General features: G+C 34.9%; 2 long non-coding RNA genes and 1 pseudogene across 2 annotated transcripts in view; all 3 read left to right on the forward strand.

The window, feature by feature from the left end:
• LOC132303564 (uncharacterized) overlaps positions 1–314 on the forward strand; it is a 4,726-nt gene extending 4,412 nt beyond the window's left edge. The window contains exon 3 of the long non-coding RNA XR_009481282.1: positions 1–314. This exon is cut by the window's left edge and continues 2,387 nt beyond it. This is a non-coding gene — a long non-coding RNA (uncharacterized LOC132303564).
• A 25,975-nt stretch (positions 315–26,289) lies between these two features.
• Positions 26,290–55,262, forward strand: LOC132303565 (uncharacterized). The gene is made up of 3 exons (XR_009481283.1): positions 26,290–27,427; positions 30,325–30,382; positions 54,205–55,262. It is a non-coding gene; the product is annotated as an uncharacterized LOC132303565 (long non-coding RNA).
• On the forward strand, positions 47,143–47,241 carry LOC132305655 (small nucleolar RNA R71; annotated as a pseudogene).
• Positions 55,263–72,089: the final 16,827 nt, after the last annotated feature.

Below are 72,089 nucleotides of genomic sequence, written 5' to 3' on the forward strand. Positions count from 1 at the left end.
CCCACAATCTTTTTTCTTCGCTTTTCTAGGTTTTATAATATTGTCCTTTTATTGGTGTTAATTGATTACAATGTTGTAAGTCAATTCTTTTTATGTTTTTGCAAGTTTCTAATGGCATTTCCTTTGAGTTTTTACTATTTCAAATGAAATATATTGTATTTAATTATATTTAGAATCAAGAACTTGAAGTTATTTCTATTCTTCTTCCCTAGCCCTCCCCTTAGTGAATAACTTTTTGGGTTATCATGGTGTTCTGTTATAAGTTTTTTTTTTTTCCCTAAATGGTGGAATTTTTTTATTAATAAAAATATGCAATATAGTACAGATGAAAAGTGATCTCAAGAGAAAGAACACAAAAGGAAAAAAATAGGAGAACAGACCTAGTACAGGGAGAACCCTAAACTAATTAGTGGATAACAAACTAAAGGGAAAACAATACATCAAAAAATAGCTTGAAGATCCACCAATGATAGGCTCTGAGAGCTTAGTCCTTCAAAGAAAGCTTCCCTTGCAACATCAGCAGCAGAATGTGAAGGTCCATTATGCAACTTTTGATTCATATGATTCCAAATACTCCACATATAATAGCAGTAAAGAAAAACCTCAAAATTGTGTTCCTCGTTCAAATTGTGGATTGCGAAATGAACCAGTTAATGATAGCTTCAAAGGATGGAAGTGATAACAACTTATGCCATTTATAAATATCCCTAAACCATTGCCACAACTGTTGAGCAAATGGACAACACCATAAAAGATGGTTATTTGAGTCTTCATCCTTGTAGCAGTTATGACATATAGCTGTGAAAATGAGACTCTGCTTCTTAAGGTGTACCAAGGACTTGTTTGCTTGCTGCATCACCAATACAACAAAAATGGATATCCTAGGCTTACTGCCTTTCCAAACCAATGAATACCATGGAGCCTCAGTACCTTGCTGTCTACAGATGTTTTATGCTACTCTAAAGCTAAATTAACCTACAACCCAACCTATCTCATCATCAGCTTCAAGAGTGTTGAACTTATTAAGAAACTGTGGTATCTCATATGGCCAAGATGGTGGTACAGTCCACCTAGAGTTTTGCCACAATACACTAACAGTAACATCAGTATTGAAACCAGTAATAAGATTCTTTAAGCCAAATTTCTGGTACAAAGAACACCTTGCATACCAAGGATCAAAAAAATAAACTAAAAGAGGTACCATTGTTGATTCTGAACTTTAAGTGCTGAAGCATCTTTATTGTCAATTTCTTCTTTTTGGGTGAATTATAGCAAAAAAGAAATGACATAGTGTAACATTATAAAGATACATAACGGTTCAAGTACATAACATGAATCAAACGTAACAATAAACAAACACATTTTGAGAACGACAACACAACTTAAGTAAGTGTAACATCTTTTAAACGTGAATTATACTGGCATCCAACTTACTCGTAACATGTATCACTTGTTATTTTTATGACTTATGTCAGATACGTAATATCAATCAAACACAATATTAAACAAACATAACTTTAGAATGACATCACAACTTAAAAGTACCATGTTTCAAATATTAATTATATGATATATTATAATTTAATTGTAACATGTATCATTTATGAACTTTATGATACAACAATAATATAAAAAGTCTAAATTCTCCCCTTATTTCAAAAGGAGAGGGAGAAAATAAAGCGACCAACTTTCTTTTATGAGTAAAAGATTATCCCATTGTTAGAAGTGGAAAGAATTCAAATTAGTTGCTTAATAAAATGAAATTTTAGTTATACTAGTTATGCCCTTTTCCTTTGTCCTTTTTCATCCCACCGTGTACCATAAACCTTTTCTTAAAATAAAAAAAAACCGCAATTATTGCCCACTTCTAAACTACCATCCTCATATTTAGGAACTCCATGCTTTTGAAGTTTTGACTTTGAGAAGATAGCATTCCTTAGAAACTAAATGAAGAGGATTAATTACTTGCTTGCTTGCTGAGTTTACCGAGCACCAAGCAAGAGAGACAGATTAACAGTTAGACATAAAGTTTATTAGGGGCAGTAGTGCAGATGCATTGAGCGACGAAACCAAAGAAAGAATCAAGCGTCAGAGGAATGGAAGACTCTAGATTTACTAAAGGCCTCCTTAAGGGCTTCTAACACTTTATAAGTAGGCATATTAGGTCCCAACCCTTTAAAGTTGTTCTCCTTATCTTCTAGAGAAATGAGCTAACTCGTCTTGTTTGAAAGAAAGAAGACATGCCTCGACTTGCCCGCTTGATTCAATATTGAATTAAATAAGTTGCTATTCGTATAAGGAATTGATTCCTAGACTACGTAAAATTTATTTGTGATAACTCTTATAAAATTATTCTGATATGAAATTCAGTTGTGATATTAGTTATGAAATCATTATGATGTTATTCTAAACAAATGTTGGTTTCCTTGACTTCAATTCATTTTACAAATTTCATATATATATATATATATATATATATATATATAATGAAATAAGTTATGATTTATATTAGAAATATGTTTTAACACTATATGAAATTTAATTGTGATTATAGTTATATAATCTTTATGATGAGACACGTACGTGGTTTCCCCTTGAATGAAATAAGTTGTTATATTTGTTATAGATATGTTCCTACACTATATGAAATTTAATTGTGATGGTAACTATTAATTATGAAATCGTTATGGTATTATTTTAAACACGTGCAAATTTTTTCCTTTGACTTCAGTTAATTTTATGAATCTTATATATATTAAATGAAATGAGTTGTGATTTATATTATAAATATGTTCCTACACTAATTGAATTTTTGTTGTGATGGTAATTATGAAATTATTACGATCCAACTGTTTGCTTAGCAAAAAATTAACCTTTTCTTTGGTAGGTAAAAATGCATGTTTTAAATGACCTTTTTATTTTTTTAGAACCCAAAAATATATGCTTTATTTTTCATTTCACAAATTAGGAGTTCTGTCCTTATTTTTGTTATTCATTGATCAAGAGTTGACTATAAATTGTACTTAAACAAATAATTCAATAGTAAACACCATCGTTTGCAACAAGCACTATCAACTATGAGGCTTACTTTAACCCATATTTTCAATTCCCATAAAGCAAAAAAGAAAACTTTAGTTTCTTTTTGTTCAATTTTACCAGCAACCAAACACAAAGTCAAATAATCCAAACTATTATCAACCAAAGCACCGTTTCAAATATACATGTTTTTAAGAAATGGAATAATAAACACAAATATTGATAAAAATTCAGTTATAACTAAAATCAATCAATAATTAATCGATAAATGATCATCGACAACAACCGGTCCTTATGCTGGTCATCGGAGTAGCCAGATATCGAGCCAGCGATATTGGTACTAGAAGTCATCACCCATTATCCACAGAATGTGATTTGTCCGTGTTACATTACCAATAATAAGGCAAATTATGATCAAATGTAAGCATGAAAATTTTCAACTTCTAGCTACTTGAATAATCTTCCAATCACAAGCCTTATAGCACATAAACCTCCATAATAGGGTAAAAGAAGTTAGAGTTTACTCGAGTGATTGCAGCACTAATGAAATCAATAACTTAGATATTCAGCATGGTAGCCACATAGAAGAGGATTATCCTGTGTGTACATTAATAAACATAAAATAGAGAAGTTCGACCATATGGATTAAAGACCAATAATTACACCTATGTCCATGTTGAGTATGCTTAAGGACAAGGATTAAAACAAGTTTAGCTGATAAGAAGAAAAAAAATGGTAACATAAAATATAATTGAAGTTGTGTCACTTGATAGAGCATAATGGCAAATTTGAGTTTGTGTAACTGTGTGACTAATCAAGATAAGCCTTGGTAGAGTTGAATTGAACCAAAATTTATTTAGGCAAAGGGGATTACATCTAATAAGTAGAAACATCTAAAATTAATTCTATTAAAGTGAAATGTGCTCCATAACAACATTTTCCTAAAAAAACGAAAGTATGATTAAGAACAGACACATATCTTAATTAATATTTTATGGCCGAGCTCAATAAACTTACTATATTCTTATAACTAATTTCATGAAAATAAAAATAAAAAATCACTTTAAACCTTGAACTTTATGTTAGGATTTACACTTTATTCATCAGGAACACAAATTGGATCAAATTGCATTTGACCTAAATTGATTTTTAGGCATTGAATGTGCTCTCAGTGGCCTCCTTGCACTCTGAACTGGCCTTGAAGTCAAAGAGATAATAATGATAATCGCTTTGAATCTTTAGGTGAAAGACTATGGAGTCCCAGTAAAGCCGAAGGATGATCCTCAAGTCAACTAGCTTGAGAATACCATCACATATCGAGGAAAGCTGGGACTCAAACTTGGGTATGTAATTTCCAATCATGGAGATGTGGTCTTGTTACAAAGGATCTCTTCTTGCATCGATCATGTTCTTGTAGGCAATGAATAGGAGGTAGCACTCCTTCACTAGTCCGTTGCCGTAGAGACCTTTTCCATGAACTCCAACATCCCTTCATACCACTTGCCATCTTCGCCACGTACATGTTCTCTATACCATGTTGAAGGTACGATCACCATGGATGAACCAGTGTGCGTGAGAGGTTTGAGAACATGTTTTAGTGTTTGATTTTGAAAAGAAAAGTTTAAGATAGAGAAAAGAGAGGAAGAGAAATGGGAGGGCGAGAAAGTTGTATTGTACAGGTGTATTTGTATATGGTATTTGTTGTGAGTTGTATGCAGCGAAAAAAAATTAGAAAGTTTTTATTATTTTAAAAACAGATCTTGTGTTTTTCTAACCTACTTTATTTTAGCAATTAATAAATTAATATCATGCAATCTAAAATAAAGCAAAGTAAAGTTAGAGATGCCACTAGGATTTTAGTGAGGAAACCCCAGTTGATAAAATACGTCAACTATTTGAGTGGGAAAAACCTCGTGGACTGTGCAGTCTAAAGTAAGCAAATCCACTATGCTTGAAATAAAGTACATTGAACGTTGACTCTTGCTCAAACCCTATCATTCTACCAAATGCCAACTGTTGACTATCATCTGGCTTTGCGACTCCCCGTCCAACAGCAACTTAACCTCAGGCTTATGCTTGATCTTTGTAGAAGAGTTGCAGGTAGATCAGACAACATTCGTCGAATGCTCCAACCCTTTCAAAGTGTGATCGCTTTTACTTCTATTCTTCAATCGTCTGAATTCGATGTAGAAGCAGATCTGCTTTTGTCTGATCAATGTAGATGCAACTATATGATCACGATCAGGATTTGAACAACACAACTCTAAGCTCACTATGTGTTTATGTGTATATATTCTAGAAAGACAAATAGAAAATTCTTTAAGAATTTCTGAGATAAAATCTTCCTAAGGCTTTTAAGAATAATAAACTGATAATGCAAAAACCGTTCTTAAACCAATGTATATGACACGGTTTATATACAGTATAGAATGACCTAATCCCTCTGAAAATATGAAAAAATTCGTGTATAAGATTTGATACAATTCTAGACTAACTGGGAAACAAATCAGGAAAGGAAATTGAAAGTTATATTGTAAACAAGACTTCTTGAACCGGTTCAAATATGGCAGAACCTTATTTCGAGGCCAACTGAAGACCTTGAACCAGTTCAGAGGGGCTGAACCGGTTCAAGTATGCCAGACTTGAATTTCCTGGTTCACTAAGGCTGAAACACTATATAGTAAGATTTTGAAATAAAAACCAAGTACAAAGTGTGTCCTAACCTTTTAAAATTCTTTCCTACTATGTTGTTCTTACCTTTTTCTTCAAAAGATCTTCAATCATGGTAAGTTTTAACAACTTTCCAATTCTGTAGTCGCTGTCGAACTTAATAACTTACAGACCAAGTAACTTAAATTACAACTCGACTTGGACTTGTTTTGTTTACGATAATTGCCAAAATAAAGTAATATCTCACATTTGTGTGTATGGTAAAATTTAGAGTAGCTCAGTAAATTTTTTACTTTCTGGCTGACTTGGGGATGACTAGGTCATGATGTGGCAAAACATAAATAAGTGGCACCATCAGAGCCATTAGATCCTCACTGGACCACTTCCAGGGAGAGCTGATTTTTGTCCCTAGCTTATGGGGGTAGGAGATTCAAAATATATTATGCTTCAATTAGAAAAATAATAAAAAATTTGTTGATGCGAAAATTCACGCGACCCAGAATGACGACAGTTCTTGCAAAATAAAGAGATGACGTCATTTCATATGGCACCGGTGTGATGCCAACCAAGGACGCTCTGATGATTAAGTCAGAAACCTAAGGAAAATCAAGAGCGACGTATTTAATATTAGAGAAAGTATTTTTCCGTCGCTCTCATTCTCAAGCTCGCTTCTTAAGACATTGTGTTTTACAAGGCACATGTTATGATACCAAAAAACAAAAAAAAAATTTCAAACAGATTATTAATGACCAAAAAAAAAAAAAAAAGAAGAAGAAGAAGAAGAAGAAGAAGGTGAGTAATTGAAACAGAGTACAAATACAGACACTATCATGTTGGATTGATTAATTAGCAACGACTTGGCCCACTTTTTAACACGTGGCACTAATTCAAGACCATATGAGAAGCCATTTAGAATCATCTCAATGTGCTTTACAAGGCAAATGTTACGCAAGTGACTTTCCATCTTATGTGGTAGGTTATGCTTCGATGTACTTTTGGCACGGTTGTATGTGGTCAGGACCATTGCTTGCCTTTGCAAGGGGTGCCTGCTGTATTGCCTTGCCTTTGCAAGGGGGTGACCACTGCCTTGCCTTTGCAAGGGGTGCCTGCTGTATTGGGTGTCATATTGTTTTGTTTTTATGGGTCTTGTTGTTCTTTAGTTGTGTTGCTGTTCAATTTGTTCGCTTTAGTTATATTTCGTGGTCATGTTTTTTGTAAATGTCGTAGGGCTTCTGTTGCCAGGGAAAAAAAAAAAAAAAATTATGCAAGTGAATAATTTAGTAGAAAAGTAATATAAAAGACACTTAGCAAGATTTTATAAATTTTATTAAATCTATCAAATTTATCCCCATACTCACTTCATACTTTTTAGTGCGTTGATATTACACTAAAACGATGTGCGCCTTCAATTTTGGTGAGCCTTGGCGATTCCTTATAAAAATGTACATATTACATTTCATTGAAGATTAATAAGAAATAAAAATATAATATAATAGTATTCACTGTATGTCAATATGACATCCGAAGCTATGAGCTTAAACCCTCTTAATTGTGCTTAGCTCTCTGACATAGTGTTAACTATGAGGATTGTTAAACCCTCTTGGGCTCTTGATTTATGCTTAGCTCTCTCGGCTGCCGATCCTGAGATAGCTGTCGGCTCTCGCTTTGGGCCCATAAACCATGAAGAAACCACTATGTCAGAATGGAAATTGTCAAGTTTAACCAAGGATGTCAAAATTTAACTTGTGGACCCACCATTGGTTGAGTCAAAATTTAACTTGTAGACCTACCCTTGGTTAAGTCAATCAATGTTATTGAATTACCCCTGGTTTATTCAATATTTAACCAAGTGATTCGCTACCTTTAGCTCACACACAAGATTCATAAGCCCAAATCTTAATGAGAGAAAGTAAGAGAATGGAAGAGATGAAGAAAAAAAGTTAGTTTCAATGAAGCATTTCCTTCAAAGATTTCTACCAAAGTCGCAACCTTCATCATCTTCTTCTCCTTCAGACCCCGAAACACCTCCAGTAATAGTCCATCCCTCGGGTGTGGTTGTTCCTACACACAATGTCGTTGACTGGCATGAGAAAGTAATCGGATTTTGCCTATCATGGGCTGCTGGAATTGCAGTTCTATCGCTCCAAATTCACGCTGAAGCGCTTGGGCGTGTGGTGGCCAAAGCTGAAGCGCGGCAGTTGAATCGGATGCGTTGTGGCGCATGTGATGACCACTAATGGCGCGTAGTGGCGCAATGACGGAGTTGATCCGAGATGTTGAGATGATGGATTACCGTTGGTGCGCGTGAAAATGCATGAAACAGTGGGATTACCACTTGAGGCGCATGGTGGTGCGGAAGCGTGAGTTTGCAAGCTTGATTTGCCAGTTGATCGCCACCGCCGAAGATGGGGTTAATGGTGCCATCCCCGACGGTGACTACGATAAACTAGTAGATTGTTTTCCAGATATCGAAATATAGCTATAAATATAGCTAGGGCGAGTAGGGATCGTTCCAAGGAATTGTGAAGGTCGAATAAGGTTGTGGAATTATGATTAGGGTTCGTAAGTCGAGTGATCAAACAAATGGTTGGTTGGTTGGTTGTTTAAACTAGAGAGCAACTAAATTAAACTAAGTATGAATGCAATGAAGAGTAAATAAGAGAGAGAGAGATCTTGGGATTTAGAGATCACCACCAAGCAATGCATTTCTATACCATTAACAAGTGACTAATGAGGGAGATGTGTGTTACAACAATGATGTGTGTGTGTGTGTTTGGTTGATAGGATGGCCAATTAAGCATGTATTGTCTAAACATCATGTGAAAGGCATAATATATCTAATCAATGAAGCATATATTGTCTAAACAACATGTGAAAGGCACAATAAATCAAAGCAAACCATTAACCTTTCATTAAGCTCATAAACCTAATACACCACAAGGTTAGAGAAATATGCTACTTGCATTCAAAAGCATGGAATATCAAACAACAAGCATGGACTGTCCTCCCATCTAACATCTACACTACACTACACTACAACTACACTACTAGCATGAAATTAAACTAAGGGGGAGGTACAATCCATCAAGAAATAAGTATGGACCATCTAGTAAATCACAAGAGCATTTACATTAAGCACTATGTTTTGACAATCTCTAGATCTATAGCATCAATACGCATAGACATGCATCAATAACACAAATCTAGAGACAAGCACATGAACATCTATTCTAGTATACATAGACATATGGATAGAATAAAATGATCAATTGAAAGCATTAAATCACATAAATCATTGAATAAACAAGATCTATATATATTAAAGAGTCAAAACATGTATTACAACACTAATCCCTCAATAATACACAAGATTAAGATATAGAAAGCATGTTTGGGGCTAACTCTAGCCCCAAGAGGATGTCTAGCCACTCATGGTGATGCTCCTCCAACCCTCAAGGGCAAGCTCCATGGAAGAAATCTGCTCCTTGTTGATAAAGAACTCCCTAATGGTGTCTCTAGCCTCCTCCTCTTTTCTTCTACACTAAGAATAGCCTCTAAAGTTGTGTATTTTGAAATTGGAAAAAATCCTCTTCAAAAAGTGTATTATATTCCTTATATAGATAGGTCAAGTGACACACAAAATGAGCTGGGGTCATGCAAAGCATATTCCCCAATGATTGGATAGATGACGGAATGAATGAGCTGACTTTTTAACCTTTTCGCACTGGAGGAAAGTTCGATCGATCGAACGTTGGACTTGGATCGATTGAACTTGGCTGAGATCTATCGCACTAAGGCCGGATCGATCCAAATGGCTAAGCTTTTTGGATAAAAACAAAATTGAGATATTTTGGAGATATTTATGGGGGAAAAGGACAAAAGTGGTAGGTAAGGTGGTACAAATGGATAAGATCAATCATTTGGATGAGGACAAAGGTGTTCGATCGATCGAAGGATGGTGTTGGATCAATTGAACTTTGGGCTTTTTGTATAGGGTCAATGTTTGGATCTATCTTGAAATGCTGAGAATGATCCATGCTGGATTGATCGAACCTTCATCTTGGATCGATCGAGAAATGCTGAATGTCCTCCTTTCTTTCTTCTTTCTTCTTTCTTTCTCCACTTTGCTCCTTTCTTTATTTCATCTCAGAATTGCTTCTTTTAAGCTCTTATTTGGCTGAGTTAGCTTATTTTCGGGATAAGTGCCTGAAAAGAGAAATAACATGAAATCAATCTAAAACGGTAAAGTAAGATAGATAAAGGTACTAGTATACCTAAGCTTAACGGGTTTAAATACGCACTTATCAGTGCTCATCACACCCCCAAACTTAAATATTGCTAGTCCCTAGCAATAAACTACGAAGTAAAGGAATGAAATGAGCAACTATACAAGTATAAACTAGAAAGCAATAAAATGGATAACGCCATTTTCGTAGGGAACATGATTGCACTTAGCATATGTAACAAGCCTTTTAAACCCCTAGGTTACCCCTAGTGGACGAGTGAAGTCTCGTGAGGGTTTCCAGAAATGATACCCACAAACATTAAGCTCATTCTTTCAAAAGCAGCACCAATATTACAAACAAGCATTGAGAGAAAACTACCTTAAGTATACAAATTTTCAAACATTTCTAAGCAATTTCCCAAAATTTCAACATCAAGCAAGCAAGTATGGTCCTCCACACATTAAGAAAATGATCACACAAATCAAAACAACTCTAGAATTCTTTTGAGTGGATCGGCATCAAATATGTTGCTATCTAAGCCAACTAAAGAATTAATCACATCCTTACCCTCAAACTAGCACACAAATCTAGTACTGATCATCAAGATAAAAAGTGGACCTTTTATTAAAGCTTTATTGTTCTAGGTGCGCTTATTCTTTCACTCGATATATATACTTATTTATTTATTTTATTTTTTTATAGAATCAAAGATGGAAGTATAGTACAATGAGTTGATCTATTAAGCTTTCTAGTGATTCATGAGATCGAGCGTTAGGTCAATGACTCCTAAACCAGACGGCTTTAGGGCACTAGGCATTCAAATACCCCTACGGACTTGCAAGCTCAAATCAACTAGGCTAAATCATGACAACAACCATCTAATCATTTCTTACTTCTCACCTTTTGGGAGAAGTCCTCACTTTTTATTGCTTTTGCAACTTTTTTTTTTTTTTTTTTTTTTGAATTCAATTATTAACCTAGAGTTTGGGCCCTCCACCTTTCGGCGCGAGAAATTTAGTGCTTGATGAGGCTAGAATCCCAGCTACTTAGTGAAAAGGGGTTGTTATTTACCTTTATCAAGAATGAAAGCTTTCAATGCACTACTAGCTCAATTGGGATATAACCAATTCAATAATCAACAAAGCATGTACCCTACAAATAAATGCTAGTGTGCGTTTGTGCTAGTGTAGAAAACTAGAGTGAATCTCAAAACAATCACAAAATCAGGATGATATGGACCACAAGTGCAAGCAAGATATCAATCTTTCAAAAAATTTACTCCTAAATGGCATTCAAAAGGCATACAAGGAGTATTAGACTCTCAAGTCAAGCAATTTTTAAATTTTAAGCAATATAGTCCTCAAAAGATTAAAATCATAGCTAGATATGGACCAATCATAGAAATTTTCCTCAAGTACACAAGACATGCTCAAAATTTTGAATTAAAAGCTAACACTGCAAAGCACCATTCTCCCCAAACTTAAATGGCACAATGTCCTCAATGTGCAAAGAGAACAAATGAAAGAGTATGCCAGTGCAACTAAGCAAGAATGAGCGGGACTGAAGTATCCAAAGTGGATGGCATACCCCCCCTAAACTTGGGATTAACTGTGGTCCTGAAAAGATGGCACTTAGATAAACTCATTAGATAATAAAAAGGATAATCAGTGCACAATGGACATGCAAGTGTAAATGGGATAAACAGATAAAGAGATGAGAGAGGTATAAGGGTGAACCTGAAAATTGGGTAGCACTCTCTCACTGAAGTTACTGGGATGCACCTGATGGAATCAAATGGATAGATGTATCAATAAAAGCATACGACATCCATCATAGATAAAAATAACAATAAAGTGCAATACATCCAGTGTCAAAATCGACAGACCCGGCTGCAAAAATAATAGTATCACAAATGTAGCAAACACACATCATAGATAGAGAGCATAAATAGATAAGGAGACTGGGAGTCTCAGGCAGAGGGGACAGTGCGAATTCCGTGGATATCTTCGGCTAAACCATCAATGGTAGTTAATATCTCCGTGCGGAGGGAAACAATATCAGCTCGAATGGCTGCCACCATATTCAGGCGGAGGGTATTAATGTCAGCTCTAAGGGCAACCAGCATATCCTCCAAATTCTGAAGTTGCTCTTCTAGGCGACGTATCTGAGCATGACCCTCAGGTGCGGCTGGAGTAGAGAAGCTGTCATTCTTAGTCATGGTCTGCAAAAAGGAAATCTTGAAATGGGAGTTAGTACCAGAATAAAGAACTGAAAGCACAAAATAGAAACATGTATGTCAAGTAGGATAGACAAAACATTTATGACATGAATCTATACAAGTGATAGGATATGAATCATGCTAAGTAATATAAGTATTAAATGTATCCAATGTGGAATATCACAAGCATTGGACATGAATAAGATAGCGTAAACATAATACATGATGAATGAAGTGTGTATGTGAGATCTGTGAAGTTCGATCGATCATAAAAATAAGTGAGATCGATCACAAAAGTTGGATCGATCAAAAGTAAGTGAGATCGATCTCACAACTTTGATCAATCAGGACACAAGTTTGATCGATCGAACTGTGCGATGCGAAAATGAGAAGTCACAGATCTGTGACTGTGGAAGCACAGGGCCCACACGAACGTGTTCATGGGCCCATCAACACAACAAATCAATCAATTATAGTCACTTTTCAAAGCCCATACTCCCACAAATCAAATCAAATCACAAAATATATACACATATATACAAATATATATACATATCTATACAGTGCTTCAAGCTTCATCAATGGAGGATTTCATCATCAAAATATCATGGATCTAACATGTAAAGTACGAATACATAAAATAGAAGCTTAAATCACAAAGTGGATCTCGGATCTTACCCAAATCAAGGAGAGAAGTGGAGAAGGGACGAAGGAAGTGAAATCCGAGATGAGGGAGAGAGTGGAGCTTGGATCTCGCCGGAGGTGGGAGAGGTGATGCACAGTGATGACAACGAAAGAGAAAAGGGGGTTAGGGTTTGAGAGAGGGTGGATCGATCTAATGAATCGATCTTGAAACCCTTAGTTTCTATTTTTAAAAACATCCCCGACAGAGTTCGATCGATCGAACCTCAACTGAGATCGATCGAACTTAAAAAAAAAATTTTTTTTTTTTTTAAATACATTGAATAAACAAAAAGAAATTAAAAACTAAATAAAATATTTTTTGAATTTTTGAAAACTGTTTGAAAAATAAAATAAAATAAAATGAAATGAAAATAAAAATAAAAATGAAAATATTTTTGGGTTTTGAATTTTGAAAAGTCAAAACAAAATTAAAACAATGCAATGGAGAATTAAGATCGATCAGAATAAAAGTTCGATCGATCAGACAGAGAGGACAAGAATATTTAGGTTTTTGGCTCAGAAAATTTTCTAAGTGTTGGAACTTGAGATCGATCGAACTTGAAGTTGGATCGATCGAAGAACTTCAGATCGATCTGAGAATGTTTTTTGATCAATCTGACAGAGAGCAAAAATATGCAGACATGCTCAAATGGAGACCCCGAGAGTTGACACTTTTGGATTGGATGCAGGCTCAAAATTTTTCTAAGTGTTGGGACTCAAGATCAATCGAACTTGAAATTGGATAGATCGAATGTTGTATGATCGATCTGAAAATAAACTCGAATGATAGGACAGAGAGGTGGTTTGGATGCAGGCTCAAAAATATTCTAAGTGTTAGCTGCAAATGGGAGTTCGATCAATCGAAATCCAGAGTTGGATCGATCGAATTCATGTAGAATGCTAAAAAATGACATGAAAGCTCATGCAATCCTCACCAAAGTTCCTTTCAATGCATATGAGAACCGAAAACAAATATCTAGACTTGCAAGAAACAAAATAAAAGATAGAATTGAGGGAGGAATAGGGTTTTGACACCCTACGAATGCTTTTGTTAGTCTTTAATGTCTCTAGCAAGACATTGGGCTCTTTTAGTCCGGATCAAAGATCTTATTGTTCATCCCCTCCTTTTTGGGGTAATAGATATCTTGGGCTCCACCCAACAAATGGTTCTTAGAATAACTTGTTGGATCAAACTCAAAAAAAAGTTTTGTTCCCTTGTTAATGCAATCAACATTTTTGGGCTTCCATGCCCTTTCAGAATGAGAATTTGAAATAATGTTTTTAGAATGCAATGTTGAAGATAAAGCTTTAAAAACTTTTGAGTCACACAAAAACTCATTTCCTTCACAATTGAACTTATGACCATTTTCCATAACATTGACCTCTCCTTCATACTTGTCAAATGAGTTAGGGGTTGGATTGAATATATTTAACTTCATTTTCATGTGGCCAAAAGAGATCTTCATTACCCCCGTCCTACAATTAATGTTGGCATTTGCGGTTGCCAAGAAAGGACAGCCAAGGATAACGGGTATTTGGCTCTTAAGATTGGAAACTGGCTCCGTGTCTATAACAACGAAATCAACCGGGAAAAAGAATTTATCAATTTTAATCAAAACATCCTCAATGACACCCCTAGGCTTTTTGATGGATCGGTCGGCAAGTTGTAAAACTACCGACGTCGGTTTTAATTCACCTAAGCCTAGTTTGACATAAACCGAGTAAGGAAGAAGGTTAACACTTGCTCCTAAGTCAAGAAGCACCCAATTAATGATATGCTCACCAATGATACATGATGTAGTGGGTGAACCGGGGTCCTTAAACTTTGGGAGAGTGTTGTGTTGCAAAATTAAGCTCACTTGCTCGGTCAAAACCACTTTCCTTGGTGCTTGGCTTTTGTTCTTCTTCTGCTGGGTGCAAAGATCTTTTAAAAACTTGGCATAAGCCGGTATTTGCTTGATTGCATCCAAAAGTGGAAGATTAACTTTTACTTGCCTAAACATTTCCATTATTTCATTGGTCTTAACCTTTTACTTTTCTTTTGAAATGGACCCTTTCAAGGTGTCCGAAAATGGAGCTTTTTTCAAAAACTTTTTCAGAATTTTCTTTTAAAGCCTCTTCAACACAAGAAGTTTTCAAATCATTGTTCAAATCACTTTTCAACAAAACTTTCTCAACATCATTTTTCAAAACTTCTTTGTCAAACACATTTTTCAAAACTTTTTTCAATAAATCATTTTCAAGATCATTTTTCAAATCACATTTTGAAGATTTCTCATTCATAAGATCATGAACATGCAATGAAGGAGGAATAAAATGTGAAACGGGACGGGTGACAACTTGTGGTTGCACCAGTTCACTCTCTTCATTGGACATTTCAACTTGATTGTCCACAACCCTACCACTCCGCAAGGTGGTCACCGCATTGATCTATGGTACACCCTTCTGATGAGGATTGGGTTTCCACAACACATTGTTGCTTGATTGGGGCATTCATTGGCATCTTTCCCTTCTCTCTTGCATTAAGAGTGCTAGCTATTTGCCCTACTTAGGTTTCTAGCTTCAAAATGGATTGAGAATGGAAGTGTAACAATTGAGTATTTGCCTCTAAAGTGCCCAAAGCATTTAAAACTTTCTTTTCAAAAGTTGGACTTCTAGCATTACCTTGAGAATATGATTGCTTGGGAAAATGAGAATTAGAAAATTGATTCCCTTGTGATTGGTAAGACCTATAACCTTGGGATCCTTGGTTTTGAAATGGAGGTGGAATGTACTTCCCTTAGAAACCGCCTTGGGAAGGGTTTGAGCCCTCTCCTTGGTTTTTTCAAGAAAAGTTCGAATGATTTCTCCAACTTGGATTGTAATGAGTACCATAAGGATTTCCCCCTTGATTCACAAAAGTTGCATTGACTTGCTCATTAGGTTCACTTTGCACTTACCCGTGAGGACAATGAGAAGTAGAATGAAGAACACTAGAACAACTCATACATGATTCATTGGATGCACGATGAGAATGGTTAGGGTAGGAAGATACTTGGTTCACCGAGTTTTCGTTGATAAAAAATTAATCAAACCTTTGAGATAGAGATTTCATCTCGGCGGCTATCTCATTTGAATGGTCGACTTGATGTAAGCCAACACTTTTCCTACCTTGTGTATTTCTACCATTCTTTGAAGATAATATTCTATGTAATGAATTTTCACTCATGCTTTCATAGAGATGTCACACATCATCCTCATGCCTATCAATGTAAGAACCACCCATGGAAGCATCAACCATACCCTTGTAATTGTCCGATAATCTCTCAAAGAAATATTGAACTAATTGTCATTTGGGCATATCATGGTGTGGACACTTCCTAAGCAATTCATTAAAGCGTTCCCATGCCTCATGAAATGTTTTCCCATCCCCATGTGTAAACTCTCTAATGGACGTTCTCATGGCATTGGTTTTTGAAACCAGATAGTACTTCTTCAAAAACTCTTATTGCATTTCTGCCCAAGAAGTGATTGAAAAAGGCTTAAGGTTGTTGAACCAATACTTTGCCTTGTCCTTTAAGGTGAATAGAAAAAGTTTAAGCCTAATACCTCTTCCAGCATGTCCGTGTATCTAACGGTGGAACATACTTCAAGAAACTCATCCAAATGCTTGTAAGGTTCTTCACTAGGAAGTCCATAAAAGTTAGGAAGCATTTGAATGGTTTGTGCTTTGATCTCATAGTAGTGTGCTCTAAATGGTGGCAATTGGATGCATGTGGGTGCATAATACTCATTTGGCACATAATGGTCTCTTAAAGCAAGTAGTGGGTTAGCAACTTGAGGTGCAACTTGAACACCTTGATTTTGAATTCCTTGATTAATGATGGGAGGTTGTGGAACATACATTGGCCTTGGCATTCCAAATGGAACTTGGCCTTGTTGTTGTTGAGGTTGGTGAATGTATGGCTCAGGCATGCCTAATGGTACTTGTATGTTCTCATTGTGCACATTAGGATGAAGAATGCCTTGTTGGTCTATGTGACCAAGGTCTTCAACATGATCATCATTATGGTCATCCATTGATAGATTGGTTCTATTTGAACTTCCTCTTCCCCTAGGATTTCTAACGATGGATTCAAGGTGCAAATCTAAAGGGATAAGAGTGGGTCTCAATGAATGACGTCCATGCATGCACAATGCAAAACACAACAAGCAAACACAACAAATGAACAAACACTATGCCTTCACAACAATGCAATTAGACTTCTTCCACAAACACAATTCCCATGTTTGAAACAACAATGATGCAATGACAAGAAGAAAAAAAAATTTGCCTCCACGAAGGCTCACAATTTATCTACAAATGAAATGCAATGCCTCCACGCGGGCCCACGATTTAACTAAGGAGATTGAGTTGAAAAAAAAAACTCACAAAGATCCTATAGCACTTCAACTCCAAATTTTAAGCTTAATTTAGCAAATTTTTTCAATTTTCAATTTTTAGCTTTTTTATTTCCTTTGCCTTGCTTTCCTTGGATTGCTTCCTTTGCTTTCCTTCTTCAACAATACACCTAGTCAAAGATGAACAAACACAATAAGTAATCAAATGAAAAATAAAAACAAAGTAAAAACACGATCAAAAGAGTACTAATCCTAATTGAATTCCACAAATTCAACATTGCCTAATCAAATCAATCCCTGGCAACGGCGCCAAAAACTGACCGGTCCGTCGCACTACCGTCAAGTTTGAAGAGTGTGTATTAAGGCGAGGGCCAAGTTTTAAATTTATAAGAGCCTCTACTACCTTCACTATAAATGTAGCTAGGGCGAGTAGGGATTGTCCCAAGGGATTGTGAGGGTCGAACAAGGGTGTAGAATTGTGATTAGGGTTCGTAGGTCGAGTGATCAAACAAATGGTTGGTTGGTTGGTTGTTTAAACTAAAGAGCAACTAAATTAAACTAAATATGAATGCAATGAAGAGTAAATAAGAGAGAGAGAGATCTTGAGATTTAGAGATCACCACCAAGCAATGCATTTCTATACCATTAACAAGTGACTAATGAGGGAGATGTGTGTTGCAACAATGATGTGTGTGAGTGTTTGGTTGATTCAATAAGCAAGGATGGCCAATTAAGCAAGTATTGTCTAAACATCATGTGAAAGGCATAATATATCTAATCAATGAAGCATATTTTGTCTAAACAACATGTGAAAGGCACAATAGATCAAAACAAGCCATTAACCTTTCATTAGGCTCACAAACCTAATACACCACAAGGTTAGAGAAATATACTACTTGCATTTAAAAGCATGGAATATCAAACAACAAGTATGGATTGTCCTTTTATCTAACATCTACACTACATTACACTACTAGCATGAAATTAAACTAAGGGGGAGGTACAATCCATCAAGAAATAAGTATGGACCATCTAGTAAATCACAAGGGCATTCCATTAAGCACTATGTTTTGACAATCTCTAAATCTATAGTATCAATACACATAGACATGCATCAATAACACAAAATCTAGAGACAAGCATATGAACATCTATTCTAGCATACATAGACATATTGATAGAATGAATTGATCAATTGAAAGTATTAAACCACATAAATCGTTGAATAAACAAGATCTATATATATCAAAGAGTCAAAACATGTATTACAACACTAATCCCTCAATAATACACAAGATTAAGATATAGAAAGCATGCTTAGGGCTAACTCTAGTCCCAAGAGGATGTCTAGCCACTCATGGTGATGCTTCTCCAACCCTCAAGGGCAAGCTCCATGGAAGAAATCTGCTCCTTGTTGATGAAGAACTTCCCAATGGTGACTCTAACCTCTTCCTCTTTTTTTCTACACTAAGAATAGCCTCTAAAGTTGTGTATTTTGAAATTGGAAAAAATCCTCTTCAAAAAGTGTATCATATTTCTTATATAGGTAGGTCAAGTGACACACAAAGTGAGCTGGGGTCTTGCAAAACATATTCCCCAATGATTGGATAGATGACGGAATGAATAAGCTGGCTTTTTAACTTTTTCACATTGGAGAAAAGTTCGATCGATCAAACCTTGGACTTGGATCGATCGAACTTGGCTGAGATCTATCGAACTAAGGCTGGATCGATCCAACTGGCTAAGCTTTTCGGATAAGAACAAAACTGAGATATTTTGGAGATATTTATGGGGGAAAAGGACAAAAGTGGTAGGTAGGGTGGTACAAATAGATAAGATCAATCATTTGGATGAGGATAAAGGTGTTCGATCGATTGAAGGATGGTATTGGATCGATCGAATTTTGACAAAATAGGATGGTATTCTTGACAAAATAGAGCATATGAATCTTATCTAGATCAAAGGCTATAGCCTAGTGACATTTTCTTACTATTCAAAAAAGTATTTGAAACAAAAAAAAATTGAGAGTTCAAGTTGCTATAAAGACAAGTGAATGTGTGAGTATATTTTCTATCAATAAAAAATCTCATCTAGGCCACCTAAGACTTTCCGTAAACTTGGAGATTTCAAATTTGGGAGGCACAGTTGATTAGTTTGGAAATTGAATCATAGTACAAATGATACCAAAAGAATATAGTACAAATGATAGATAGCTACAAACAATTCTTTTTTTTTTTTTCTTTTTTTTTTTTAATATACCCATAGTTACTTTATCAAGCTTGACCATTTTGGATTAATTAGCACAGACTTGGCCTTGGTTTTGACATCTATAACAAGAGGAGACACTCATTCAAGACAAGAAAGAAATGCGGATAACCTAGAAAGTACGAATAATTCATTTAGAGATGTTGTGACTGTTGGGATTTGTCTGCCCTGGCATAGCGAATTCCTATTTGGATTAAAGTGACATATGTTCCTAACATATCTGAAATATTTATGCTTTATACAATTAACGAATTTAATGTATTATGTTTCGATTCATTATGGAATCGATAGTGTCCACTTGATTACAAAAGATATTTATATGTATGTGATGACGATCAATACATAAATATAAATAGTAATCATAAATAGTTCATAGTCGGTAATTATGGATGAACTCATTATTAATTAAGACTTGAACCGGATCTGCATTAAGTTGAGATATATTGTGAGAGCCGTCGTATGCAATTGCTCCCTATCACGGTCATAACATTTGACTCTTAAGAATGAGAGAAGTATGGACTCTTTTATTAATTAGTAATTACTTTAATTTGTTCGCAGATTCTTTGGAATCCATAGACTACCACTTTGCGTAATTATGTAATTAATAGTTAGAGGGTTATATTCTCAATATTTGCATCATTACTATTTGTATTTATTTTGAGTTGATTATGGTATATCACAAAGTAAATTTGAAGGCCTTCGTGTGTTTTAGATAAAATAATTTTTTATATATTTATTTATTTAAATAATTATTTTTGTCAAACAAATGTTTTATTGTGATCAAGTCGGATATAATCAAAGGTAGCAAAATAAATATGTTAATTTAGTAGTTGGATTGCTGATTTTATTTATCCGATAACTAATTATGCATAAAGAGGTCAAAATGCAACATTGACTTAGACGTTATTTATTATTTAAATGGAGTTTAATTAATTTCTTTTAGTGGAGTAGAAATTAATTTATGAATTAATTGAATTGAGTCCATAGTATAATGGGCCGGACTAATTATTAATTTATTATAGCCAAGAAAATAATAAACCCAAAAGATTCTCACTCATAGCCCAACTTGATATTGGAGGCTCAGTAGATTTGAGATATTACGTGAATTTTAGAGGTTGAGAAAAATATATTGTTTTCAATTATTATTTTTATTATGCCTATATATACATGGGGTCCATGTATATTTTAGGTTACGCCTTTGTGCATTAATTTTGGAAGACAAGAAAAGATTTTTCTCTTTCTAAGATTTTAAGGTTAGTGTTCTCATCTGATAAGGCTCCCACAAGCTACTCTCCAAGGTCATTCATGGAGGCTTATGGGTGATTCCTAAAGGTAAGATCATTACCAACAAGATGGAGATCCAAGGAAAAGACATCTAGCTAAGGGATCTATAATAAATAAGAACATTCACTTTAGAGGAAATATTTAAGGTTTCCTCAAACCTTTGATGTAAGTTTTCAATCTCTAATTGAATGGATCATCATGTTTTTCATCCATAAAACTTGTCTCTACATATGAATCAAGATCTTTATTTGAAAATCCCTCTAAAATTTTTTAAAACTTCCATATCCCCAACAATGACGGTGTTGGACACTCGAACACCGCTAAGACATGGTGAAAACATAGTTTGGACACAGTTAGAAGTGTCTTGAAATTGAAATGTTTTATTTTTTTTCTTGGACATCGTTAAGACACAACAAGGACATGGTTTAGACACTTTCAGTATATGACGGGGTGATTTTTGTAATTATTTTTTCTAAAAAAATAGAATTTAATGCAACCACCAGGACGAATAGATGTCAAAGGTGGTGGTCCCTGCAAGATAGATCCAAGGAGGCAGCTTCAGGCTAGTTTATGGCCCCCAGGAGATTCAAAATATATTATGCTTCAATTAGAAAAATAACATAAAATTTGTTGATGTGAAATTTCGCACGACTCAAAATGGCGACAATTCTTGCAAAATAAAAAGATGATGTCAATTCATATGGCACCGGTGTAATACCAACTGAGAACGCTCCGATTATTAAGTTAGAAATCTGGTGGAAATCAAGAGTGATGTATTTAATATTAGAGAAAATATTTTTCCGATGCCCTCATTCTCGAGCTCGCTTGTTAAGACACTGTGCTTTACAAGGCACATGTTATCAGGGGCGGAGATAGCATGTACCCAGGGGGTCAGCTGCCCCCCTGCCCATGCTACCCCATTAAATTTTTATTTTTTTTAATACATTAATTTGTAAAAATTGATAAAGTGGCCCCTCTAAAATTAATAAAATGGTCCCTCTGCCCCTAAATCCACTAATTTTTATTTTATTTTATGCATATAATTTGTAAATATTTTTAAAGTACCCTAATAAAATTTATAAATTATCCCCTATAAAATTATCTATTTCTAAAAACGTTTTTAATTCTTTATTCATTATCATTCTTATTCTTCAAATTTCTGTTTGTGATCTTTAAAAACTTTTGCATTCTCTCTCTATAATTAAAATCTATTTTTTCCTTCAAAATTCTCATATTTTTTTTCTTTTTATTTTCTTCTTAAAAAATTCCCTTTTCTTCTTAAAAATCTCTTTTTTCTTGCACTCATACATAATTTATATGCAATAACTTTCATTTTTTTTATCTTTTTTATTTTCTTATTTATTTTTTATTCACTTATTCTAATGTACTGTTGTTACACTATTATATTTTTTGTCTGTTTGAAAAAATAATTATTTTATCAGTGTTAATATGCCCCTAAATTAAATTTCTGCTCAGCCCTTGCATGTTATGATATGAAAAAAATAATAATAATAAATAAATAAGATCAGAGTAGTTGAAACAGATTATTAATGACAGCGAAAAAAAAATTGAGTAATTGAAACAGAGTACAAATACAGACACTATCATGTTGGATTAATTAGCAAAGACTTGACCCGCTTTTTGACATGTGGCACTAATTCAAGACCATATAAGAAACCATTTAGAATCAGCTCAATGTGCTTTACAAGGCACATATTACGCAAATGAATAATTTAGTAGAAAAGTAATATCAAAGACACTTAGCAAGATTTTATAAATTTTATTAAGTCTATCAAATTTATCCCCATACTCACTTCATACTTTTTAGTTCGTCGATATTACACTAAAACGATACCAGTACGTCTTCAATTTTTGTGAGCCTTGGCGATTCCTTATAAAAATGCGCATATAATAGTATGTGCATTTCAGTAGCTATGAGCTTAAAGCCTCTTAATTGTGATCTGTTTAGGTGGGCCTTAGCTATGAGGATTTTTAAACCCTCTTGGGCTCTTGATTTATGCTTAGCTCTCTGGGCTGCCCATGTCGGCTATCGCTTTGGGCCTACAAACCATGAAGATCCCCAATTCCACACACCCTTGGTTAACTTAACGGAAATTGTCGAGTTTAACCAAAAGTCGACACACCTTTGGTTAAGTTAACGGAAATTGTCAAAGTTCAACTTGTCGAACACCCTTGGTTAACCCAATATCATTGGTTAAGTTAACCAAGGGTGTCACACCCTTGATTAAAAACCCCAAATCTTGATGAGGGACAGTAAGAGAGAATGGAAGAGACGAAGAAAAAGCTGGTTTCAATGAAGCATTTCCTTCAAAGACTTCTACCAAAGTCGCAACCTTCACCATCTTCTTCTCCTTCAGACCCCGAAACACCTCCAGTAATAGTCCATCCCTCTGGTGTGGTTGTTCCTGCACACAATGTCGTTGACTGGCGTGAGAAAGTAATCGGATTTTGCCTTTCATGGGCTGCTGGAATTGCACTTCTATCGCTCCAAATTCACGCTCCACTCCCTCTAAGCTTCCACTTTCCCTCTCACGCCATCGTTATTGCACTCACTCTGTTCTTTATCTCAAAGTTCATGTATCCCAAGTCACCGGAGCGAGCCCAATTGCTAGAGAATATGGGTGTTCTCTTTGGTTTCACAGCCTTCTTTTTCGCCGTCACCATACCTTTCCGACTCTACATTAAGCTTATTTACTGGGCCATCTATGCTCTTGGTCTGCTCGCCATTTTCATCTATATCCGCCATTAAAACCTATTCGGCGTCTACTAAAATAAGTTTGTTTCACGAATTGCCACAATCTGTTACTTGCAGAATGCAGAGCAGAGGTACGAGTCATTAATACAGGTTTCAAATTGTAATTGTTAGTTGTAAGGTCAGATCGAGCATGCCATCTCAAGTCCCTTTATAAATAAATTGCATCTTATAGAATCTTGAAATTGTTGCTTGGTGGAATTACTTTCAAGCACTCCCTTTACGAATATTTCTTGTAGTCAATTAGTCTAAATCACCACCCACTTTAATTGTTGGTTAGTTGAATTAATTAAGTTTTAAAGTATTTTTATGTACTTATTATTGCAATGGATATTTCTCAAAAATATCACTAGGTAATAAACTAAAAGGAATCTCTCATATCATCTCTAATGCAAAATATTATATTTTTATATCAAATTTATGTTTTAAGAGAAGGTATTGTCAAAATGCTATATTTTTGTAATTCTATTCTAATGTTTTTTGACACAACAATCATTTCATATTTTGAGAGCTTATTGGAGTATCTTATTTTCATTTTAGTAACTTTTGACAATCTCAAAATATGAAAAGTATTTTGAGAGAACTCATTGGAGTGCTTATTTTCATTCACTTATTATATTTTGAGTTTGAGAGGCCATTTGAGAGCTGCTATATTTGGAAATACATTTGAAAATCTCAAAATATGAGAGGCATTTTGAGAGTCCATTGGAGTGTTTTATTTTTATCCCTCTATTATATTTTGAGTTTAAGAGATAATTGCAAATGCTCTGAATGAGAAACTTCTATTAATCCGTATATACCTTTCAAATGTGGGAGACACTTTTGAAACAAAAATCTTTGTTCATGTCCAAATCTTTGATTTGTAATGGAGAGAGGCGCATGAAAGTTCTGATTACTCCATCCATGAACTTAGTTCTATCTCGAATGGTTGCCAGTATAAATTATTGGCTTTCATCCGGATGAAATTTATAAATTTTTTATTGATGATTAGATTTTGAATGTGTTACAATTTCAGTACATATAGACCAACAGAAAACATAGTCTATTCTAGTGATGTAATTCGGGTGGGCAAACTCAATTAAAAAAAAAAAAAAAGTTATTTTAATTAATTTCCTATAATACTCTTCATTACTTGGTATTTATATAACAAAACAGAACAAAATAAAATAAAATAAAATTTAACCCATATTTTGCAGGTAATGATTACCATAACACTCAAAGACAAAGTATAAGGTTTTGAAAAGACTCACAATATAAAATGATACTGATATGTAAACCTGTCAATAAATCAGCTTCTAATCCAAATTCGATCCAATTATTCGAATTTGGATTGAAGAAAAAATCTAATAACTCAATTACGATCTGAAATCGATAATTTAATTTCTTAACAAATCGAATATAGATTTATATTGATCCGATTTGATAATAATTCGATCCGATTAAATATATATATATTATATATATACAATACTATAAAATTTATATTGGAGGCAAAAAAAAAAAAAATTCATAATGTTATATTTACAATAGTTTTTTTCTTTATCTTCCATATTTTCTTTATCTTTTGTTTTCTTTAATTTTTTTTTTCTAATTATTTATTATTTTCTTTTATAAAAATAAAAATAAAAAAATTATACTTGTATCAGATTGAATATCTATTATTAACAAATCCGATATGAATTTATTTACAAAAATTCGTATTATTAAATCGAGTCTGATCGAATAAAATACTTATCAAATTCAAATCGAACCAAGCAGATTCAATCTGAATCCAACCCGTTAACAGATTTACTGGTATGAGATCTAGAGAGAGAATTTGATTTGTAGATTTTATTTTACCATACTGTATTAAGGCCGACCAGAAAAAATGAAGTGGGCCCTTTATGTGGGGTCCGGCTAGTGGACCACACCAGTATACCCAAAGCTGAAGGTATGGCTGGATGGCGAAAAAATAAAAAATAAAAAAGGGGAAATTTTAAAATCCCACTACTTAGTTTTTCATATTATAAAAAATGTTAACTTTTTCTACCAACTTTGTGAAATTAATTATAAAAATATACAAAAACACTTTTTACATTTTTTCATGGTCCTAAATGCCCCTCTTACATTATACTCTCTCCATAGCGTTTCTGTACTTTCTGGTTGTTCTATGGTCTTAAAAATGATAGATATATTAATAAATTATATATCAAATTGTGCTTAATGTTAATTTAGGGAAAAAAAAAAAAAAATTGTGCTTAAATGTTGTAAATATTAGCATTCAATTATCTACCATCAAGTATTCTCACCTGGGTTTTATCTCTTTTGGGTTTTGGACTTTGATTGGTAATATGCGTATAGATGATAGAATATAGTGCTTTGTGCACTTTTAGGAGGTTCTGTAATCGAAATTGATGAGTAAATTGCTTAATATTATAAAAATTAATAGTCAATTATCTATTATCTCATTTGTTTTAGAGTGCGAAGAAAGAAATAAAAAATCCAATTGCAGCACAATTTGGATTTTATCAAATAAAAACAGTGAATAATGGCATCAAGTGTTTTGAATTTTGAACTATCTTAGTCAACAATTATATAAATCACATATATGGTTCTTGATTTATGAATGCTCCTGGATTTTGGACCGTTTTATCAATATATGCTATGACTTTTTTGGTTCAAAGTCCTATGTCTCTCACTTGACTTCTAGGCTTAATTTTATTTACTTAAAAAAATTAAATATTTTAAATAAGTAGAGCAGCCTAATCTTCCTTGAAGTATATATTCACCTAAAAAGGCCATCAGTCGTGCCGGTATAGCAGAATGCTGGGGAAAGGCCGAAGACAGACTTAAATATTTTTTCTTTTTTCTTTTTCTTTTCCCCATTTTTTTTTTTTTTTTTTTTTTTTTTTTTTTTTTTTTTTTCATAAAAGACTGACTTAACTTTATCATTGTTTTGTACTCATCCTTGAATTATTTAATTCAACACTGAAACCATGGTGAATAACTGTTGCCAGAGAGATTCTGATGCGAACGAGCAAGGAATGGCGGTGATGGGTTTGTTTGTTTTGTCTTGGGTTCTTTTTGGCGGAAGTTATGTTGTGACAGGACAAGGACGAAGGTGATAGCTTGGTTGGAAATCAGAAGACCCAAGATGAGCAAGAAATTTGGTATGCAATTAAGAGGGAGAAACAGAGGAGAGAGTATAATGTAGAGAGGGGCATTTTGGATCATGAAAAAATATAAAAAGTGTTTTTATATATTTTAACAATTTACTGATAAACAGAGGACGGCACCGAATCCCATTGACTTCTTATATATACACTATTTATAGCAGTATTGCTGGGAAGTGAAGTCACTCAAGAAATGAAGAATAAATTTCTTTCAATTAAGCTTTTCCTACAAGGACTCCTAATGTCCCTCCCGCCAAACCCGCAATCTTCACCACATTCTTCTACTTCAGGCCTCGAAATAAGTGTTACAGATGACGACCAGCACCACCAACAATCCGAACCAGCAGACGACGTTCCTAAGCCCTCGGGTGTCGTTCCTGACCATGATGCTGAGTGGGCAGCGAAAGTAATCGGATTTTGCCTTTCAATATGGGCTATCGCAATTGCACTTCAATCACTCCAAACTGATCGTGCTTCACTCCTATAAGCTTTCACTTCCTCTCTCACGCCATCGTTATTGCAGTCACTCTCCTCTCTCACAAAGTACATCTATCCCAAGTCCCCAAAGTTGGCCCAAGGCCTAGAGGATATGGGTGTCCTCTTTGCGGTCACAGCCTTCTTCATTGCCATCACCACGCCTTTTCCACTTTGGCTTCAGCTCATTTACTGGACCATCTATGCTCTTGCTCTTGCTCTGCTCGCCATTTTCCTCTACAACCGCCATTAACCATGTTTTGAGGTAGGCAATTATGACCCAGTTTATTTGTTGTTTAAATTTATCAGCTCTTCACTCTTACAGGTTATTATGTGACCCAATTTATGTGTAGTTTAAATTTGGCAGCTCTTTACTCTTACGGATTGCATCCAAGTTGTTTGATGAATTGCCTGAATCTGGTTTTGTTGGTAGTCTTACTTGCATAGGTTAGAGCATTATTACAATTCCGATTTATAATTGTTGGTTGGTACGTTGTTAGACCGAGCTTGCCATTGTGGCATTTTCCCTTCATGGATAAGTGCTCTGTGCTCATGTTGTATATTGAATTAGCCCATTGTATGTTGAATTAGTTGGATCAAATCATTTGGGCATCTTTAATTTACATGGTCTTATACTGAGTCTTATCTTATCTGATGCCAACACTTGATCCAAGAAAATTCTGGGGTTGAAGCATAATTTCCTATTTGTATGCCACCATATGAATTATCACAGAATGCTGAATTGGTTTTGCAGTTAAAGAAAGTTCTTTCTGGTTCACGGATTTAGGAAGGGAAAAGGGAAAGGCAAAGAAAATGAAAAAATGCTAAATTAAGTATGATATTTTCACATATGCTCCAGTATTGATCTGAAATGAGATTGAATTTCTAAAACATGATTGACAACAAGGAGAAAGAAAGGGAGATGAAAGTTAAATTAGGCGTTTTCCATTCCTCCTTTTCTTTGATTTGGTGGGCTCTACAAAGAAAACGTATTGTAGAAAGATTTATAGTTTTTATTTAGCATATGTAAAAGGATACTAAGACTAGAGTTCGTGTTATGTGTGGGGAGACGAGTGATTTTCCTTTAATAGTAGGATTACACCAATGTTAGTCGCCAAGTCCATATTTCTTTATGGTAATCTTGGGTGAATTAATAAAAGACTTGCAAGGAGACCTTTCATGGTCCATGCTATTTGCAGATGACATAGTGCTATTGGATAGCTCTAAGGAACCCTAGCAATAAAATTAGAAGCTTAGAGAATTGTACTATAGTCAAAAGGCTTAAAAATTAGTATAACTAAAAGAGAATACATTGAATGTAAATTTATTAGTTCTATAGAAAATGACATCAATAAAAATTCAAGACCAAAGTAATTATTTTCGATACTTAGCATCAATTGTACAAAAAGATGGAGAGATTGATGATGGTGTAAGTAGTAGAGTTGGAATAGTTTGGACAAAGTGGAGCAATGCTAGAGGGGTTTTATGCGATGAACGAATACCAAATAAGTTAAAAGGGAACGTATATAGAACAGTCACTGGACCGACTATTTTATAGCCAGCGGAATATTGGTTGTTAAAGAAGAAGCACGAACAACGCATCCATGTGGCAGAAATGTGAATGTTAAGATGGATTTTAGGGATAATTAGGAAAGATATGATTAATAATAAAAGAATTGGGGAGAAATTTGGTGTGGCGCATATTAGCTAGAAAATAAGCGAGACATAGTTGGTGTGGATATATTCAACACCGACATATAGATGCGCCAATGAGGAGAGGAAGGTTGATTTGCATAGAAAGTTTTAAGACAAAGAGGCCGACCAAAATTAAAGACGGAATGAAGTAATAAGAAATGATTTAAAAAATTTAAATCTAGTAGGAGCAATGGATTATGATAGAAAAGATTGCAAAAAGAGAATTTATGTGGCCGACCCCGTTTGTACGGGATAAAGACGAGGATGTTGATGAGGAACCAAATAAGGCATTATAGTTTCCTCTGCACTACTTTTCTTTTTCCTTGCTAAATTTGTTATTCGAACTGAAAATAAAGAGGGAGACTATTCAGATATGAATTAACAAATGTTGCACATTCAAGTAATGATCCACTGCAAATCACACCATTGAAAGATCCCTCAAGTGAAATATCATGTAAAGTCGAACCTATATCTAGTAATATCATGTAAACTAATGGATAAATTAACCATTGTTAGGAAGAGAAACTATAGTTTCCGACACCACCCTATATTTGTGGTAAATTAGCAATCATGTGAGAAAAGAATTCTATCAAAATAATGATGATGATGATGATGATGATGTAAAATTCCTTATGAAGACAACATTCCCACTCTTCTGGAACATCTTCTATATTAGAAGTCCTTTTCCTTCCTGCCAAAACTTTTATTCTTTATTACGTGATTGGTATATCATGATTCTTAGATTTCACAAAGAACAATGAAAAATTGTAAAATTCTTCTACAAGTCTTTAGAATGCAAACACACTAGTATGCGACTACGTCTGTGGAAGAAATAAGATAATTTGCAATTTCTGATTTAGGTTTCTTATGTTGTAAAGACTCCAATAACTATTCCCATTCGATGTCATCTGATGGTAACTTTACATGGTGACTGTACATCTTTCAATTCTCTGGAGTCATATTGTTCTCATTCATAACAATTGTGTAGTTGCTTATGTGCTATGCATGTGTGTTTCTTTACTCTTTAGCAAAGCCGACTTTTTTCCCTTTTTGTTCCCCTTTTATCATGCACACCTTTTCCAGCTTAGCATATGATACAACTTTGTATGCCCATAAATTTATGGAAAATGATAGGTTGGCTGAAAAGCCCAGCTGAATGGGGAGCCGAAGGGCTCATTTAGAAATCAGTATTAATTTGTTTCTGGATGCTTGATTAGTGTTGCAGTATGTATTTCTATAAACTTACTACTAAAATGGATATTTCTTTGAAAATTTTGACATGGTGTCTAAAATGCTCTTCATGTGTGATTCTTTTTATTTTTATTTTGTTATGTTGTAATATTGTTCATTTCCATAAATGACAATGTGACATTGATTTAATTAAAATCATTAATAAACCAAATGGTATCTCTCAAATATGAAACTTATATTGACTATGCTTATGTTCTTATAATTTTGTGCTTGAAGGAAATCGAGGTAACCAGAGAAGCAAAAACTAGACCTTTGATTTGGGATTCCTATACAGGTACATGTTCTGTTTCTTGAGATATATATGCTCAATTTTTTGTGTCATATGTGGGTTTTTTTATTGCATTTAATTGACTCCGACAAATAAACTTGCTTTATCATGAACTTTATTCATCATCGTCATCCTTGTCCTGATTTCTTCACCCAAATGGGGTTGGTCACATGGATTCTTATCTTTCCATTCTTTTCTAATATAAGTCATGTCTCTTATAATAGTTAGGTTTTCTTACAGCTCTTTTGTAACTCCATCCCAAGTTATTTTTGGTTTTCCTCTTTTTGCCTGTATCATCTATTTTAACTAATTTTCTGTGTTTTTTTCCTAGTGCATGTTATGACCTATGCTGTCTATGGCCATACTATTTAAGCCTTCTTTCTCTTATTTTATTACTAATAATTAATAAATGTGACACCTTATCTTTCTCTAACTTTTTTATTACTGAACTTATATCTTCAAATTAGTGCTTCATCTATCTTAACATTCCCATTTTGACAACATAAATACGTTATTCTTACTTATTTTTCAATGCCAACCTTCTTCTCAGTATAAGATAATTGTTCTTGTATTTTCTTATAGAATCTTGCTTTTAACCTATTTGATTTTTTATTTTTTTGTCACATAACATAAGACTAACTTGTATTCCCTTTGCCCAACCTATTGCAATCCTACTTATTACATCACCATCTATTTCCCCATTTTGTATTATTGATTTTAAATACCGAAAATAATTATTGATCTTACATTGAATTGTTATCATTACATTGTCTTAAATTTTATCAGTGTTAAATTTATCATGCTCTACTTTATGGTTTCAAATTGGTCCTTACTAAGCTTAAACGCTGGATCACATTATTCTGTTTGGCGATTGTATTATGTACTTATGTGTTAGCTGCACCACTTGTTTGATCAATTTGATTTAATATTACCACTTCTGAACTTTAGAAAATCCTATGAGAAGAATTTTAGTTTTTTTAATTATATTGTTATTTATAAAGCATTTTTCATTCTGCAATATGATTGATGTACTTGGCAAGATCAGATTTTGCTAAGTAAATTTCTATGTAAAACATCTCAGAGTTGAAAATAATAATAATAATAATAATAATAAGGTAAGTTGGGCATTACTCAAAGCGTATCATATTATGTTTTCCATTTCAATATTTCAATTGCTATTAACATTTTGATATAAATGGCACTCTTGCACTTATCTTTTGTATGTTTTCTTAATTAATGGAGTCACAGTTGTACCTTTAAGCACCAAATTTACAAAATGGTACTCTGCTGTAGTTGGTGGTCTATGTTCAATGCCTTAAGGGGATGTTGTATTGAAAATATGAGTGCTAGGAGTACTTGCAAAACGTTGTTATGACTGCTACAGTGTAGTCTGCAAATTGTACGTGTATTATTTATTTTTCTTTTTAAACTTATAGTTTGCACAGTTTTGCAAAAAAAATAAATACGTAAATAAATAATAAATAGTAAAAAGAGAAAGAGGGGAAAAAAAAGAATTAATGGACAGTGTGAAGCATGGTTGGCACACTAGGCGACTTGTGTAGCTGGTGAGTGGTTTTATGTAACGCCCCAAATCTCATGCTCCGGTGCATTAACCACAAATGATTCGAAATCCCAACCAGATATTGAGTCCAAAATGCGGAAGCTAAGGTTAAAATGGTCATTATGCGAGTGAAACATCCTACTAGGTCATAAGTACACTTAAATCAATAAATCATACATCAAAATATCATAAACCACCCATTGGGCACCCCAAAGTGGGACCTACAGGGCCTAAGGTTCACGAACTAGAAGTCCACAAACCAGTTAACCGAAAAAACACATTGGTTGACCGCAATGGGCAAATCGGTCAACCGCAATAGGCAAATCGGTACTGTGCTACAGTAATCATTACCATCAGTCGACTAAAACAACAAGCCACAACTGGTTCTCCTTGGGACTCCAAGAAAAACTCTACAACTTGCAATCCAAACCTTAGTCACTCCTAAGTCATTCTCATGCATTCAATTGGATCAAAACTATATTGTAAATTCCCCTAATAATGGTACATGGCATGCGGATGTGAAATCCAAAATGAAAGTGCGTGTAGCATGTCAAGAGTGTGCAATTTAAATGAAGAACGTACATTGACATAAAATGATTCTTTGGCCTCATACAATACTTGCATAGTTTTACAAAAGAGAAGAGAAGAAGAGGAAATCACTTGAGAACTCCAAAAGATAGAAATGAGTTCCCAAGCCATTTTCCTTCTCAAAATACACATTACATTTCCCAAGTATTCTCATATCCAAATTATTACATTAAACATGCTAAACACATTGCATGTATACATTGTCCAAAAGAAGTTCAAAATGACATCAAATAGTCCAAGCTAAGATGGAGGTGCATCCAAATAGAGCACATCCTTACCTGAAAAATGTGAATCAACGAGGGTTAGTAATTTAAATTACTCCGTAGTAAATGCATTATAAAAGTAAACTAGGTTTCTTTCGCTTCGCAAATATAGCATATGATATACAAGTATGGGACATTGATGGAGAACAATGGCAGAAATCAATAAAGGTGTATAAAAGGCATAAAAAGGAGGATTCTAAGACTCGAGCTGGCATAGGTTAGATAGTATGGGTTCACATAGAAGTTTTGAATAATTGGGAGCTTGGTCAACTTTTAATTACTTTAATTATGCTATTAGGGAAGTATTGATTACCTCAATTATAGGGTAATTCAAGGGTCAAATATTGATTACCTCAATTATGGGGTGATTACTTTTATTATGCTAGAGTCAACTATTGATTACCTCAATAATGGGATAATCTAAGGGTCATAAGTTGTTATAAAAAGGATAGTATGTAACTTTGATTACTCAGTATCTTTTGAGATTTCTTGTAAATGATTCACAAATTCAGAAGGTGTGAGGCTTTCTTTAGGTGTGATACTTAGGCCCTGTTGGAGTGATTCCAATAGGTTTTCTTTTGTTATTTTCAATCAATTTTCTCTATTAACAACTCTTGAACCATAGCTTGGTTTATCTGAATTTCCAGCCCACAACTATTATTTGCTTTCTTCTATTTGAGCCTGTTCATTGTCCTACATCAGACATGCCTCCTAATCGTCTATTTCAAGGGGATTTTTAAATATGCATCATAAAACTAGCAATTGAATCAATATTCTCAAATTCATTTCAAGTGTAAACAATACGAGTACTATACTCTAAAGTCCAAGTAAGCCAAGCTACATTTCAGATGTATGTCAACTTGGAAATCAAGATTTAAAATCATATAATAGGGATAACTTGGACACACCCACACCCCCGGACATACATACTGCATGAACCGGTAAAATAGTTATTCTTGGTCTACTAAACCATAGGGAACAAACCTAATGGCCATTATAAAGTTCGGGAAACCCTGGTTTCGTTGGCTAGCGCCAAGCCCTAGCATTCTCAAGTAACAAGTCCCAAGAATCTCCCAAAAATTGTCAACAAATCCCACTATGTATCATGTACATTAATGATCGAATAATGCACTTCATAAGCACACTTAAATTCTGATACTCACACAAGTCATGCCCTATAGTCTCTAATGCTATCATGGCATGATTCACAGTATAATGACATATCAAATCATTTGTAATGTCAAGGTAAGTATAGGCTTTAGTCATGCTAACATTTCATACTCAAGATGCACTAGCAACCTATTTAATCATCAATTCATGTCTTTGAACAATTACTCAAAAGCTTACACACAAAATCCCCAAGGATTGAACATGCTTCACATAATAAATCTCATACAAGAGGGATATACAATAGCCTATACATACAAGTACCATAGGTGAACAATGTAGTCACTTAATTCACATCATTGAGCAACTAAATCATAAAGCTACCACTACTCATGCTTTAGGACATCAAAGTAAGCCTAGGTTATGAACAAATGTGTACTAAAAACTCTCACAACTCACACAATACAAGCACAACACATTCTATACCCCAAAACACAAGGAAAGGACTAGTTTAGAGTTATAATACACCCTTACCTCACTAGGGAAGCAAACCCTAAGAATCCAAGAAGTGAAAATCGTCCAAAGTCCAAACAAAATGAAGGGTTGTGTTGCAAATGGAGTCCCTCAGCTTTTTCTCTTCTATGGCCATGCCAAAAGATCAAAGGAAGGAAGCCAAAATGGAAGAAGAAACTTGAAGCCAAGGGTTGTCAATGGAGGAAAGAGAGAAGAAGAGAGAGAGAACCGGGTGGGAGAGAGAGAGGGCTGTATGTATCATACACACACGCACAAAATATCTCCAAAAGTGGCCCCAAAAGTCATTGTGGACCCCACAAGTCCCCAAAGTCACATAAAAGCCCCCAAATGCAAAATAAACGCCCAAATGAGAATGAAATGCCCCAAAAATGTCATGAATGATAAAACATGCCCCAATGGACTAAAGAAGTGTCGGGAATAATTCCCGAGCACTTGTCCCAGGCTAGGCCCACACGGCCCAAAAACGAAAAAGAAATAAAGTAAAAATAAAATGAATGAAAAAGAGGTCACGGACCTCACATTATATTGGGGTGTAGAAAGTTGAAGTCAGCTGTCAGCAACCATTTTTCTAAATTAATTATTACTGGAGTCATTTGTTCAACTACATTATAATTTGTTATTGTAGTAGCCACACCCACATGATGCCCGTATTGTGGTTTGGGTAAGTGATAAACATCATACCTTTTATGGTCTTATGTTGTTAGCTAAAAGATATGAAGTTAGAGCAGTGTTGCCAGGAGCAATCTTTTGTTCTCTTTTTGGAAGCACGTGTTTCCAATACATGGAACGAACACCTTTGTCCCAAAACATTATACTTACTAATTTGTAGATTTTATTCTTATTACTTTCTTTGATTTCTTATTAAGAGAAATGGTAGGAAGATTGGTTATAGTAAATCAAGGGCTCGGACATAGGTTGTATCCACTTATTTTTTAATCCTTTTACACATTCTGTTTCAGTTCAGTAACTTTCCATAACTATATGGACAACCCATGGAGTTTAATAGTGCTTCTTCTCATTATTCATAACTAGTCTAAAAGAAATCAGCTCTTGCAAATAGAGCATTTTTGCAGAATTTTAGATATGTCCTTTAGAAAAGCCTAAATTTTGATGTGCATATTTTCAAGTGTGTACCGAGTTCCTGTCCTAGAACCTGGTTTGAAAACATAGCTACTTTGTGCAAATAATGTCAAAAAGTTAGGTTTACTTTCAGTCTCCTTTCCGGACGACCTTGATTAATGGGTACTACTCTGTGTAATGCCCCTTTGATATCCAATTCATCAAAATGACCATTACTTGGTGCAATGATCTGCATGAGGACAGAGATTGAGTATGAGATCAGCCACTTCTGTGCATAAATACCAAAGGTTAGGTCCATCTCTAGTTTCTCCTCCCATCACCCAAGATAGGCAAGACCAACGTTGGGGAATGAATTATATATACCATTCATCAATGCATCCATTGTTAGGTTTCATTTGTATTGTATTTTTTGTTTAAATATAAAGGTCTTGCTGTTGTTTAATTGTTATGAGCATAATTTGGGGGAACAAGGTTTGTAAATTTAACGAGAGTGGGATTGAAAGTATATTTACAACTGGTAGCATATTTAAAATATATAATATCTTGTGGGGGCCTACTGTATATATCTTTTAAAAATATGTGACCAGAGTGTAAAAATGTGAAATTTGAATTTGAAAGCTACCCCTACAGTTAGAGCATCAAGCCTTCAAAAGTTCTGCCTTGTTTCATAGATACCCAAAGGAGCTGGCTCTGGTGTTTAGCCTTGTGTACCTTGTGCTCTAATAATCTTTTGATGCATTGCTAGTGCTTGGCTATGTTCTTAGGGCTCCCTTTAGCTGCTGCTTTTATGTTTGTTTTGGATAATTCATTTCCTGTAATATTTTCTAACATGCCTTTGTGGACAAATTTTTATCATTTTTGTTAGGGTAAAGTGCACTAAACCCCCCCTGAGCTATATGATCCAATTGCCAAAAAAACCCTTGAAGTAAGTAAAAACCCCTAAATATTTTTTTGTTGCACACAAGCACTTTACCCCCTGAGCTATGATCCAATTACAAAAAAAAAAAAAAAAAACCCCTAAAGTAAGTAAAAACCCCTAAACTATCATTTTGTTGCACATAAGGACAAATCGTCAATAAGCCGTTAACAGAAAAAGTAAATTACCGTTTAAGTTAAATGACACCTGCTCGGCTCGTGTTGCGTGACCAAAAGCTTAAGAGTGTGCATTAAGGCGAGAGCCAAGTTTTACATTTATAGAAGCCACTACTACCTTCACTAAAAATATAGTTAGGGCGAGTAGGGATCGTCCCAAGGGATTGTGAGGGTCGAACGAGGTTGTGGAATTGCTATTAGGGCTAGTAGGTCGAATGATCAAACAATTGGTTGGTTGATTGATTAGACTAGAGAGCAACTAAATTAAACTAAGTGATAACAAAAGAATGCAATTAAGAGTAAGTAAGAGAGAGAAGAGTCTTGGGGTTTAGACATCACCACCAAGCAATGCATTTCTATACCATTGACAAGTGATTAATGAGGGCAAATGGTGTGTTGCAATATTGGTGTGTGTGTGTGCTTGGTTGATTTAACAAGCAAGGAAGACTAGTTAAGCATGTATTGTCTAAGCATCATGTGAAAGGCACAATATATCTAAGCAATGAAGCATATATTGTCTAAACAACATGTGAAATGCACAATGGATCAAAACAAGTCATTAATCCTTTCATTAAGCTCACAATCCAAATATGACACAAGGTTAGAGACATATGCTTCTTGCATTCAAAAGTGTGGAACATCAAACAATAAGCATGGATTGTCCTCCCATCTAACCACTATGCTACCACTAAACTAAATTAAGCTAATGACATGAAATTAAACTAATTAAGCTAAGGGAGAGGCACAATCCATTAAGAAATGAGCATGAACCATTTAGAGAATCACAAGAGCATTCCTTTAAGCACTATGTTTTGACAATCTCTAAATCTATAGCATCAATACACATAGACATGCATCAATAACACAAAATCTAGAGACAAGCACATGAACATCTATTCTAACATACATAGACATATGGATAGAATGAAATGATCAATTGAAAGCATTTAACCACATAAATCATTGAACAATCAAGATCTATATATATCAAAGTTTCAAAACATTAATTACAACACTAATCCCTCAATAAATACACAAGATTAAGATATAGAAAGCATGCTTGGGGCTAACTGGTTCCAAGAGGATATCTAGCCACTCATGGTGATGTTGCTCCAACCCTCAAGGGCTAACTCCATGGAAGAAATCTGCTCCTTGTTGATGAAGAATTCCAATGGTGTCTCTAGCCTCCTCTTTCTCTAAGCTTGCTCTCCAAGAGATGATATGATATTAGGCTCCCTAGAATTGTATATCTCAAAAAGTGCATCATATTCCTTTTATAGGTAGGTCAAATGACACCCAAAATGAGCTGGAGTCGTGCACACAATATTCCCTAATGATTGGATAAAGGACAACTTTCAATGAGCTGGAAATTTAACTTTTTCGTACTGGAGGAAGTTTGATCGATCGAACCTTGGACTTGGATCGATCGAACTTGGCTGAGATCTATCGAACTGAGGCTGGATCGATCCAATGGTTGAGCTTTTTGGGAAAAGACAAATCCGAGATATTTTGGGGGATATTTTTGGGAAAAGGACAAAAGTGGTTAGTGGGTGATACAGCTGTGGATAAGATTAATCATTTGAATAAGGACAAAAGTGTTCGATCGATCGAAGGGTGGTGTTCGATCGATCGAACTTTGGACTTTCTGCTTTGGGTCAAGGTTTGGATCTATCTTGAAGTACTGAGATCGATCAGTGTTCGATCGATTGAACCTTGAAGTTGGATCGATCGAACTTTGCTGCTTCCCACCTTTGGCTTCATTTGCTTCTTTCTTTCTCCACTTTGCTCCTTTCTTTGTTTAATCCCAGAATTGCTTCAATTAAGCTCTTATTTGGCTGAGTTAGCTTATTTTCGGAATAAGTGCCTGAAAATGGAAATAATACGAAATCAATCTAAAACGGTAAAGTAAGATAAATAAAGGTACTAGAATGCCTAAGCTTAAGGGGTTTAAATATGCACTTTTCAGCGCTCATCACACCCCCAAACTTAAATATTGCTAGTCCCTAGCAATGAACTAGAAAGTAAAGGAATGAAATGGACGACTATACAAGTATGAATCTAGAAAACAATAAATGGATAACGCCACTTTCGTAGGGAACACGATTGCACTTAGCACATGCAACAAGCCTTTTAAACCCCTAGGTTACCCCTAGTGGACGAGTGAAGTCTCGTGAGGGTTTCCAGAAATGATACACACAAACATTAAGCTCATTCTTTCAAAAGAGGCACCAATATTGCAAACAAGCATTGGGAGAAAACTACGTCAAGTATGCAATTTTTCAACCCTTTTCAAGCAATCTCCCAAAATCTCATCATCAAGCAAGCAAATATGGTCCTCCACACATCAAGAAAATGATCATGCAAATCAAAACAACTCTATAATCCTTTTTGAGTGGACCGGCATCAAATATGTTGCTATCTTAGCCAATTAAAGAATTAATCACATCCTTACCCTCAAACTAGCACACAAATCTAGTACCGATCATCAAGACAAAAAGTGGACCTTTTATTAAAGCTTTATTGTTCTAGGTGCGCTTATTCTTTTCACTCATTCATTTATTTATTTTTTTGTTTTTTTTAGGATCAAAGATGGAAGCATGGTGCAATGTGTTGATTTATTAAGCTTTCTAGCGATTCATGAGGTCGAGCGTTAGGTCAATGACTCCCAAACCAGACAGTTTTAGGGCATTGGGCATTCAAATACCCCTACAGACTTACAAGCTCAAATCAACTAGGCTACAAATCAAGACAACAACCATCTAATCATTTCCCACTTCTTACCATTTGGGAGAAGTCCTCACTTTTTATTGCTTTTGCTTTTGCTCTTTTTTTTTTTTTTGTCAGCAAGTTCAATTATTAACCTAGAGTTTGGGCCCTCCACCTTTCGGCGCGAGACATTCAGTGCTTGATGAGGCTAGAATCCCGGCTACTTAGTGAAAAGGGGTTGTTATCCACCTTTATCAAAAATGAAAGCTTTCAATGCACTACTAGCTCAATTGGGATATAACCAATTCAATAATCAACAAAGCATGTACCCCACAAATGAATGCTAGTGTGCGCTTATGCTAGTGTAGAATCCTAGAATGAATCTCAAAACAATCACAAAATCAGGATGACGTGGACTACAAATGCAAGCAAGATATCAATCTTTCGAAAAATTTAGTCATAAATGGCATCCACAAGGCATACAAGTATTGGACTCTCAAGTCATGCAATTTTTAAATTTTAAGCAATATAGTCCTCAAAAGATCAAAATCATCGCTAGATATTGACCAATCATAGAAAAATCCCTCAATTTACGCAAGTCATGCTCAAAATATGAAATTTAAAGCTAACACTGCAAAGCACCATTCCCCCCAAACTTAAATGGCACAATGTCCTCAATGTGCAAGAGAACAAAGGAAAGAATATACCAGTGCAACAAAGGCATAGAATGATCGGGACTGAAGTATCTAAAGTGGGTGGCATGGCCCCCCCAAACTTGGGATTAACTGTGGTCCTAAAAATTGGCACTTGGATAAACTCATCAGATAACAAAATGGGATAATCAGTGCACAGTGGTCATGCAAGTGTAAATGGGATAAACAGATAAAGAGATGAGAGAGGTATAAAGGTGGTCCTGAAAATCGGGTAGCACTTTCGCACTGAAGTCACTGTGATGTACCTGATGGAGTCAAATATACAGATACGAGAATATAATAATCATATGACATCCATAGCAAAAACAGATATATAAAACAGGTAAGGTGCAGGTACAACAGAAATATCAAAGCCGACAGACCGACTGCAAAAATAATAGTACTGTACAGAGACAAAAATAGAGATCAGAGATCAGAGATCAGAGATAGAGATGGATCAAAAAGTAGAAGGAACTGGGAACTCAGGACGATGAGGTAGGACGGGCAGGCCGGGCTCCGTGGATATCTCTAGATAAATCTCGGAACATAGTTGCGACATCAGTACGGAAGGTAGCAAAATCAGCTTTATGGGCCGTAAGATCAGCTCGTATAGCAACAACAGCATCCTTAAGAGTCTGCAGGCGCACTCCAAAGCCGGGGGTCTGATCTGGAGTCTCAGGTATAGAAGAGTCCGAAGAAAGCTCCTAAGTCTGCTCCTGCTCGTGAATGGGCGACCCAGCTGGAGAGTGCTGCTCTGTAGCGTCGACAGGGCGCTCCAAATCGATGTTTATATGCTCGGCAGCTGGATCGACTAGTACGTCGTCCGCTGCGGGATCTGCTGCTGCTGCCTCTGCCTCTAGCTCCTCTGCAACCACTACTGCGTGGTCCTGCAGTTTAGTAATGATGGCATTGTAGCTCTTGTCCCAGTCCTTCTTCAAGAAGTGACAGGAACCTCTCTCAGGGTGCTCCCGAGGATGAAAAGGATAGCGCTGGTCAATTAGAATCTGGGTGATGAGGTGGCCGAATGGAAGAGACTTGGCCCTTTCGGGCTTCTCCTTGCTGATATACTCGTCATATAGCTTCCTCATCACGCTCCAGATGAGCACGGGGATAGACACCCAGTGGCCTGTGTAAAATGCGTAGAGGGCTGTCAAATAGTCTCCTTTGCGCTGGATCTTGTGCCCGGCCATATATATATTCCGAAAAAGAACGGAATCGAAGAACCATAGGTCATCTGGAAGGAATGTGCGGGTGGCGAAAGTCTCGCCATCGGCATGGTGACCTGTAAGAAATACTGCCATGTCGGCATAAGAAGGCCTGTATAGCCTCGGATATAGCTCCTGTAGCTCCGGAGGGCATCTGTGTGGACAATGGCAAAAGCGGGCTAACGAGTCCACAGTGATAGTGATCTGATGGCCATCTACGGTAGTGACCAGCTCTGTTGTGGTACGTGGGGATGGTCGGAGGTTCTGGTAGAACAACCGTACCAGCTGCGGGTAGACTGGCTTGATCGGTTGATCAACTATACATCAACCTTTGCAATAGCACGAATCATTGTAAAATAGGGTTATTGGTCGGGTAAGTCGAACCACTGGGACTGCGCTAATTTATGGCAACCTAAGTGTCTAGAGTCATTTTAGAGTGATAAGGGGTGTTCATAGAGGGTTTGTTTTGTTTGTCACTAAACTACAAATTCAGAATGCATAAAACAATAAATTGAAGAAGATTAAAAGAGAAGATTTAGAGAAGGAAGTCTAGGGAAGTGAGTCCACTCCAAACCTCTACACAAGCTAATTATATGATTAATTTGGGGAATTAATGTAGAAATGACCTTGATATATAATAATACATGACTACTATAATATCTTCAAGAAATTCAATTAATTAAAGAGTAAGAACAACCTATCAAAGCTTCACATGGTTGAGTTACCTAAACTAAGATGCAACCCTAGACATGCTCACTAAGCTAGAGATTGTCAAACAATTAATCAATTGGTGGAAGCACATGATATCAAGTCACAAGATTAACTCATCAAAAGAAATTCTTAAGCTATGGATTAACAAGCTACTCAAAACCATGCCATTAAAACCGTTCCATAATCTTAGTTCCATTGTCACTATGAAATTATAAGCCATACAACTATGAGATTAAATAATCTAAGACAAGAGTATGTAAATCAACATAGTCATTCAAACATTCAAAATCTTCATTACAATTTGTAACATGCTCTAGACCATGGAACTAGCCAAATATACATTTCATTCCCCAAAATAAATCAAAAACTAGACATGCTTACAAGGTAGAGCTTCATCACCTCCCTAGATGGAGGTTTAGTTACCCATTGATGCACTAGAGGAAGGAGGAATCAAAGCCTTGACCTCCATTTTCGAGCTCCCCTCTTCTAGCTCCAAGAACACACCTTTCTTGCTCTCTTCTCTCTCCTCTATCTTGCAAAAATTCAAGGATAGGATCCATGTGGCCCTTAGTTGCCTTATATCTATCAACTAAGCTCTCTCTCTCCTCCAAAGACATTCCCAACCACTCCATAAAGAAGGAGGGTGGAAATGTGGAAACCAATGCACAAGTGGGCTGAAGAGGGGTGCATTTCCGAGCTGCAATCTGGCTGATTTTCGAGCACTCGAAGAGTGGTCTCGAGCACTCTAAATTAGTGTAATGTGCAACATGCTTTTCTTGCTCAGCACTGACCTACTTTGGTAAAACTGCTATAACTTTGTGCCCCGAACTCTTAATGATGATCTGTTTGAAGATTTGGAGAGCTGATTCAGTGCTTCAAAAACTTCATGTTTTGATGAAGACCCAATTCTCAAGTCTGGTTGGTCGAAAATGGGGAGAAAGGCAGTACTTCAGTGCTGCCAGGCAGTTCTGCGCACCTCTGTTAAGAAGATCATAACTCTCTGTTCCGAACTCCGAATGACGAACCGCTTGAAGATTTGGAAAGCTGATTCAGAGCTCTAAATCTTTCATGTTATGATGGAAGTCCAGTTCTTGAGTTTGCTAGGTCGAAAATGGCGACAAAAGTCAGGTTCTACCGCTGCCAGAAATTCAGAATTGGCACCCTTTTTGTTCATAATTCCACAAGGCATCATTTTTGCTTCCTTTTTGCACTTTAACCTGAAAATGCACAAAAACATGCAAATGGAGTTAATCTACATAAAATAATCAATTAATGGACTTTGTTAATGTAATTTAGGACGCCTGAATATACAGTATTCAGCGCTTATCATGGCTCTGTAACTGGGGCAAGAATAGCTGCAAGGCCCCTCTGAATGATGTCGTGGTAAGCTGATCGGGTTAACACCGATCTGGAGAAGAAAGTTGTGTCAAACTCTGACTCATGATCTACTGCCATATGCGCATATCTAGGCGTGGGCCTATCACGGTCCTGAGCTGGCTGGCGTGGTGGAGAAGGTGATGGTGTAAACGCAAGCTGAGCCGCAGAAGTGGATGGAATATGATCATCCTCAGCCTCATGAGCAGGTGACTGAGGTGGAGTAGGCTGTACGGGCTCCTCCTGTGCATGGGAGGGCTCTACTGGCTCCTCTATCCTCAGTCTGAAATGTCGCTGAGGCCCGTGTTGCCTCTTGGCAACAGTCTTGCGCTTAGTCATGGCCTGAAAAATAAAAAAAATAAAAAAATAAAACTTGCAAGGGGAGTTAGTACCAGAATTAAGAATTGTAAGCACAAAATAAAAACATGCATGTCAAATAAGATAGACAAAACATATATGACATGAATCTATGCAAGGGGCAAGATATGAAACATGCTAAACAATGTAAGTATGAAGTGCATCCAATGTGGAATATCACAGGCATTGGGCATATATGAGATAACATGAACATAAGGTATGATGAATGAAGTGTGAGTGTGAGATTTGTGAAGTTCGATCAATCACAAAAAGGTTTGAGATCGATCTCAAAACTTCGATCGATCTCTCAAGATCAATCTGAGATTGAAGTTCGATCGATTGAACTGTGATTTCAGATCGATCGAACTTTGATGATCTCTCCTCAAAGTATATTTTTTTGAAATTTTTGAAAAATGAAAAACTAAAATTAAAAATTTTAATTAAAAATTGTAAAATAAAATAAAATAAAATAGAATAAAATATTTTTGGATTTTTTTTTTAATTAATAAAATAAAATTAAAAATTAAAAATTGAAAAATAGAAAATATTTTTGAATTTTTGAAAAATAAAATAAAATAAAAATATTTTGGATTTTTGAAAATTAAAAAGTCAAATAAATTTTTTTTATTAAAAAGTCAAATAAAGTCAAACAAAGGTCAAAATAGAGAAGTGAAGAAATGAGATCGATCTGAACAAAATGTTCGATTAATTAGACAGAAGACAAAAGTATGCAGGTTTTTGGTTCAAAAATTTGGCTAAGTGTTGGAACTTGAAGATCGATCGAATGATGAAGTTGGATCGATCGAAGAACTTCAGATCGATCTTGAAATGTTTTCGATCGATGAGACAGAGAGCTGAAATATGCAAGTTGATGCAGGCTCAAAATTTGTCTAAGTGTTGAAATACGAGATCGATCGAACCTTGAAGTTGGATCGATCTAAGGTTCTCTGATCGATCTGAAAATAAATTCGAACGATGGGATAGAGAGGTGATTTGGATGCAGGTGGATGCAGGTCGAAAATTTTTCTAAGTGTTGGATGCAGGTGGAAGTTCGATCGATCGAACTCTCATTTGAGATCGATCGAACTTATGCAAAATGCTCAATCACAACATAAAATTGCATACAATCCTAATCACAGTTCCTATCAATGCGTATGAACCAAAAACAAGTATCTAGACTTTGCAAGAAATGAAATTTAAGATAGAAATGAGGGAGGAATAGGGTTTTGACACCCTACGAAATGCTTTTGCTAGTCTTTAACGTCTCTAGCAAGACAATGGGCTCTTTTAGCCCGGATCAAAAATCTTGTTATGCATCCCCTCCTTGTTGGGGTGATAGATGCTTTGAACTCCATCCAACAAATGGTTCTTTGAAGAACTTGTTGAATTTAGCTCAAAAGGAACTTTTGATCCTTTGTCTATGCAATCAAAACTTTTGGGCTTCCATGCCCTTTCAAAGCAAGAATTTGAAACAACACTTTGACAATGCAAGGTTGAAGATGATCCCTTTGAAGTTTTGGTCTTGCACAAAAGCTCACTTCCTTGACATTGAAGATCGTGACATTTTTCCACAACATTGACCTCTCCTTCATATTTGTCAAATGAATTGGGTGTGGGATTAAAAATATTCAACTTCACCTTCATGTGGCCAAATGAGATCTTCATTATCCCCGTCCTACAATTGATGTTGGCATTCGCGGTTGCCAAAAAAGGACGGCCAAGGATAACGGGAATTTGGCTCTTAGGATTGGAAACCGGTTCCGTGTCAATGACGACGAAATCAACCGGGAAGAAGAATTTATCACTTTTAATCAAAACATCCTCAATTATACCCCTAGGCTTCTTGATAGATCGGTCGGCAAGTTGCAAAACTACTGACGTCGGTTTTAATTCACCTAAGCCCAATTTGACATAAACCGAATATGGAAGAAGGTTAACACTTGCGCCTAAGTCAAGAAGTGCCCGATTAATAATATGATCACCAATGATGCATGATGTAGTGGGTGAACCGGGGTCCTTAAACTTTAGAAGAGTGTTATGTTGCAAAATTGAGCTTACTTGCTCGGTCAAAACCACTTTTCTTGGTGCTTGGCTCTTGTTCTTCCGCTTTTGGGTGCACAAGTCTTTCAAGAATTTGGCATAAGTCAGAATTTACTTGATTGCATCAAAAAGTGGAAGATTGACTTTCACTTGCCTAAATATTTCCATGATTTCATTGGTTTTTGCCTTTTGCTTGTCTTTTGAAATGGATCCTTTTAAGGCATCCGGAAATAGGACTTTTGGTTCAAAAAAATTTTCAGAATTTTTCTTTGAAGTCTCTTCAACACAAGAAGTTTTTAAATCACTTTGTTTCAAATCATTTTTCAGCAAAACTTTTTCAACGTCATTTTTCAAAACTTCTTTTTCAAACACATTTTTCAAGAGTTTCTTATTCACAAGATCATGTATATGCAATGAAGGAGGAATGGGATGTGAGACGGGACGGGTGACAACTTGAGGTTGCACCGGTTCACTCTCTTCATTGGACATTTCAACTTGATTGTCCACAATCCTACCACTCCGCAAGGTAGTCACCGCATTAACATGCTCAATGGTATGGCCTTCCGATGAGGAATGGGTTTCCACAACACATTGTTGCTTAGGTGGGGCATTCATAGGCATTTTTCCCTTCTCTCTTGCATTTAAGGTGCTAGCTGTTTGCCCTACTTGGGTTTCTAGCTTCGCAATGGATTGAGAGTGAGAATGGAGCAATTGTGTGTTAGCCTCTAAAGTGCCCAAAGCATTCAAAACTTTTTCTTCAAAGGCGGGACTTCTAACATTTCCTTGGGAATAAGGTTGGTTGGGAAAATGAGAATTAGCAAATTGATTCCCTTGTGATTGATAAGATCTATAACCTTGGGATCCTTGGTTTTGAAGTGGAGGTGGAATGTATTTCCCTTGAAAACCGCCTTGGGAAGGGTTTGAGCCCTCTCCTTGGTTTTTCCAAGAGAAATTCGGATGATTCCTTCAACTTGGATTATAATGAGTACCATAAGGATTGTTCCCTTGGTTGACAAAAACTGCATTGACTTGTTCATTAGGTTCGTTTTGCACTTGTCCGTGAGGACAATGAGAAGTAAAATGAAGAACACTAGAACAAGTCATACATGATTCATTTGATGCACGATGAGAATGGTTAGGGAAGGAAGATACTTGGTTCGCCGAGTTTTGGTTAATCAAGAATTGATCAAACCTTTGAGATAAAGACTTCATTTCGGCGGCTATTTCATTTGAGTGGTCGACTTGATGTAAGCCAACACTCTTCCTACCTTGTGAATTTCTACCATTCTTGGATGATAATGTTCTATGCAAAGAGTTTTCACTCATGCTTTCATAGAGACGCCACACATCATCTTCATGCCTATCAATGTATGAGCCACCCATGGAGGCATCAACCATGCCTTTATAATTGTCCGATAAGTTCTCAAAGAAATATTGAACTAATTGCCATTTGGGCATGTCATGATGTGGACACTTCCTAACCTTTTCATTGAAGCGCTCCCATGCCTCATGAAACGTTTCTCCATCCCCATGTGAAAATTCTCGAATTGAGGTTCTCATGGCATTGGTCTTAGAAACTGGATAGTACTTCTTCAAAAACTCTTATTGCATTTCTGCCCAAGAAGTGATTGAAAAAGGCCTAAGATTGTTAAACCAATATTTTGCCTTGTCTTTTAAGGTGAATGGAAAAAGTTGGAGTCTTAAGACCTCTTCCGGCATGTCCGTATATTTTACGGTGGAACATACTTCTAGAAACTCATCCAAATGCTTGTAAGGTTCTTCACTTAGAAGTCCATGAAAGTTAGGAAGCATTTGAATGGTTTGTACTTTGATTTTATAATGATGTGCTCTAAATGGTGGCAATTGAATGCATGTGGGTGCATTGTATTCATTAGGCACATAATGGTCTCGTAAAGCAAGAGGTGGATTAGCTACTTGAGGTGCAACATGAACACCTTGGTTTTGATTTCCTTGATTGATGATGGGAGGTTGTGGTGCATACATTGGCCTTGGCATTCCATATGGAACTTGGCATTGTTGTTGTGGTGGATGAATGAATGGCCTCGGCATGCCTAATGGTACTTGCATGTTATCATGATGCATATTGGGGTGGAGGATACCTTGTTGGTCTATGTGACCAAGGTCCTCCACATGGTCCTCATTCTGTTCTTCCATTGATGAAATGGATTGACTAGAACTACCGCTTCCCCTAGGGTTTCGAACAATGGATTCAAGATGAAAATTTAAAGGGACAAGAGTGGGTCTCAATGATCTACGACCATACATGCACAATGCAACACAACAAGCAAAAAAATGTCAAACACTTCACCTTCACAACAAATCAATCAACAAACTTCCTCCACATACATTGTTCCCATACTCCCATGCTTGAACAACATGCAAAGAAAAATAAAATTGCCTCCACACGGGCTCACGATTTATCTAAGAATTGAATTACAAACCTCCACACGAGCCGACGATTTAACTAAGTGATTGAGTTAGAAAGATCTCACAAAGGTCCTATAGCACTTCAACTCTAAATTTAAAGCTTAGCTTAGCAATTTTAAATTTTTAGCATTTTCCCTTTTTTGCGTAGCTCCTTTGCTTGGATGCTCCTTGCTTGCCTCCTAGCTCAATACTCCTTGTCAAAGATGAACAAACACAATAAGTAACCAAAAGAAAAATAAAAACAAAGTAAAGATACGATCAAAAGAGTACTAATTCCTAATGGATTCCACAAATACGACGTTGCCTAATCAAATCAATCCCCGGCAACGACGCCAAAAACTTGCTCGGCTCATGTCGCGTGATCAAAAGCTTAAGAGTGTGCATTAAGACGAGGGCCAAGTTTTACATTTATAGAAGCCACTACTACCTTCACTAAAAATATAGTAAGGGCGAGTAGGGATCATCCCAAGGGATTGTGAGGGTCGAACGAGGTTGTGGAATTGCTATTAGGGCTAGTAGGTCGAATGATCAAACAATTGGTTGGTTGGTTGATTAGACTAGAGAGCAACTAAATTAAAATAAGTGATAACAAAAGAATGTAATTAAGAGTAAGTAAGAGAGAGAAGAGTCTTGGGGTTTAGAGATCACCACCAAGCAATGCATTTCTATACCATTGATAAGTGATTAATGAGGGCAAATGGTGTGTTGCAATATTGGTGTGTGTGTGTGTGTGCTTGGTTAATTCAATAAGTAAGGAAGACTAGTTAAGCATGTATTGTCTAAGTATCATGTGAAAGGCACAATATATCTAAGTAATGAAGCATATATTGTCTAAACAACATGTGAAAGGCACAATAGATCAAAACAAGTCATTAATCCTTTCATTAAGCTCACAATCCAAATATGACACAAGGTTAGAGACATATGCTACTTGCATTTAAAAGTATGGAACATCAAACAACAAGCATGGATTGTCCTCCCATCTAACCACTATGCTACCACTAAACTAAATTAAGCTAATGACATGAAATTAAACTAATTAAGCTAAGGGAGAGGCACAATCCATCAAGAAATAAGCATGAACCATCTAGAGAATCACAAGAGCATTCCTTTAAGCACTATGTTTTGACAATCTCTAAATCTATAGCATCAATACACATAGACATGCATCAATAACACAAAATCTAGAAACAAGCACATGAACATCTATTCTAACATACATAGACATATGGATAGAATGAAATGATCAATTGAAAGCATTTAACCACATAAATCATTGAACAATCAAGATCTATATATATCAAAGTGTCAAAATATTAATTACAACACTAATCCCTCAATAAATACACAAGATTAAGATATAGAAAGCATGCTTGGGGCGAATTAGTCCCAAGAGGATATCTAGCCACTCATGGTGATGTTGCTCCAACTCTTAAGGGCTAACTCTATGGAAGAAATCTGCTCCTTGTTGATGACGAACTCCAATGGTGTCTCTGGCCTCCTCCTCCTCCTCTAAGCTTGCTCTCCAAGAGATGATATGATATTAGGCTCCCTAGAATTGTATATCTCAAAAAGTGCATCATATTCCTTTTATAGGTAGGTCAAATGACACCCAAAATGAGCTGGGGTCGTGCACACAATATTTCCTAATGATTGGATAAAGGACAACTTTCAATGAGCTGGAAATTTAACTTTTTCGTACTGGAGGAAGTTCGATTGATCGAACCTTGGACTTGGATCGATCGAACTTGGCTGAGATCTATCGAACTTGGCTGAGATCTATCGAACTGAGGCTGGATCGATCCAATGGTTGAGCTTTTTGGGAAAAGACAAATCCGAGATATTTTGGGGGATATTTTTGGGAAAAGGATAAAAGTGGTTAGTGGGTGGTACAGCTGTGGATAAAATCAATCATTTGAATAAGGACAAAAGTGTTCGATCGATCGAAGGGTGGTGTTGGATCGATCGAACTTTGGACTTTCTGCTTTGGGTCAAGGTTTGGATCTATCTTGAAGTACTGAGATCGATCAGTGTTCGATCGATCTAACCTTGAAGTTGGATCGATCGAACTTTGCTGCTTCCCACCTTTGGCTTCATTTGCTTCTTTCTTTCTCCACTTTGTTCCTTTCTTTGTTTAATCCCAGAATTGCTTCAATTAAGCTTTTATTTGGCTGAGTTAGCTTATTTTCGGGATAAGTGCCTGAAAATGGAAATAATACGAAATCAATCTTAAACGGTAAAAAGATAGATAAAGGTACTAGAATGCCTAAGCTTAAGGGGTTTAAATACGCACTTTTCAGCGCTCATCAGCACCGTTTTGAGTTCTATCCTGATGTGGCAAATACCGGGTATATCGTACAAAAATACCCTCACTTAGAGTCTGCTACCTCATAATAACTTGGGCGTTTACGTAATTTTAAAACCCTAACCACTCCAACTTCTTTCTCACGCGTATCTCTCCTACACTTCATGTTCTATCCAAACCCTAATTACACACGGTCACCATGCTGAGACCAACACTGCCATCATGTGAAAAGGAACATCCTGAAAGTGGCCAATCATCTCTGATTTCACCGCAATCAAGGACCAAGCTTCTTGCTTGCTTCAAAGCCCAATCAATCTATGCATCCATATCTTCATATGGATCATCCTTTTTCCTCCTAGCACGTTGAAGACGTAACGCTGCCCTACAATAGTATACTTAGCGATGTCCAATCGAGCTTCTAAAAGAACTTTTGAGCCTTCGGTATAAAATGGATCTAGTACTGGAGGCCCGAGGTGGCGATGGCGTTGGAGAAGAGATTGTAGCCGTTCGCCAGAATTGTTCAGTCGAGAATTGGCCGCACTATTTCGTCGAAGATGGCCGGAATTATTTATCCATCGATGAATGGTGGTTCGTCGTGAGACCAAAGCTTAGAGGAAGTGTGCATTAAGGCGAGGGCCAAGTTTTATATTTATAGAAGCCACTACTACCTTCACTAAAAATAATATAGTTAGGGCGAGTAGGGATCACCTCAAGGGATTGAAGTCGAATTTGGTTGTGGAATCGCTATTAGGGTTAGTAGGTCGAGTGATCAAACGAATGGTTGGTTGGTTGATTAAACTAGAGAGCAAATTAAACTAAATAATTGAAAGCAATAAAGAGTAAGTAAGAAAGAGAGAGAGAGATCTTGGGGTTTAAAGGTCACCACCAAACAATGCTTTTCTACACCCTTAACTAATGACTAATGAGGGAAATGTGTGTTGCAATATTGATGTGTGTGTGTGTTTGGTTAATTCAAATAGCACGGGTGACCAATTAAGCATACATTGTCTAATCAACATGTGAAAAGCACAATATATCTAGCAATTAAGTATATATTTTCTAAATAGCATGTGAAAAACACAACATATCTAGGAAGTCATTAATCTTTTCATTAAGCTCACAACCACACACAACACAAAATTAGAGACATATGCTACTTGCATTCAAAAGTATGGAACATCAAACAACAAGCATAGATTGTCCTCCCATCTAACAACTATGCTACCACTAAACTACAATTAAGCTAATGACATGAAATTAAACTAATTAAGCTAAGGGAGAGGCACAATCCATCAAGAAATGAGCATGAACCATCTAGAGAATCACAAGAGCATTCCTTTAGGCACTATGTTTTGACAATCTCTAGATTTATGGCATTAATACACATAGACATGCATCAATAACATAAGAAATAGAGACAAACACATGAACATCTATTCTAGCATACATAGACATATTGATAGAATGAAATGATCAATTGGAAGTATTAAACCACATAAATCATTGAATAAACAAGATTTATATATATAAAAGTGCCAAAACATGCATTACAACACTAATCCCTCAATAATACACAAAATCAAGATGTAGAAAACATGCTTGGGGCTAACTCTAGCCCTAAGAGGATGTCTAGCCACTCATGGTAGTGCTTCTCCAACCCTCAAGGGCTAACTCCGTGGTAGAGATTTGCTCCTTGGTTGATGAAGAGTCTCCAATGGTGTCTCTAGCTTTCTCCTATAAGCTTCCTCTTCAAGAGTTCTCTAAAAGTATGAGATATGATATGAGGCTCCCCCTTTGTAAAAAGCAATCCTTATCCTTATATAGGTAGGTCAAATGACACCCAAAATGAGCTGGGGTCGTGCACACAATATTCCCCAATGATTGGATAAAGGACAACTTTCAATGAGCTGGAAATTTAACTTTTTCGCACTGGAGGAAGTTCGATCGATCGAACCTTGGACTTGGATCGATCGAACATGGCTGAGATCTATCGAACTTAGGCTAGATCGATCTTCAATGGTGACGCTTTTTGGATAAAGACAAATCTGAGATATTTTGGAGATATTTTTGGGAAAAGGACAAAAGTGGTTGGTAGGGTGGTACAACTAGATAAGATCAATCATTTGGATAAGGACAAAGAAGTTCGATCGATCGAAGAATGATGTTGGATCGATCGAACTTTTTAGATCTCTGAAAATGTCATCATGGCTTTGATCCATCTTGAAGTGCTGAGATCGATTATGTTCGATCGATCGAACTTTGATCTGCAATCGATCGAAGATGTTGATTTCCACCTTTTTCTTCCTTTTGCTTCCACTTGGCTCCTTTCTTTGATTCATCTCAGAATTGCTTCAATTAAGCTCTTATTTGGCTGAGTTAGCTTATTTTCGGGATAAGTGCTTGAAAATGGAAATAATACGAAATCAATCTAAAATGGTAAAGTAAGATAGATAAAGGTACTAGAATGCCTAAGCTTAAAGGGTTTAAATACGCACTTTTCAGCGCTCATCAATGAAGAAATAGAGAGAGAGAGTTGTAATTCAGTTGTGGTGGTTCATTACCCGGAATTGGTAGTGGTGGTTTGGGGTGGGGATGGTGGTGGCGGTGCCACTGCTAATTGTGTGGTGGGGATGGTGGTGGTGCTCCCAGTGGTGGTTATTTGTGGTGGAGAGAGAGGGGGAGACAATGTTCATTTTCTCTCTCCATTGATTTCCACTGCCGACTGTGGGGTTGGGGATGGTGGTGGTGGTGGCAGCGCCAGTGTGGGGGTGGTGGTGTCGGTGGTGGCACCGCTGTGGTTGTAATGTTGGAATGGTGGTGGTAGTTACAACAATGGGATGGTGGTGGAGGCCGGTGGTTGTAGTGACGTTGCCTATGGTTTTAGCTCCTTTTTTTTTTGTTTTTTTTTTTTTTCATAATTAATGGTTTTAGCTCTTATGATGAGTAATTTTGTCTTTTTAAAATTTTTGCCTGGCTCACGTGACAGACATGCTCTTAATTTCTGTTAAATATCTAATGGGACTTGACAATTTGCAAAAATCAGATAGTTCAGGGGTTAGGTGTCTTTTTGATAGTTCATGATGGTTTTTTGAGAGAGAAGAAAGCTTAGGGGTTTTAGTGCACTTTACCCTTTTTGGTATATATTTTGCTTTTAACTTACTTGATATGAGTTCAACAAATATACACTATTTTCCAAGTTTTAAAACATACACATTGATCCTAATTAGATTCCTGATTCATGCACTACCTAGTTGTTTCCAGATATAGCTGAGTTGAAAATCATTCAACTAAGTATGATCTCTTCGTATAATATTTTCTTTTTTCAATGCTACTGTAGCTTGCTTCCTGTTATTCTATTGAGGGAAGTAACTTTGAGGTTAAAGAGAGAGCTACATTTAAAACTTACATACCCTGTGAAGTTGGTAAGCAAGACATCACTTTGCATTCCTGTATCAGTGAATTTAACTTGAGCATTACAAAAATATATTATTATCTGCTTAAATCTTTGCAGCAGACATGGCACTAGACCTTTGTTGGTTTACTTCATATTTTAATTATCAAACATGGAAAAAGGTGATAATATTTGTCTAATCAAGATTTTCATTGCTTAAAAAGCAATATTAAATATTTTATGACCAATTTGTGTATCTATATATGAATATATAAAAATGAGGGGAGTGAGAAGTGACACAAATGATTGATTATGCATTTGAGCACATGAATATAACTTGCAACATTATAAAGATTAATTAAGGTGCAAAATAGGTACCTGGCACAGTAAGATGCACATGAAGGCTTCTCTTTTAGCTAGACGAATTGCATTGAAGCAAATGACTTGGTGTCCACATATCATGGTGGATGGTCCTTGGAAATGCCATCTATATTCAGCTGTACAGCCTAACCTGTAATGCGTACCTGGAATGAGCTTCATGGCATTGCTTGTGAGAGTTGATGCCTCGTGCTTGCCTACAAGGTCAGCGTGAGGATTTTGAATTTTGGATTTGTGGCTAGAATAATGGCTTACCATGGAGTAAGATGTCCCCGATATCTGTATATATCTACTGATATATCCTTATTTCCATGGCATCAGTAAGTCCATTTTACAAATATTATTTATACTCCTTTGACTATTTAGAATTTTTTACATGTTTCATCATCCACAAGATTTCCAATGTGTAGTGATATATCCTTACTCGCTTCTTTATTTATTCACATTTAAAATTTTAATACCTTGGGGATCTATGGAGGTGGTTTTTGTGTCCTTTGATTAGATCAAGGGCTACATTTATATTTGTAGCTGAGAGGGACGTTGCTGATGCTGTACATGAAAATTGAGAAGGTAATACTTTAGGTCATACTTTCATTTGTTTTGTGTTCTTGCTGGGATTGCTTACATTTATGTTGAACTATTATATTTGATGTTGAATGTATGTAACTTGGGGCTACCATGACGACGAGTATCCGAGTCTGCAGGAATAACTAAGCCCTTTTTCTTTCAACCTTCGTGGCGAGGAAAGAAAAAGGGCATGGCTTGATGATGTTGCTGACCGGTATGATATAACGAAGTCAGGACGGTCCACACTTCTCGTATGCTATTTGCACTGCGCGCCACGGATGCTGGGTGCAATTTTGGACAGGGTATTGCATGACACGCCTGCTGGAAAAATTTTCTGGGTTTTCTTAGTTAATGACTTGAGTGTAATACAAGGGGAAAGGAAAGACGGAACTGTTAATATTATGTGGAAAGTCTTGTGATGTGTTTATTAACTTGAATGCTTTGAAATATTTGTATGGTTGAATACATCGTTTTGCTAGTAATTAAGCATTTTATGCCACTCTGCTTTTATGGTTGAGTTTATCTACAACCAGTACGCCTATTGTTTTTCTGACTGACGTTTCCCGTTGGAGTACACATTGAATTTCCCAAATGGCATCCTTGGAATTATTTGACGCCACATTAGGAAGCACACGGAATTGGTGCGTTGGCCCTTGCAATTGGAATTGGGAAAAACTGGTTTAAAGTTTGAATTAACTTTTCTCTAATTCCAATTTTAAGTGCCCAATTCCTAGCTTCCAAACGTATAGTGAGTTGTTGGATTGACCACATTGAGCCATTATAGTATAAAAAATAGCCTTTGTCTTGCATTTTTTTTTTCCTTGGTGAAGTGCACTTGACATTCCTCTAGTAACGTTATAGTACATAAACGACCCCTGTTGTTCACTAAACCATCCTCGAACTTAAAAAGCGTGCAAAACAACGCCTTGCATATTTTCCATTTTGATCATTTTTCGTTTGAATTTATTTTTATAAATAATATAAGAAATGTTCCTCTACTATTTATTAAAGGTACAAAAAAATCAGTACATTATTTTATAATAAAAATATAATAAAAGGAAATAATAATAATAATAATAATAATAATAATATAGTAGTTAGAAATATTGAAATTCAATAAAAGGAAATTTAATTAGAGAATGAAATATATAATATTAAAAATTAAACTACTGAAATTCAATAAAAGGAATTCTAATTCGAGAAGGAAATATATAACATTAAAAAATTAAACTACTGAAATTTAATAAACGAAAATCTAATTTGAGAGGAAAATATATAATATTAAAAAACTTATTTATTTAATTCAATAAAATTTAATTTAATTAGAGAGTGAAATAATAATAATCATAGTAATATAGTAGTAGGAAATATTAAAATTTAATAAATGGAAATCTAATTAGAGAAGGAAATATATAATATTTAATAAATTAAACTACTGAAATTTAATAAACGAAAATCTAATTTGAGAGGAAAATATATAATATTAAAAAACTTATTTATTTAATTCAATAAAATTTAATTTAATTAGAGAGTGAAATAATAATAATCATAATAATATAGTAGTAGGAAATATTAAAATTTAATAAATGGAAATCTAATTAGAGAAGGAAATATATAATATTTAAAAACTCATTTAATAATATAGTAGTAGGAAATCTAATTAGAGATGGAAATATATATTATTTAAACATTGAATTAGTAAAAAAAAAAAAAGAGAAAAGAAAATCTAATTAGAGAAGGAAATATATAATTTTTTAAAAAATAAGAAAATCTAATTAGAGAAGGAAACATATAATTTTAAAAAGCTTACTTATTTAATTCAATAAAAGGAAATCTAATTAGAGGAGAAATACTAATATTAATAATACAGTGATAGGAAATATTAGTTGAAATTCAATAAAAGGAAATCTAATTAGAGGAGAAAATATATAATTTATTTTAATAAATACTATTTATTTCAAAATCTAATTAGAGAAGAAATACTAATAATAATAATACAGTGGTAGGAAATAGTACTTGAATAAAAGAAAATCTTATTAGAGGAAAAAATATATAATTTATTTTAATAAATACTATTTAATTCAATAAAAGAAAATCTAATCAGAGGAGAAATACTAATAATAAAACTCAGTAGTAGGAAATACTAAAATTTCAATAAAAAGAAATCTAGTTAGAAAATGAAATATGTAATTTATTTCAATAAATACATGCCAATAATTCTATAAGGAAATATATCAATAATTGAATTTTAGTATTTAAGTACATTAATTTATTTAATAATATAGTAGTAGGAAATACCACCAATAATAATAATATAGTACTATGAAATACTTAAATTCAATAAAACAAAATCTAATTAGAGAAGAAAATATATAATATTAAAAAATTAAATTACTGAAATTCAATAAAAGGAAATCTATTTTGAGAAGAAAATATATAATACTAAAAACTTATTTATTTAATTCAATAAAGAAAAATCTAATTTAATAAAATTAGTGATGGCAACGGGTGGAGTTGAGGCGGGTTTGGCTAAACCCTACTCCGCCCACATTACTCTAGAGCCTTCTTCACTAATTTCCGCTGCTGGGCCTATCCTCAAGGTTCAGTGGTTATGGGCCTGAATCCTCCTGGAAGGCCCTTTTTTTTAATCAGTCCAGTACACCCGATCTTGACGTCCACAAAGCAGACCGGGTGTACTGGCCTGATTAAAAAAAAGGGCCTTCCAGGAGGATTCAGGCCCATAACCACTGAACCTTGAGGATAGGCCCAGCAGCGAAAATTAGTGAAGAAGGCTCTAGAGTAATGTAAATGATCTATAAATAGAAAGGAGAAAGGAGGGAATGGGGGAGAAAAAATTTGAAGTGTAATGAAATTCTGTCAACTTAGAGAGAGAAAATTCATACATCTTCAGTATAATATCATCACCCCTACTATGGTAGACATAGTACCAACTCAGTCCCGCGTATCCCGTTTAATTGAGGGGTGGGTTATGTCACTTTTATTCTTTAGTAAAAAAAACTAGCTCAATGTGATCAAATTGGGTTGATAAATAAGTTGGTCCAACTTTTAAATTACTAAGTAGTGAATAATAATTGACGTTTCGAGCAAAGTAACAATGGTCTTAAAATATTAAATATACATTTTATATATATATAATTGGGGCGGAGAAAGTTTATCAGTAAAATCGGCCTCGCCCTAAACCCGTTTCGAGTTTTCAATTATTTTATCATATTCGTCCCAAACTCAGTTAGGGGGCTACCAAATCCGCTCCATCGGGGGTGGGGCGGGGCGGAAACCAGTCAGGTCAGGAGAAATTATCATCCCTAAATGAAATACTACTAATAATAGGGAGCTGATTTTGGCACTCTAACAATTTACTCTACTCTACTCCACTTTTATTTTCTTTTAAAATAAAATTACAAAAGAAGTCCCTACACTACGCATTCCATTTTTTAATGTTGTTTTTGCCCTTAACTGGATTTGATTAATCTTTCTTCTCTTTACGGTCCAAGTTTATGTTTTGTGCTCAACGCCACATATTTTCCACCTAAGGACTACTACGATAATGACATGAACACACAAAATTATCTGAATCAACAAATTCCATTATTTTCCCATGCAAGAAAAACAACAGCAAACCATAAACTCGGAAGGGGGGGACAAAATTCAAACCCCTGGAACAGAGAATTAAAAACGATAGACCATCATTTGAAGATGAACAATACGATATTCTTGTGAGCTCGCCTTCAATGAACAATGGAAAGCAACATCTTTATTTGAAGATGTCAAAGCCAGGGCCGGCCCTGAGATTGAAAAAATCTCGAAAGGCTCCAGGCGGACTTTAAATGTGAGGCCCTCTATACATTTTTTTTTTCCTAAATAAGGCCCTCTATACATAAGTTTCACATGCGCAAATTTTTTATTTTATAAAAGTGCGAAATTTTCATTAAAGTAAATGTGACCACCTTGCATTTTGAGCTGCAAAATTATCAATTAAAGTGCTCAAATCAACTTTTTCCAACACATCTTTTTCAATAGACAAGATAGCCAATCCATTCAATTTCTCTTGTGTCATCATCGACCACTGGTAAGATTTGATTAACTTTTTTTGTAGACATAATTGTGAAAAATCTTGCAATCTTAGAAATCTAAATAGCAATCTTAGAAATCTAAATCACAGGAAACACAATCAACATAAAACTAACTTTAAAAAAAATACTTCGCTGAAAGAAAATATAGATTACCTAAATCTCAATGGCTCAATATGCAATAATATGATTTACAGAAAAGCAAAAATACCTCATGAGATGTCTAAATGGTATGTCTTCAAGTGAAGGATTGCTCGATTGGAACTGCTGTATAGGTTGTATTACAACAAGTTCATTTGTCAAACAATAATTCCATAAGAACAATTGAGATATCGGGCAGTGTCGGCTTTCACACTAAAAACCTTTTAAAAATAAAGAAAAAGACAGCAGTTATTCTTAGTGTTCCAGCACCCTCTCTCCCCAATAATAGATCCTATCTTTCTGAGTTTATTTGGAATGAAATTCTGCATTTCTGGTGAAAAATCTTCCTACCCATTTATAAGATTAAACCAGAGATATAATTTTATATAATATATTTATGCATGGTTGTTTTTGGAGTGAGTGTTCTGTTGATTCTGTAGGCAACAGACAATTTATATTTATTACTGGGGCTTAGTAACTTTCGACCAGTGATGGTCTAGCACCACTTACTTCTCTTTCCCCCTCTCTTGGTTTCTAGCTAACCAGAGACACCCTCTTCAATTTTTCATCTATTTGTTTGGAACTATGGTGGTTGGTTAAAGATTTAGTTGATTCAATCAAGAGTAGTGTTCTAAGAATCAAGAAGTCAAGTCAAAGCTTTGAATTTCTTGATACATTTGTTCTTCTTTTTTTTTTCTTTTTTTTTTTTCCTAAAAATCTTTGTGTCTTAGGCTTGTGGGATCTTATTAAGTCAGATATGAACTATAAAATAACACCAGAAGAGGAAAGGCAACACTGCCAACACCACAAGTCAAACCGAGAACTGAAATATGAAAATAAAATTATTTGCATTAATACTGAATAGTCTGAATATTGAAACACAATTAATAAGATATTGAAGGTCAGGTGGATATACAGAGACTTACAAAATTCGATAATCAGTTTCACGTTAATAACAATTGATATAGATTTAAGTTCATCAAAATAATTTTTTTATTTAAGTTCATCAAAATAAATTTTTGGTTTAAGATTTAAGTTCATCAAAATAACTACTTGAAGTCTTGAAGACTTGAATTAGAAGTAGAAAACTTACAGTTACAGTGTTCAGTGTCTAGAACACACAGAGAGAGAGAGAGAGAGGACAGAGTCACAAACGAACAGAGAGCGAGAGCCAAAGGAATTGAGTTTTGAGCTTTAGATTTTTGAGGAAAAAAGGCTTCTGACTGTTCACTGTTGCAGTCTTGCTGCTCTTGCAGAGGAGAGAGAGAGACTGGAGAGAGAGAGAGAGAGAACAAGAATTTGGATTTGGATGGAGGCGGGGTTCAATTGTTCAAGTGATATGCTTGCCCTAATTTTTTTTTTTTTTTGAGGCCCTTTTTTGCTGCATCTGGTTAGACATTTTTTTTTTTTTTTGGTAGCCCATCATTCTTGAGGCCCTTTGCTACGGTTATAGAATTTTTTTGGTGGCCCAACATTCATTCATGGGCCTATAAATTTTGATTTTTTTTTTTGTTTGTTTTTTTTTTGGCCCATCATACATGGGCCTATAAATTTGGAGGCCCCTTATATTTTGAGGCCCTAGGCGACCGCCTTGGTATCCTTCGTCCAGGGCAGCCCTAGTCAAAGCCATTGTTGAAGGAAGAGCTTAGTGTCATGTTGTGATTCCTAACAACACCATGAGCATTATCTCTAGGCCCGTGACATTATGCTAGTTCTCTCTACATTATGTGGATGATGTTAGTGAGAGGGAATAGAGTGAGTTTCTAAATCAAACTCTATTTCAACTACTATGATAAATTATATTCCCTCCATCCCACTTTAATAGTCTATCTTTTATAATATTATCTCACGAGCATGGTTTGCGTATTAGTATCTATCGTAGTGTAACAGAGACTCGGATAAAATCAGTATAAACTGATCGATACGAATTGCATATAGGACTTAAAAAAAGATCGCGTATTGACCGATACGTCGCGTAAACAAGAATTAATCATCGAAAATTAATCATATCCCTTCTCTCTCTCTCTCTCTCTCTCTCTCTCACACACACACACACACACATATTAGTTTTTAGAGCTCTCTATCCATCAACAAAATAAAGCTTAAAAACACATCCAATTTGTACACAAATATGGATGTGTGTGTGTATTTATGTATTCTATTTGATATTTGAATTTTAATTGGTATTTCAGGATTTGGGTGAAGGATACATCTCGTGTCCCGAATAAAAGTATTGTGTTTAGGGATACTTTTGTAATTTTGTTTTTGAAAAAAATAGTGGAATGCCTAACTACTATATTGGAGCACAGGTTGGAAATATTGAAATTTAATAAATGAAAATTTAATTAGAAAATAAAATATATAATATTTTTAAAAAATTAATAATATCATAATAAAAAATAGTAATAATAATAATAATATAGTGGTAGGAAATTTAATTAGGGAATAAAATATGATAAGGAAAATTTAAATAAGAGATAAGATAACGTGATTCAATAGATCTCGCAAACGTACTTAGGGAGAGCTACTATAAGAATGAGATCCTACTAGTCAATTAGGTAGGACGAAAAATGATTACTAAATCTCTGCCTTTCTTTTAGACCTCCGATGACTGACTTGATTGTCGGAAAGCTCTTGACAGGCACCACACCGGTGTCATCAAGATTCATCGATCTTCTATTCTTTTCTTTGCAAGAAAACGGTGTCGTACCGGGCCGCGTGGATTTCTTTCCCAACAAAATATATAACACATAAAAACTGAATTATTGAAATTAAATTTTAAAAAAAAATCTAATTAGAAAATAAAACATATAATATCATGTGCATCGCACATATATTTAACTAGCTTGTGTGGAATATATATATATATATATATATATATATATATATATATATATATGCACCATAATAATAGTAGAGGACCGTTAAATTATATAATATCATGTGCATCGCACATATATTTGACTAGTGTGTGTGTATATAAATATATATATATGCACCATAATAATAGCAGAGGAGTGTTAAATACAATTTTTTCTTATATATTTGGGACCAATATAAAGCGTATGATAAGGAACACAAATTTTGGTCCAATAAATTTCAAATATATTTTCAAAACAGGTATTGTGGTCCAATAAAATTTTCAAATTTTGTTTTAACTTGTGTTTATTTTAAATTATATATTATTAACGAAAAATTACACTTACATAAGTTGGGAGTCTTAAATAACAAAATCGTTTATTTTAAAAGTTCAATTTTCACTTTGAATTAGGTAAAATATTTACATATGTATCAATAATTATTATTCAAGTCCAAAATACCCTTCAAACTCTTATTCAAAAATATTAAATTTTTTCCCTTATATAAAGTACTTGCTTGATATAATTTCTTTATTTAAAAATTTTAGGAAAATAAGATATTTCCATTAACTTTGAATCATACTGATGTAATTTTTTATACACACACACACATACACATGATAATTTATACAAACAATTAAAAAAAAATTAATATAGTAAAAAATGGGGCAATTAAAGAGTAATTCCGAAAAAAAAAAAATTAACTAAACTCTTTCATGCAAAGAATAAATCTTCTTTGGTGTGTGCAAATTTTTTTTTTTCTATATAATGTATATGTTGTTTTTTATTTTATTCATTTTTGGTAATATATACAGCAAATGCAAAAATACCCTCCAAGTTAAAAGTTCAAAAATCTTATTTTTCTAAATTTCTTGAATGAAAAATTTATACAATAGTTTTCAATGCATGTGTAATTATTTTGTTTATATCAACCAAATTGAAAATTCAACTTTTAAAATAAACTAATTTGTTATTTAAGTCTCTTAAATCTATTTCAATGTAGTTTTCCCATATATTAAAAAGGGAGAGGATTGGCACTCCCTTCTTGTACTATCATTGTAAAACACTCCAATTTTTTTTTTTTTTTTTATTTAAAGAAAATGATAAAACGATCTCTAAACCCATTCCAACAAGTGGCCAAATGATCCATGGAGGCAGGCATGTGTGTGTAACTAGGAAAAAAAAAAACAAAAGGCCAGGGCAGACATACAAAACAGAACAGTGCACAAAGCATTACCAAGAGAAACTGATATATCAAGTATCAACGGCTAGGAACCAAATGACCAATTGGCCCAGCGGTATCATACCTTTTAAGGAGGTCGGTTGTGCGAACCTCAATGGAGATAGTGTGTTTGAGTAATTGCTTTAACTTATATATATATATATATCAACAGCTAGGAGCCATTACAACAACAGAAGACAGGAGCAGGGCAAAACAGAGAGAACGTTGGCCATCTTCATCAAAAACTGAGCCCGCGGCAGACACTATGCAGCTCAATCATTCTTCCTTCCTTGTTATTTACTTCCTATACTAGTTTTTTCATATTTCCCATTTTGGAACAAAAGAAAATTTATTCAAATGAAATTATTTAGATGAAGGTCGATGTTAAAATCAGTCACAACTGTTTAAAAAAAAAAAATTAGAGATTACTGATTGAATTACGTGATATTTATTAAACATTACAAATTTTTTTTTTTTTTTTTTTCAAAATTTAGAACAATCCCTTGTAAATAATTTAAAAGGAATCATACAATGCTATAGTTGTATATAATACCCATCTCTTTTATTTTTATTTTTGTTCTTGTCACAAATTCCCTATTTTGTTAATTTTAGTGTCAAACTAGTTAGGACTTTATTTATCTGTAAAGTAAACTTAAATATTCAAACAAATTCCAAATTAATTCTTAGAAATCACATCAATGGAAAAAAAAAAAAAAAAAAAATTACTATTCTCATCACCATCCAAATTAGTTCGTAGAAACCACATAAAAAAATAAAATAAAATAAAATAAAAAACACTAGCCCATCACATCAAAGTAGTTAGTCAATGTTCTTTCTGTTAATAAGCTCATTTAGGTCCTTTAACTCAGTTAATTCTTCACTTGTGAGATTTTTCATTGTTATTTATAAAGATTAATATCAAACTATAACGGAAGGAGAAAATTATTAAATTAGACAAAAATATCTTACCATAATTGAAAAAGGATAGTTATTATTATTTTTTAAAAAATAATTATTAATTTCTAAAGTTAGAGTTAAAAGGATTGTTTTCTTTAAACTTGAAATGCGATCATACTAATTTGTTTTTCAAAAAATAAATTAGATCATTTTTAGGTATAAAACAGGTAGAATCATATGAGAAGAAATTTAATTCCTCTAACCGGTTAACCGGTTTAAAACTATTTTAATACAATATTTTATTTTATTTTTAGGGCATGTGTCGGATTTTAATTTTATGATGGCATTACTCGTTTTGGATGCTGTAAGAAAAGGTTGAACTTTCCTGCATCCTTGACCACGACACCCACTTTGTCTCATTGACAAAGATTTTCTATTGGCAATTGTAGGTAGTGTGATAGGAGAAGTCGTCATTGGAATTATTTAGTGAAAGCAAATGGCTTGGCTTTTAGGGGTGACTATTTAGTGAAGGCAAATGACTTGGCAAATGTAGTTAGTGAAAGCAAATGGCTTGGCAAATGGCTTGGCTTTTAGGGGTGACTATTTAGTGAAAGCAAATGGCTTGGAAAACGGCTTGGCTGACTATTTAGTGTAAGCAAATGGCTTGGCAAAATAGTCAGCCAAGCCGGCCGTTTTCCAAGCCATTTGCTGTTTGCCAAGCCATTTGCTTACACTAAATAGTCACCCCTAAAAGCCAAGCCATTTGCTTTCGCTTAGGGTTGACTACTTAGTGAAAGCAAATGGCTTGGTATTTGCTACTTAGTGAAAGCAAATGGCTTGGCAAACGGATAATTTTGCTTTCACTAAGTAGTCAACCCTAAGCGAAAGCAAATGCCTTGGCTTTTAGGGGTGACTATTTAGTGAAAGCAATAATTTAGTGAAAGCCAAGCCATTTGCTTTCACTAAATAATTCCAATGACGACTTTAAAATATGATAACCTTTTTCTCTCATTGGCTTCTCCTCTTCAATGTCACATGCTAGGAAAGTCATCAAAACATCATTGTCGACAAGACCTCCTCTTCCTGTATAAAGCTTGTCACACACGACACAACCAAAACTCGAAATCATAGTAAGTAATGGCAATGGAGACGATAACCAAGTTTTATCTTTCAATTAAGCTTTTCCTCCAACTCCTAATATCCTTTCCACCAAATCCCCAATCTTCACCATCTCCTCCTATTTCAGATCCCGAGATCTCAGTAGCAGCTGATGATCAGCAACACCACCAACACCAACCAGCTGACGAAATTCCAAATCGCTCTGGTGTCGTCGTTGTGGCACATAATGATGTCGATATTGGGAAACGTGCAAGTTTTAAAAACTTTTCGAGGAATTTTGATTCATAGATCTTGATTTATCACATAGAGACAAGTTTTATGCAAAAATAAAATATGATCATTCAATTAATAAATTGAATAAAGGTCTGATTAAACTTTTAAATCTTTCCTCTAAAGTGAATGTTCTCACTTATTGTAGATCCCTTAGCAAGATGCCTTCTCCTTGGATCTCCATCTTTTAGTAATTGTTTTGTCTTTAGGAATCACTTATAAGCCTCCATGAATGACCTTGGAAAACTAGGCTTGTGGGAGCTTCCATTAGATGAGAATACTAACCCTAATTTTCTAGAGAGAGAAAATATATTCCTTTTTCCTTCTACTAAAAATCACCCCCAAAATATACATAGACCATGTATATATATAGGCAACATAAAGATAAGGAAAAGGAAACAATAAATCATTTTCAATCTCTAATTCACATGTCTCAAATCTAATAGGATTCCAATATCAAGTTGGGTTATGAGTGAGAATCATTTGGACTTATTATTTTATTGGCTACAATGAATTAATAATTGGCCCGGTCCATGGACCCAATTCAATTAATTCATAAATTAATTTCTACTCCACTAAAAGAAATTAATTGAACTCCAATTAAATAATAAATAACCTCTAAGTCAATGTTGCACTTTGACCCCTCTATACATAATTAGTTATCCGATAAATAAAGCCATCAATCCGACTACTTTATTAATATATTTATTTTGATACCATTAATTATATTTGGCTCGATCACAATAAAACATTTGTTTGACAAAAAATAATAATTTAAATAAATAAATATATAATAAATCATTTTGTTTAAAAATACACGAAAACTTTCGAATTTACTTTGTGATCAATCATAATCCTTACAAAATAAATACAAGTAGCAATGATACAAATATTGAAAATATAACCCTCTAACTATTAATTACATAACTACCTAAAGTGTCGGTCTAAGGATCCCGAAGTATCCGCCGAACAATTACATAACTACTTTTCTCATGCTTAAGAGTCAAATGTCATAACAGTGATAGGGAGCAATTGCATACGATGGCTCTCGCAATATATCTCAACTTAATGCGGATCCAGTTCAAGTCTTAATTAATTATGAGTTCATCCATAATTACCTATTATGAACAATTTATGATTACTATTTATGTTCATGTATTGATCGCCATCACATACATATATAAATATTTCTTGTAATCAAGTGGACACTGACGAGGCCGCTTGATATACGCCAAAATAATGTAGTGAATATGCGGTTCAAAAAAAGCCTTGTTGGTCAAGTTTAAATTTATAAAAACCACTACCAACACTACTACTAACGTAGCAAGAGTGAGTAGGGATCATCCCAAGGGATTATACGTGTTGGAAATTAACTTCGACTCTAGTGGATCACAAGATTGCAAAGAGAGGGTTTGGATTGATTAAACTAAGGTGCAATGAAATTAAAATGCAATTAAAATAAACTAAGTTGATATAGGGATTTAAGAGATATGAAGAGAGGACTGAGGGTGTTGGAATCACCACTAAGCTCATATAATTAACCACTTGCTTTCCATTAATGGGGAATACATTGTTATGAACAAAATGCGACTACCAATTGCAATATTAAGCATGGACTATCTAATTTATGTATGAATTATCTACCTAAACTAAGTGTAGCACAACTCATCAATTTTAAGCATGACCCATCTAAGTAGCAACAATTGTAGCACACATCAATCTAGAGAATCATAGAATTTGCAATAATAAGCCATGGAATATCTAAGTAAGTATAGATTGTCTACCTACTTACAAGCATGAATTAAATTGTAGAACAACCCATCAAGTATAAGTATAAACCATCAAATTAATTGACAAACCGATTCAATAAAAACTCATACTTAGCCATCATTAGATTTTCAATCAACCACACATAAACATGCAATTAATATAAAAAAACTAGTGTAAAGATTAATTCCCAAATAATCACACATAAGACAACATGTAATTAAATAGAGAGTCAATAGAAAGAATTAATCCATATGAATCATGTAAGAAATAATTCCTAATTTAATCACACATAGACATGTAAATAAACTAGAGAATTAATAGGAAGAATTAAACCATAGAAATCATAGAAATATACCAAAATTCATAAAATTCACAAGGGTAGAACACTAATCGCAACAATATATATAAATCCCCAAAAATAGAAATACAAGGATTTAGATTACACAAGCTTAGGGCTTATCTAAGCCCTAAGTGTAGATCTAGCCAATCATGGAGGAGGTAGATGTGGTCATGAAATCAAGCTCCAAATATGGCTCCATCTTCTTCTTCATCTTCTTCTTCTTTGAAGCTCTAGAGATGGAGAGAAAGTGGATCTTGAGATGTGCCTCCACTTCCCCCTTTTCTTCTAACTCCTAATCTCTAACTTTGCTAGAGAGAGAAATAAAAAATACAATATAAAAAATAAAAAGATGAAAAGCTCCTTTACAAATGGGTCACTTCCCTTTATATAGAAGGTCCTTTTCTTAGTCACTAAGTCAGGAATATAGCTCAAAAAATATCTAATCCCGTACTATGTGGTAGGTGGACTTTTGGGCACGCACGGAATAAGACAGCTCGCTGCCAGCAAAAGTTCAATCGATCCAACTTTGATTTTCAATCGATCAAACTTTTTCAGAAAGTTGGATCGATCAAACTTTGATTTTTGATCGATCCAACTTTTCTCAGAAAGTTGGATGGATCCAACTTGAGAGTTAGATGGATCCAACTTGGCAGATTTTCAGCATCAGCCTCTTTTTGCTCCAAATCATCCTCTTTTTGCTCCGGATCATCACTAAGACATAGTTTGACTCCAAAAAGGCCTTAAGAAACCATTTTTAGCCAATTTTAAAATTATTGACCTGAAATAGACAAAAACACAAATAAGTACTAAAACGAAAAAATAAGATAAATAAAGGTCTTAGAACACTCAAGCTTAAGGGGTTTAAAAGTGTACTTTTCAGCACTCATCACACCCCCAAACTTAAATATTGCTAGTCCCTAGCAATAAAATTACGAAGTAAAGAAATGAAATGAACAACTAAACAACTATAACTAGAAAGTAATAAATGGATAACGCCACTTTCATAGAACACGATTGCATTTAGCATATGCAACAAGCCTTTTAAACCCCTAGGTTACCTCTAGTGGACGAGTGAAGTCTCGTGAGGGTTTCCAGAAATGATACCCACAAACATTAAGCTTATTCTTTTAGAAGAGGCACCAATATTGCAAACAAGCATTGGGAGAAAACTACCTCAAGTATGCAATTTTTCAACCATTTCCAAGCAATCTCTCAAAATCTCAACATTAAGCAAACAAATATGGTCCTCTACACATCAAGAAAATGATCATGCAAATCAAAACAATTTTAGAATCCTTTTTGAGTGGACCGGTATCAAATATGTTGCTATCTAAGACAACTAAAGAATTAATCATATCTTTACACTCAAACTAGCACAAAAATCTAGTACCAATCATTAAGACAAAAAGTGGACCTTTTATTAAAGCTTTATTATTCTAGGTACGCTTATTCTTTTCACTCATCATTTTATTTTTTATTTTTGGAGGATCAAAAATGGAAGCATGGTGCAATGTATTGATCTCTTAAGCTTTCTAGTGATTTATGAGATCGAGCGTTAGGTCAATGACTCCCAAACCAGACGGCTTTAAGGGCATTAGGCGTTCAAACACCCCTACGAACTTACAAACTCAAATCAATTAGGCTACAAATCAAGAAAACTTCCATCTAATCATTTCCCACTTCTCACCTTTTGGAAGAAGTCCTCACTTTTTTATTTGCTTTTGCACTTTTTCTTTTTCTTTTTTTTTTTTTTTTTTTTTTTTTTTTTTTTTTTTTCAATTCAATTATTAACCTAGAGTTTGGGCCCTCTACCTTTCGGCGCTAAAATTTCAATATTTAATGAGGCTAGAATCCTGGCTACTTAGTGAAAAGGGGTTGTTATCCACCTTTATCAAAAATGAAAGCTTTCAATGCACTACTAGCCCAATTGGGATATAACAAATTCAATAATCAATAAAGCATGTAACCCACAAATGAATGCTAGTGTGCACCTGTGCTAGTGTAGAATCCTAGAGTAAATCTTAAAACAATCACAAAATCAAAATGATGTGGACCACAAGTGCAAGCAATATATCAATCTTTCGAAAAATTTACTCCTAAATGGCATCCACAAGGTATACAAGGAGTATTGGACTCTCGATATGCAGGCTAGTATGCTCCACAACCTCTAAATCAGTGAGATCAAACCAAAAGGCTTCCTTTGCTGCCTTTAAGGCTGCAATGTACTCCACCTTCAGGTTTAAGTCAGCAGTTGAAATCTGCTTAACAGTCTACTAACTGATTTCCCCTCTATTGAGTGAACATACACTAAGTCATAAACCTCATAGTATCTACTTCTGATTTGAAAACAGAACCATCATACCTGACTAGAACTACATCATCATATCCATAATTGAGTATGAGATCATTGGTTCTCCTAAGGTACTTTATGATATTTTTCACAACAGACCAGTTATCAAGTCCGAGTTCGAACTGATATCTACTGACTATCCCTACCATATAGTGGATGTCTTGTTTGGTATAGACCATGGCATATATGAAACTCCCATATGCCAAAACATATAGTTCCAGTCTCATTTGCTCAATCTCCTCTGCTAGTCTTGGAAAACTACTCACTAAAGAGAGCAATCTATATCAATAAAGCAAGAACTCATTCTTTGAGTTATGCATACCAAACCTGATCAAAACTTTATCAATGTAGGATTATTAAGATAAGCTTATTTTCCTTTTAACCAGATCTGGCAAAAGCTTGATCCTAGGAATATAGCTTACATCTTGAAGATCCTCCATTTAAAAGTAATTGAATAACTACCTGTTTATTGATGACAATACCTCCACGTCCTTATAAATGAGTAAGATCCCATCAATATATAGAATTAAGAAAAATAATGACATTCTCTTATACACTCATGATTTAATTACTAAGAAATCTTCTAGTATCCTTTTGTAGATTAACTTGCCTTCCATAGGTATCACCCTACTAGAAAGTTCTACAAGATTCCAGGTTTTATTAGAATACATAGATTCTAACTCTGATTTCATAGTAACTCGCCAAAACGATCTATATCCATATCGGTTCACGTTTCCGTGTAGCTTACTGTGTCCAACTCATGTTTAACAGGGATATCCATAACGGCTTCACCTAAAAACATGACTCTGTCGGATTGGATAATAATCCTCCCACTACAATAATGTACCGATGCAGGAATCTGTGTACTAGATGATGCTGACGCATCAATAGGAAATTCATCTATAATTCTTAATCTCTATAATAAGTGTGTTCATCTTGTGGTACAACTGGTACTAATACCATATTCTCTAACATTATGCTACCAGGTATGTCATTTATAATATGATCCTCCTATAGATAAACAGTGAGTGTAAACAATCAAATTTTATCATTGAGATCATAAAATAATCCATCCTAGTGCCGTTAGAGTAGCTATCAAATCAATCATGCTTATGATCTGCTTCCAACTTACTTATCCATATCAAGCGCACATGTGCAAAACTATCCCATATGTGCATATGATTCAAACTAAGATTTAGTAAAAAAACACAGCTCAAAAGATATCCTTGAGATAGATTAAGATAGAATGCAGTTCATAATGTGCATCGATATCATTAAAGCTAAACTCTAAAATGAAAGAGATAATATAGTATATCAAATCATAGATCTAACCATGTTAAGCATAATTCTGTTATTCCTATTTGACACCTAAATCCATTTAGCGTCAATTGTGGAAAACCTGGTACACATCACCCTCATTGACCATATAGGCTTTGCACTATTCCAAGAAATACTCATATACATGATCAGATTGAAGTGTTTTGATAAGTTTACCTAATCTATGCTCCACATCAGTCTTGACACTTTCGGAATATACCAAAAATTTAAGACTTGTATCGCATCAGATAAATTTATCCAAAACATGAGTAATCTTGCTTGGATGTTCATAAGACCACACGTGTCTGTGTGTACCGACTCCAATTGTTCTTTATGTCTATTTCATTTGGCTGATTAAAGCCCTTAGGGTTATCTATCTTTCAAAACAGGATTCACAAGTTAGTTTAGGCTCCTCTGCCTCACTAGGTTATAAACCTTCTTTGATTAATCTTTGAATCTTATTTTGACTGATTATAACCCAAAAATATACACCAAAAATACAATGAGTCAGGAATAACAAATCTTCTCTTAACATTCAATCCAGAAAATGCAACATTAGTTTCTACATTCTGCAAATATTAAGAGTTTGTGGTTATAGTATATTGACCATCTTTCAATGCACCAGAAGCAATCGCACATCTAATCAATTTTATAAAATCAGTTTTAGAAAACAACAACACAGTTGTTATAAACCAAAAATAAAACAAGAATTAGATTACATCTAACATCTGTGCATAAAGATAGTTCTCTAATACTAATATCCTCATACTCTCTAATTTCAGATGTAATACTCCCACTGACTTAGCTACAACCTTGGCATCAGGTCAAAAGACAAATATATATCTATATCATCGAGGCTTCTGGATTCCTGAAATCCTTACAACGAATTGCAAACATATTTAGTGGCTCCAGAATCTATTCATCAGGAATTAATAGATACAA

This window comes from Cornus florida, unplaced genomic scaffold (assembly GCF_030987335.1).
Source record: "Cornus florida cultivar Cherokee Brave unplaced genomic scaffold, ASM3098733v1 CherokeeBrave_3.0.0_Hap2_Chr04, whole genome shotgun sequence".
In the NCBI taxonomy this organism is placed as follows: Eukaryota; Viridiplantae; Streptophyta; class Magnoliopsida; order Cornales; family Cornaceae; genus Cornus; species Cornus florida.